At 45.1% G+C, this 70344-nt stretch overlaps 1 protein-coding gene across 1 annotated transcript; it reads left to right on the forward strand.

Annotated features, from left to right (window-relative positions):
* Positions 1 to 24604: 24604 nt before the first annotated feature.
* Positions 24605 to 47688, forward strand: LOC121552428 (delta-like protein 4). Its single transcript, XM_041865360.2, has 11 exons — positions 24605 to 24725; positions 24865 to 25125; positions 25551 to 25608; positions 27570 to 27836; positions 30324 to 30384; positions 34540 to 34670; positions 35179 to 35348; positions 40196 to 40415; positions 42508 to 43243; positions 46737 to 46848; positions 47453 to 47688. The coding sequence occupies exons 1-11, from the start codon at positions 24672 to 24674 to the stop codon at positions 47456 to 47458; spliced, it is 2076 nt and encodes a 691-aa protein (XP_041721294.1). The 5' UTR covers positions 24605 to 24671; the 3' UTR covers positions 47459 to 47688.
* The last annotated feature ends 22656 nt before the right edge of the window (positions 47689 to 70344 follow it).

The following is a 70344-nucleotide window of genomic DNA, read 5'->3' on the forward strand; positions in this document are numbered from 1 at the left end:
ATGAGGAAATTACATGTCTAATTTGAAGATATTTTTAAAAAATATACAGTATATCTTGGCACGTTGAATCCCCTGCAGAGATCTTGAAAGGATTTCAGTGTAGTTGTGTTCTAATGAAACAGGTCTGAGAAGGTCCTGATCCCTAAAGATTAAAGTTGGCATCACTCAGGGCTTTTGGCAAGTCTTGGTTGCATACTATAGGAGAGTGAGAGCATATATTTCTTACAGTCCTTCCATGCTAGTAGAGTGCTGTAAATCACAAAGGTTTTGGGTACGTTGCCCACTTCACTAAAGTTATTCATGAATATAATTGAGCTTAGGGGCAATGAACCACAGGATTGGGCCTCTATCTGAATCCACATTGAGTCTTGTCCGTTTGTGATCCATGTTAGCACGTTGAGGATTTGAGAAGACCAGTAGTACAGTCGGCAAGGAAGGAAGGGCAAGAACACCCTTAGATTCAGGTTTCCATAGAGTGGAGAAAGATCCTAGGTTTTTTATTGACCCATGTACATTTGGTGATGCTTCCTAAATTATTACCGCCCACGTAGCACTCATGACGGTAGCCATGAAGTGCTTTGAAAGGCTGGTCATGGCTCACATCAACACCATCATCCTGGAAACCCTAGACCCACTCCAATTCGCATACCACCCCAACAGATCCACAGATGACGCAATCTCAATCACTCTACACACTGCCCTTTCCCACCTGGACAAAAGGAACACCTATGTGAGAATGCTGTTCATTGACTACAGCTCAGTGTTCAACACCATAGTGCCCACAAAGCTCATCACTAAGCTAAGGACCCTGGGACTAAACACCTCCCTCTGCAACTGGATCCTGGATTTCCTGACGGGCCGCCCCTAGGTGGTAAGGGTAGGCAACAACACATCTGCCACGCTGATCCTCAACACTGGGGCCCCTCAGGGGTGCGTGCTTAGTTACCTCCTGTACTCCCTGTTCACCCACGACTGCGTGGCCAAGCACGACTCCAACACCATCATTAAGTTTGCCGACGACACAACAGTGGTAGGCCTGATCACCGACAACGATGAGACAGCCTATAAGGAAGAGGTCAGAGACCTGGCAGTGTGGTGCCAGGACAACAACCTCTCCCTCAATGTGAGCAAGACAAAGGAGCTGATCGTAGACTACAGGAAAAGGCAGGCCGAACATGCACCCATTAACATCAACGGTGCTGTAGTGGAGCGGGTCGAGAGTTTAAAGTTCCTTGGTGTCCACACAACAAACAAACTATCATGGTCCAAACACACCAAGACAGTCGTGAAGAGGGCACGACAACACCTTTTCCCCCTCAGGAGACTGAATAGATTTGGCATGGGTCTCCAGATCCTCAAAAGGTTCTACAGCTGCACCATCGAGAGCATCCTGACCGGTTGCATCACCGCATGGTATGGCAACTGCTCAGCATCTGACCGTAAAGTGCTACAGAGGGTAGAGCGTACGGCCCAGTACATCACTGGGGCCAAGCTTCCTGCCATCCAGGACCTATATACTAGGTGGTGTCAGAGGAAGGCCCAAAAAATTGTCAAAGACTCCAGTCACCCAAGCCATAGACTGCTCTCTGCTACCGCACGGCAAGTGGTACCGGAGCGCCAAGTCTAGGACCAAAAGGCTTCTTAACAGTTTCTACCCCCAAACCATAAGACTGCTGAACAATTAATGAAATGGCCACCCAGACTATTTACATTGATACACCCCCCCTTTGTTTTTACACTGCTGCTACTCGCTGTTTATTATCTATGCATAGTCACTTTACCTCTACCTACATGTACAAATTACCTCGAATAACCTGTACCCCTGCACATTGACTCAGTACCGGTACCCCCTGTATATAGCCTCATTATTGTTATTTTATTGTGTTACTTTTGTTATTTCTTTTTTTGTTATTCTGAGAGTGGTGATATGTGCTAAGCTGAGGGGTTTTAACTTTGAGTGATAAGACCCATGTGAGTCACTAAGCATTGTCATTCTAAATTTGGGATGAATAATTAATTTGGATATGTTGATGATTTTTCAGTGGACTATAGTTAAGTTTTTTCAGACTCAGTGAACTTTAAGATCAACGTAGTTAATCAACGAACATGGAGACAGGGGTACATACGTGTTTGATATGCAAGAACTTAATTGGTTCCTATCATGGGGTTTGGTGTGTGTGACATAGGAACGTTTACGCTATTTTCATCTGATCTGACCTTGGGTTGAATTCCTCAATCCTAAATAATCCAAGGCTGTACTGATTTATCAGTGACTGAAACCAGAGTATCCTTTGCCTCTATCCTCGGGCATATTAATGGGAACAGAGTCAGGGTAGAACAGAGTTCAGACTAAACACGGTACCTACTAACAGTCATGGGTTTTCCAGCAATTGGGTCTGAAATGGCACTCAGTAGACAATATGCAATTAATAATCGCAAAGCATTGAATGATTTTACAGCGACTAAAGGTGCGAGTGTATGTGATTATAGGGGGAGATGCATGTTGTACATACTTGCCATCAGAATAGGAAGGTTTTGGGAATTTAACTAAAGATATGGGAAATATTAGAGAAATACATGATGGGATTAGTGATTACAGCTAGATATGTATCAGTCAATATTAATTCATGGAGGGGAAAGTACAAATTATTCATCTATATTATGTTATCCATTGATAATGTTGATTGAGTTCTATGGGGAATTTACTCCAACTATATTTAAAGCTATGAGAGAATATTTTATTTTGGAAATCAAATTTTATGTGAATTGTTTGGTCTGGGGAATTTGACTGACAACAGATAAAGAGAGAAAAAAGGGGATTGATATGACGTCTTTTACACAGGATTTGTTAATGTCTTTGATATTGTGTTGCATAGGATTTTGAGGATAAGGACATTCCATGTATTTATTTCTGTCACTGGTGGGTGCCAGAAGGTATGCGTGCCAAGGAAGACTGGGGGGGCCACTGGTGCTAATCTTAGAAGGAGTATGTGATGGAATATCCTGACTAGGGTGCAAGACGATACCACATAGGGTGATACTATTGTGGTTGGGAGTGACACCCAATAATGGTTGGCAACTGTTGGATAGAATTAGCTTGCAAAGCAGTATATAAACTGACAGGTTTTCTATGTAATTCATTCGAATAGTGACATGCAACCCACATGTATCTTGTTATGTTGAATCCGGTGAAGAGTCCAAATGACAATATGCCACCCACATGCAGCTTGTCATGTTGAACCCGGTACCGTAATATTAAATACATGTATCAACTCTCCAGTGTTTAACTATCTTCTTGCATATTGAATTACTTGATACCGGAGAAACTCATCATAGCAGCTCCTTATCAACTCTGCCAGTGAGCGTCCTTGCCACGTCCCAAATGGAATCTGTCAGAATTCAGACCGTTAGTTGACACCATGGCATTTGGATGAGAATTTAGGGACTTGATCCATTTAATAATGTTTGGGCCCATATTGAACTTTTGTAAGACTGAGAACAGAAAGCTCCAATCCATCCTGTCGAACGCCTTCTCAGCATCCAGTGAAGCCAACAGGACAGGGGTCTTCTGTGCGTTTACTTGATCTATAATATAAAAAAGACGGCGAATTTTATCAGAAGAGTACCTGTCTCTAATAAATCCAGTTTGGTCCACTTTTATTATTATGGGTAGAAGAGTGTTTAGTCTTTTGGTGAGCAATTTGGTGATTATTTTGTAGTGGAAATCCAACAAGCTTATGGGCCGGTAGGACGAGCAGGAGAGAGGGTCCTTGTCTTTTCTGAGCAACACTGTAATGCGGGCTGTGTACATAGAGTCTGGGAGAGCTCAGTTCATGCGGCCATCTCATTCAATGGTCAAGTGATCCCCCAGCTGGGGGTTTTAAACTTGCCTGAGACTGGGTCTGGGTTTGAAACCAGAGCTGGGGGTTTTAAACCTGTCTGAAACTGGGTCTGGGTTTGAAACCAGAGCTGGGGGTGTTAAACCTCTCTCAGACTGGGTCTGGGTTTGAAACCAGATCTCGGGGGTGTTAAACCTCTCTGAGACTGGATCTGGGATTGAACCTGTGGGTCTGAGAGCAGCCACATCGTAAAACTCCACACCCAATCCTTGCTCTTAGTCTTGTACCTCCAGCATCAGTGTCAATCTGCTCCGACCTCCAACATATTGGCCAACGCTCGCTTGAATCAAGATTTACTATACTTTTACGACCGAGCCCATCTGGACATCAAACATGGACTCCATCATGCAGCGACAGCCAACGTGGCCTCATCAATGTAACGGGTCAATCACAGCTAAAGCCTGATCCACTGTCAGGGGAAGACAACGATCTCTGTCTGGAACATATTTTAGTCTAGAGATCACATGTAAGGCTTTAGAGGTGTGAAAAGCAATATATTGTCACATGACAAATGTAATAACACAAAGGCAATGCAATGTGAGTCATTGCGGTTATTACAGCCCACTGGATAGGGCGGCTGGGTTTGCTGTTGTTATGTAAATACTGTACACATAATTGTTACAACTATTGGTCGCTAAATCCGGAGAGATTGCGGACCATGTAAAAAAAAATGTTGGTCACTAAATCCAGCTAGAAGAACCACGTAAAAATGGTTGGCTGGTATGCCCTCACCCGTCTGAGCGGTCGGCTGTGAATGAACTCACCCGCTATATACTTATAACTGATTGGTTTGGTTCTGCCCACTATAGTGCTGTCTGGTTAGAACATGATGTTGAGGCCCATCACTGTACTCTTGATAGTCACCACCACCACACAGCTATTTCCATTTGAGGATGTTTATATGATTTTGGTCATCCGAATGACTTGGAATCGTATTGTTGTGGTTATTTCAATGCACGCACAACAATTCAGACATTGGTGTTACTGTCGACAATAAAAGGTCCACAGAAACATACGTCTTCTCCCTTCGGACGACGATAACACTCTGACCTGAGTGGGCGGGTGCAGTGTCCAGATGCGCATTTCCAAGCGTTCTGAATGGTTGGGAATGGCAGGGCTATGATGGGTGAGGGATAACTAAGGTAGGCTGAGCAGCCAAACTAACAGGACTTAAAGGAAACTGAAGGGAGCATGTGGGGAAGTTAGGTAGAGAGGAGAGGAGCAGGACAGACTTTTTTACAATGATAGATGATACCTAAATATGTAAGACACAAAAAATGATTCTCACCACAATTATGTTTGAACTTTCCGTTCATGCAAGAAAACAAGTGTCTGATGATAAGCGAGACAAGCAACGCCATGTAACCTAGCATATTGTTAAATTCAGCAGCATTCCAGGCATGGCTCTGACAACAATAGATATTCCACTGTCAATTCTCTAAACACACAGCTTCTCTATAAACACTCTCACGCCACTGCCTGTAATCAGAGGGCCACAGTTTATTCACAGTGAGAACTGGTGGCAGAATGGTGGGAACAGGAGCCAGGGATTTTGTCCACTGGGTCTGAAATCTACAAACAACCAGAGAACGTTTCTGACCCGACCTGGTCCGAGCCTTTGTGTTCTTCTTCTTCTCCTTCTTCTTCTTCTTCTTCTTCTTCTTCTTCTTCTTCTTCTTCTTCTTCTCTAAAGACCACTGTGTGTGAGTCTCACTGAGACAGGAGCGAGAGGAGGTGAGAGGATGTGAAAGAGGGACAAGAGGAAGGGGAAGTGGAACAGACACTGAGGGGTCGATGCTGGTTAGAGAGTGAGACCCTGCTGTGCTGGTAGGAAGACAAGAGATTTGATCCAATGTCTCAATTCTTCTAGGCACAATATAAAACTACTCTCTCTCTCTCGATCTCTTTCTCCCGCTCTCTCTCTGACTTTCTCTCTCAATCTCTTTCTTTCGCTCTCTCAATCTCACTCTCTTTCTTTCTCTCCCCCTCTCTCTCTCCCTCTCTTTCTCTCCCTCCCTCGCCTCTCTCTCTCTCTCTCTCTGTCTCTCAATTCAATTCAATTCAATTTAAGGGGCTTTATTGGCATGGGAAACATATGTTGTTAAATCTTTCCAATGTGTCCTGAGTGGCGCAGTGGTCTAAGGCACTGCATCGCAGTGCTAACTGTGCCACTAGAGATCCTGGTTCGAATCCAGGCTCTGTTGCAGCCGGCCGTGACCGGGAGACTCATGGGCGGCGCACAATTTGTCCAGGGTAGGGGAGGGAATGGCCGGCAGGGATGTAGCTCAGTTGATAGAACATGGCGTTTGCAATGCCAGGGTTGTGGGTTCGATTCCCACGGGGGGCCAGTATAAAAAAATATGTATTCACTAACTGTAAGTTGCTCTGGATAAGAGCGTCTGCTAAATGACTAAAATGTAAGTAATTCTCATGATTTGGTTGGGTCTAATTGTCTTGTTGTTGATGTCCTGGGGCTCTGTGGGGTCAGTTTGTGAACAGAGGCCCAGGACCAGCTTGCTTAGGGGACTCTTCTCCAAGTTCATCTCTCTGTAGGTGATAGCTTTGCTATGGAAGGTTTGGGAATCGCTTGCTATTAGGTGGTTGTAGAATTTAACGGCTCTTTTCTGGATTTTGATTGTCACGCCCTGGCTCTGGGGACTCTTAAATGTTGAGCCAGGGTGTGGATTTTTCTATGTTTAGTTTTTCTATGTTTAGTTCTAGATCGTTTAGATCTATGTTGGCCAGGGTGGTTCCCAATCAGAGGCAGCTGTAGCTCGTTGTCTCTGATTGGGGTCCATACTTAGGCAGCCTGTTTTCACTAGTCAGTGTGGGATCTTGTTCCGTTTGGTTTGGTGTGTATAACCTCAGGACTTCTCGTATCGTTTGTTTATTGTTTTGTCGTGTGTTGTGTACGGAATAAAAATTTACGCTTACCACGCTTCGCCTTGGTCCGTTTCATCTAACGACGATCGTGACAGAAGATCCCACCATAAAAGGACCAAGCAGCGTGCCCAGGAGGAGAAGCTGGCGATGGCTCAGGTGGGCGAATGGTGGTCATGGGAGGACATATTCGCGGGCAGAGGGCCCTGGGTAAAGGTACAGGCCCTGGCAAGAGAGGAGAAACGGCGGCAACCGTGCCGACGACGGACACGCGAGAGGCAACCCCAATACATTTTTTGGGGGGGGCACACGGCGTGGACGACGGGGCTGCTGGAGGCAGCTACAGGGCGCATCGGCGATTTAGGAGAGGAGGCCACCAGGTTTGGGGGGCTGGAAGGGTGGTTGGCGGAGCCTAGAGGTAGAGCAGAGCCAACTCCCCGTACTCAGGCTAGGCAGCGTGAGACTGGGCAGGTTCCGAGTTATGCGGAGCCACGTACTGTGCCGCGAGTGTTCTGGCACAGTCCTGTACGTCCTGTGCTAGCACCACGCACGTGTCGTGCTAAGGTGGGCATGCAGCCAGGACGGAGTGTGCCGGCTCAACGCTCGTGGCCTCCAGTACCCCTCCTCGGTCCCGGATATCCTGCGCCAGTGCCACGTGCTGTAGTGCCAGTATGAGTGCACAGCCCTGTACGTCCTGTGCTGATGCCTCACACTGATTGTGTGGAAATAGGCATTCAGCCAGGACGGGTTGTGTCAGCTCTCCGCTCCAGACCTCCAGTCCGTCTCCACAGTCCAGCCCGGCCTGTTCCTGTCCCTCGCACCAAACCAGTGGTGCGCGTCGCCAGCCCGGTCCGGCCTGTTCCTGTCCCTCGCACCAAGCCTTTGGTGCGCGTCGCCAGCCCGGTCCGGCCTGTTCCTGCTCCCCGCACCAAAACTGTGGTGCGCGTCGTCAGCCCGGTCCGGCCCGTTCCTGCTCCCCGCACCAAGCCAGTGGTGCGCGTCGTCAGCCCGGTCCGGCCTGTTCCTGTCCCTCGCACCAAGCCTTTGGTGCGCGTCGCCAGCCCGGTCCGGCCTGTTCCTGCTCCCCGCACCAAAACTGTGGTGCGCGTCGTCAGCCCGGTCCGGCCCGTTCCTGCTCCCCGCACCAAGCCAGTGGTGCGCGTCGTCAGCCCGGTCCGGCCTGTTCCTGCTCCCCGCACCAAGCCAGTGGTGCGCGTCGTCAGCCCGGTCCAGCCCGTTCCTGCTCCCCGCACCAAGCCAGTGGTGCGTGTCGTCAGCCCGGTCCGGCCCGTTCCTGCTCCCCGCACCAAGCCAGTGGTGCGCGTCGTCATCCCGGTCCGGCCCGTTCCTGCTCCCCGCACCAAGCCAGTGGTGCGTGTGTCCAGTCCAGCACGGCCCGTGCCTGTTCCACCGGTGCCTGGTCCGGCACCGGTCAGCTGCTCCACTCCGGAGCCTGAGCAATCCGCTCCACGGGTCTCCAGTCCAGCTCCGGCCAGCGGGGCCAGACCAGACCAGGGGCGCAACGGGGGGGTAGAGAGAGAGTGGTGGTCACGCCCGGAGACGGATCCGCCTCCGAGGCGGAATGCCCACCCGGCCCCTACCCTCTTGTGTTTGTGTGGCGCGGTCGCAGTCCGCGCCTTTGGGGGGGGGTACTGTCACGCCCTGGCTCTGGGGACTCTTAAATGTTGAGCCAGGGTGTGGATTTTTCTATGTTTAGTTTTTCTATGTTTAGTTCTAGATCGTTTAGATCTATGTTGGCCAGGGTGGTTCCCAATTAGAGGCAGCTGTAGCTCGTTGTCTCTGATTGGGGTCCATACTTAGGCAGCCTGTTTTCACTAGTCAGTGTGGGATCTTGTTCCGTTTGGTTTGGTGTGTATAACCTCAGGACTTCACGTATCGTTTGTTTATTGTTTTGTCGTGTGTTGTGTACGGAATAAAAATGTACGCTTACCACGCTGCGCCTTGGTCCATTTCATCTAACGACGATCGTGACATTGATCATTAGCGGGTATCGGCCTAATTCTGCTCTGCATGCATTATTTGGTGTTTTACGTTGTACACAGAGGATATTTCTGCAGAATTTTGCATGCAGAGTCTCAATTTGGTGTTTGTCACATTTTGTGAATTCTTGGTTGGTGAGCGGACCCCAGACCTCACAACCATAAATGGCAATGGGTTCTATAACTGATTCAAGTATTTTTTGCCAGATCCTAATTGGTATGTCGAATTTTATGTTCCTTTTGATGGCATAGAAGGCCCTTCTTGCCTTGTCTCTCAGATCGTTCACAGCTTTGTGGAAGTTACCTGTGTGTGTTCTCTAGGGCAATGGTGTCTAGATGGAATTTGTATTTGTGGTCCTGGCAACTGGACCTTTTTTGGAACACCATTATTTTTGTCTTACTGAGATTTACTGTCAGGGCCCAGGTCTGACAGAATCTGTGCAGAAGATATAGGTGATGCTGTAGGCCCTCCTTGGTTGGGGACAGAAGCACCAGATCATCAGCAAACAGTAGACATTTGACTTCAGATTCTAGTAGGGTGAGGCCGGGTGCTGCAGACTGTTCTAGTGCCCTCGCCAATTCGTTGATATATATGTTGAAGAGGGTGGGGATTAAGCTGCATCCCTGTCTCACCCCACGGCCCTGTGGAAAGAAATGTGTGTGTTTTTTGCAAATTTTTACCACACACTTCTTGTTTGTGTACACGGATTGCCAAATTGAGTCAAAAGCTTTTTTGAAATCAACAAAGCATGAGAAGACTTTGCCTTTGTTTTGGTTTGTTTGTCAATTAGGGTGTGCATGGTGAATACGTGGTCTGTCATACGGTAATTTGGTAAAAAGCCTATTTGACATTTGCTCAGTACATTGTTTTCACTGAGGAAATGTACGAGTCTGCTGTTAATGATAATGCAGAGGATTTTCCCAAGGTTGCTGTTGACGCATATCCCATGGTAGTTATTGGGGTAAAATTTGTCTCCACTTTTGTGGATTGGGGTGATCAGTCCTTGGTTCCAAATATTGGGGAAGATGCCAGAGCTAAGGATGATGTTAAAGAGTTGAAGTATAGCCAATTGAAATTTGTGGTCTGTATATTTTATCATTTCATTGAGGATACCATCAACACCACAGGCCTTTTTGGGTTGGAGGGTTTGTATTTTGTCCTGTAGTTCATTCAATGTAATTGGAGAATCCAGTGGGTTCTGGTAGTCTTTAATAGTTGATTATAAGATTTGTATTTGATCATGTATATGTTTTTGCTGTTTGTTCTTTGTTATAGAGCCAAAAAGATTGGAGAAGTGGTTTACCCATACATCTCCGTTTTGGATAGATAGCTCTTCATGTTGTTGTTTGTTTAGTGTTTTCCAATTTTCCCAGAGGTGGTTAGAGTCTATGGATTCTTCAATTACATTGAGCTGATTTCTGACATGCTGTTCCTTCTTTTTCCGTAGTGTATTTCTGTATTGTTTTAGTGATTCACCATAGAGAAGGCGTAGACTCAGGTATTCTGGGTCTCTATGTTTTTGGTTGGATAGGTTTCTCAATTTCTTTCTTAGGGTTTTGCATCGGTTTTCTGTTCGGAATTTTTAGATTTGATAGGGAAGCTGAGAGGTCAAATATACTGTTTAGGTTTTCTACTGCCAAGTTTACGCCTTCACTATTACAATGAAATGTTTTGTCCAGGAAATTGTCTAGATGGGATTGAATTTGTTGTTGCCTAATTGTTTCTTCGGTAGATTTCAACACTACTTTCCTTCCATCTATAGCATTTCTTAATATTATTCATTTCCTTTGGCTTTGATGCCTCATGATTGAGCATAGCTCTGTTCAAGTAGAGTGTGATTTTGCTGTGATCTGATAGGGGTGTCAGTGGGCTGACTGTGAACGCTCTAAGAGACTCTTGGTTGAGGTCAGTGATAAAGTAGTCTACAGTACTATTGCCAAGACATGAGCTATATGTGTACCTACCATAGGAGTCCCCTCGAAGCCTACCATTGACTATGTACATGCCGACAGAGCTGCAGGAGTTATAACCCGTTTTTGTTCATTATGTTGTTGTAGTTGTGTCTAGGGGGGCATATGGGGGAGGGAATGCTGTCACCTCCATGTAGGTGTTTGTCCCCCTGTGTGCTGAGGGTGTCAGGTTCTTGTCCAGTTCTGGCATTTAGGTCACCACAGACTAGTACATGTCCCTGGTCCTGGAAATGGTTGATCTCCCCCTCTAGGGTTGAGAAGCTGTCATCGTTAAGGTATGGGGATTCTATTGGGGGGATTTTTCTCTGTTGAGATAATTTCCTTATTAATTTCATAGGTCTGCTCTATACCAAATTAGCATACCCCCTGAGTCTCTTCCCTGTTTCACACCTGGTAGTTTGGTGGATGGGACTACCAGCTTTCTGTGACCTAGAGGGCAACCAGTGGGTCCGTCTCCTTTATATCATGTTTCTTGTAGGATGACAATGTCTGTATTTCCAATTTCTTAGATGAAGTCTGGGTTCCTGCTCTTTAGGCCAAAGGCAGATGAACTCAGACCTTGTATATTCCAGGATGAAATAGTGAAGGCTTTGTGTTCCATAGTGTCTAGTGGTGGTTTTGTGTGGTTTAGGCCCGGACCATCACAGTAGGTGTGAGCAGAGCATGTTGAGCATCTGATACATACCTCTTAGGTTGGGCGGGTGTAGTAGTGGATGTTTGGCCTGTTGCTCTGCTCGCGGCCTGGGCATATGTCCTGCTGTCATGTTGTGGTCCTTGCCGCAGGGGCGGGGGCAGAAGGGGAATACGTCTGATATGGGGGGGCCTACAGTGGGGGAAAAAAGTATAATTTGCAAATAAATTCATAAAAAATCCTACAATGTGATTTTCTGGAAAAAAAAGTATATTTTTGTCTGTCATAGTTGACGTGTACCTATGATGAAAATTACAGGCCTCTCTCATCTTTTTAAGTGGGAGAACTTGCACAATTGGTGGCTGACTAAATACTTTTGGCCAGGGTTTGCTTGGGGTGGTTTTAGCTGGTTGGGGTGTGGCTGTGATGCTGTGGTCTGGGTGTAGATCCTCTTGGCGTGGGTGCTCTCGGTGCAGGTCCTTCAGGAGGGGATTGTGCAGGTCTGGGAGGGTGTCTCGCTGGTCTAGGTGGGGTGTCCATTGCTCTGTTGCTCCTGTGTGAGGTGCTGGGGCTACGGTTGAGGGTGACGTCCTTCAGGGTCCTGGCAAAAGTTGGGATTGCTGCCTTGTAGAGGTGGACCTGGTCGTAAAGGCTGTTCAAGTCCAGGGTGGAGTGGTTGGCCAGATAGACATTAGGTTTTGAGGCACATTCTTGCAAAATGCTTGCATTCACCCACTGTATGGTGGTAGGGTGAAAGTATTTTCGTGGTAGCACTGGGGAAAGTGGAAGAAGCTTTTTCAATCACTCCCTTGAGTGCTGTGGCCACCCTTTCCTGCTGGGCCCTCAGGTAATTTGTGCCAGTGTGAATTATGATGTGGCTGGGGCTGGGGGACCCTAGTCTGTCTTCTGACAACAGCTCCAGGGCATGCCTAGTGTATGGGCACCAGAGTTTAGCTACTGTGTGTTTTGGAAAAAGTTTATCCTCTTGAATGTATTTTCCATTTGAGTCAATGAGGAGCATAATCTCTGGCTTTTGTGTGTCCTCAGTGGATGTGTGGGGGTTGTCAAGAGGGCTGACAAGGGGGGCTGTTAGTAGGGGGTGGTGTCTGTTGGGTTGGTGGGTCCTGTGTTGTGTGTCCTATTGTCAAATCAAATCAAATTTTATTTGCCACATGCGCCGAAATAAACAGGTGTAGACCTTACAGTGAAATGCTTACTTACAAGCCCTTAACCAACAATGCAGTTTTAAGAAAAATAAGTGTTAAGTAAAAAATAGATAAGTAAAAAATAACAAATAGCAAATAATTAAAGAGCAGCAGTAAAATAAAATAACAGTAGGGAGGCTACATACAGGGGGTACCGGTACAGAGTCAATGTGCGGGTTCACAGGTTAGTCGAGGTAATTGAGGTAATATGTACACTACCGTTCAAAAGTTTGGGGTCACTTAGAAATGTCCTTGTTTTAGAAAGAAAAGCAATTTTTGTGTCCATTAAAATAACATCAAATTGATCAGAAATACAGTGTAGACATTGTTAATGTTGTAAATGGCTATTGTAGCTGGAAACGGCTGATTTTTAATGGAATATCTACATAGGCGTACAGAGGCCCATTATCAGCAACCATCAGTCCTGTGTTCCAATGGCACGTTGTGTTTTCTAATCCAAGTTTATCATTTTAAAAGGCTAATTGATAATTAGAAAACCCTTTTGCAATTATGTTAGCACAGCTGAAAACTGTTGTGCTGATTGAAGAAGCAATACAACTGGCCTTCTTGAAACTAGTTGAGTATCTGGAGTATCAGCAATTGTGGGTTCGATTACAGGCTCAAAATGGCCTTCTGAAACTCGTCAGTCTATTCTTGTTCTGAGAAATGAAGGCTATTCCATGCGAGAAATTGACAAGAAACTGAAGATCTCATACAACGCTGGGTACTACTCCCTTCACAGAACAGCGCAAACTGGCTCTAACCAGAATAGAAAGAGGAGTGGGAGGCCCCGGTGCACAACTGAGCAAGACGACAAATACATTAGTGTCTAGTTTGAGAAACAGACGCCTCTCGAGGAGTTGGACCTTCGGAACGCCTACTATCTGGTTCGGATACAGGAAGGAGACGAATGGAAGACAGACTTTAACACGGCTAGCTGTCACTAAGAGTACCTTGTGATGCCATTCGGACTGACCAACGCTCCCGCAGTGTTCCAGGCTCTGGTCAACGATGTGCTCTGTGACAAGCTTTTTGTGAAAGCAGAGAAATGTGAATTCCATCGCTCCACCATCTCCTTCCTTGGATACGTCATCGCTGCAGGAAATATTCAGATGGATTCTGACAAGGTGAGAGTGGTGGTGGATTGGCCTCAACCCACATTCAGAGTGCAGCTGCAACGTTTCCTGGGGTTTGCTAATTTCTACAGCCGCTTCATCAGGGGTTACAGCACCCTGGCTTCCCCCATCTCAGCACTCACCTCTTCCAAGGTTCCGTTCACGTGGTCACCAGCAGCTGACCGGGCGTTCTCGGACCTCAAGCATCGATTCACTACAGCTCCCATCTTAATCCATCCGGACCCGTACCGTCAGTTCGTGGTGGAGGTCGACATGTGGGCCGTCCTGCCCCAGCGTTCTGCCCGGGACCAAAAGCTGCATCCCTGCGCTTTCCTTTCCCATCGTCTTAACCCCACTGAGAGGAACTGTGACGTGGGAAATCGAGAACTACTCGCGGTCAAGATGGCGTTGGAGGAGCGGAGGCACTGGTTAGAGGGGGCGGAAAATCCATTCTTAGTGTGGACTGACCATAAGAATATGGAATATCTCCACAACGCTAAGCGCCTCAACTCAAAGCAGGCTCGATGGGCTCTGTTATTCACTAGCTTTAACTTGACTCTCTCCTACTGCCCTAGGTCCAAGAATGTGAAGCCTGACACACATTCACGCCTGTATAGCTGTCTGACCCCGAGACCATCCTCCCTACCTCCTGTCTAGTGGCTGCACTCATCTGGGGTATACAACTGGATCCTGGACTTCCTGACGGGCCGCCCCCAGGTGGTAAGGGTAGGTAACAACACATCTGCCACGCTGATCCTCAACACGGGGGGCCCCTCAGGGGTGCGTGCTCAGTCCCCTCCTGTACTCCCTGTTCACCCATGACTGCATGGACAGGCACGACTCCAACACCATCATTAAGTTTGCCGACGACACAACAGTGGTAGGCATGATCACCGACAAAGATGAGACAGCCTATAGGGAGGAGGTTAGAGACCTGGCCGTGTGGTGCCAGGATGACAACCTCTCCCTCAACGTGATCAAGACAAAGGAGATGATTGTGGACTACAGGGAAGAAAAGACGACTGAGCACTCCCCCATTCTCATCGACGGGGCTGTAGTGGAACAGGTTGAGAGCTTCAAGTTCCTTGGTGTCCACATCACCAACAAACTATCATGGAGACTGAAAAGATTTGGCATTGGGTCCTCAGATCCTCAAAAAGTTATACAGCTGCACCATCGAGAGCATCCTGACTGGTTGCATCACTGCCTGGTATGGCAACTGCTCGGCCTCCGACCGCAAGGCACTACAGAGGGTAGTGCGTATGGCCCAGTACATCACTGGGGCCAAGCATCCTGCCATCCAGGACCTCTATACCAGGCGGTGTCAGAGGAAGGCCCTACAAATGGTCAAAGACTCCAGCCACCCTAGTCATAGACTGTTCTCTCTGCTACCGCACGGCAAGCGGTACTGGAGCGCCAAGTCTAGGTCCAAAAGGCTTCTCAACAGCTTCTACCCCCAAGCCATAAGACTCCTGAACAGCTAATCATGGCTACCCGGACTATTTGCATTGTCCCCCCCCCACCCCTATTTTACGCTGCTGCTACTCTCTGTTTATTATCTATGCATAGTCACTTTAACTCTAACCACATGTACATATTACCTCAATTACCTCGACTAACCTGTGCCTCCACACATTGACTCTGTACTGGTACCCCCTGTATATAGTCTCCCTACTGTTATTTTATTTTACTGCTGCTCTTTAATTCTTTGTTATTTTTATTTTTTACTTATCTATTTCTTACTTAACACGTATTTTTCTTAAAACTGCATTGTTGGTTAAGGGCTTGTAAGTAAGCATTTCACTGTAAGGTCTACACCTGTTGTTTTCGGCGCATGTGGCAAATAAAATAACATTTGGATTTGATTTGATTTGAAAGCCTGGTCCGTAAGGCGCAGCGTTCCCCAGGGGGGGGCCCGGCTAACCGGATGTTTGACCAGGACTCTGCCTGTTCCCCGGTCCTGGAATGGGCAAATTCCTCTAGACTCACCTGCCATCCTGGCTCCCTTTAGACCCTGGCTTTCATCCGACAATGTTTTTGTTATGGGTATGTTTGTAATCATTAAGGACTGGGGAGTTTTTCAGGATAAAAAAGAAACGGAATAGACCTAAGCACAGGCAACATCCTAGAGGAAAACCTGGTTCAGTCTACTTTCCACCGGACACTGGGAGATTAATTCACCTTCAGCAGGACAATAACCTTAAAAAACAAGGCCAAATTACCAAGAAGACAGTGAATGTTCCTGAGTGGCCGAGTTACAGTTTTGACTTAAATCTATTTGAAAACCTATGGCAAGACCTGAAAATGGTTGTCTAGCAATGATCAACAACCAATTTGACAGAGCTTGAATATAATTTTGAAAATAATAATGGGCAAATGTTGCACAATCAAGGTGTGGAAAGCTCTTAGAGACTTACCCAGAAAGACTCACAGCTGTAATCACCATGGTTCCTGATGTCTCTGCATTTGTCGCCACCTGCACTGTGTGAGTGGCGCAGTGGTCTAAGGCACTGCATCGCAGTGCTAACTGTGCCACTAGAGATCCTGGTTCGAATCCAGGCTCTGTCGCAGCCGGCCGCGACCGGGAGACTCATGGGCGGCGCACAATTGGCCCAGCGTCGTCCAGGGTAGGGGAGGGAATGGCCGGCAGGGATGTAGCTCAGTTGATAGAGCGTGGCGTTTGCAACGCCAGGGTTGTGGGTTCATTTCCCACGGGGGGCCAGTATAAAAAAAATATGTATTCACTAACTGTAAGTCGCTCTGGATAAGAGCGTCTGCTAAATGACTAAAATGTAAATGTGTGCACAGAATAAGACTCCTCGGCAAGCTCCGGCTGGCTTGCTTCAACCACTTCCTGTTCCTCACCGCCCCTGATCACATATGTCCCTGGACTTCGTCACTGGTCTCCCTCCGCCAGATGGCAACACCACTATCCTTACGGTGGTGGATAGGTTTTCCAAAGCCGACCATTTTAGTCCCCTTCCCAAGTTACCCTGAGCCCAGCTCATGGTGCAGCACGTCTTCCGGATCCATAGACTTACGGTCGACATGGTCTCTGATCGTGGTCCTTAGTTCTCGTCCCGGTTCTGGAAGGCGTTCTGCACCCTCATTGGGTTGTCGGCCAGCCTGTCCTCCGGTTTTTATTCCCAGTCTAATGGCCAGTCGGAGCAAGCCAATCAGGACCTGAAGACGGCTCTTCGTTGCCTCGTCTCCGCCAACCCCATCACCTGGAGCCAGCAACTCCCTGCTCGGCCACTGGTCTCTCACGAGTGTTCCTTGGGATATCAGCCCCCACTCTTCCCTGAGCAAGAGGAAGAAGTCAGCATACCCTCTGCCCAGATGTTCGTCCACCGCTGTCGCTGTACCTGGAAGAGAGCCCGGTCCGCTCTTCTCAAGACCACCTCCAGGTATCAGCGACAGGCGGACCCCTGCTCCCCGCTATTGTCTCTGGCAGAGGGTATGGCTCTCCCCTCCGGGTGGAGTCCCATAAAATTTCCCCCCGTTTTATCGGCCCTTTCCCCATCTCTAAAATACTTAGCCCCTCTGCTGTTCATCATATGTTGCCCCACACCCTCCATACACATCCCACTTTTGCAAAATGTATTACAAATAAAAAACAGAAATACCTTATTTACATGAGTATTCAGACCCTTTGCTATGAGACTTGAAATTGAGCTCAGGTGCATCCTGTTTCCATTGATCATCCTTGAGATATTTCTACAACTTGATTGGAGTCCACCTGTGGTAAATTCAATTGATTGGACATGATTTGGAAAGGTACACACCTATATACAGTGAGGGAAAAAAGTATTTGATCCCCTGCTGATTTTGTACGTTTGCCCACTGACAAAGACATGATCAGTATATAATTTTAATGGTAGGTTTATTTGAACAGTGAGAGACAGAATAACAACAACAAAATCCAGAAAAACGCATGTCAAAAATGTTATAAATTGATTTGCATTTTAATGAGGGAAATAAGTATTTGACCCCTCTGCAAAACATGACTTAGTACTTGGTGGCAAAACCCTTGTTGGCAATCACAGAGGTCAGACGTTTCTTGTAGTTGGCCACCAGGTTTGCACACATCTCAGGAGGGATTATGACCCACTCCTCTTTGCAGATCTTCTCCAAGTCATTAAGGTTTCGAGGCTGACGTTTGGCAACTCGAACATTCAGCTCCCTCCACAGATTTTCTATGAGATTAAGGTCTGGAGACTGGCTAGGCCACTCCAGGACCTTAATGTGCTTCTTCTTGAGCCACTCCTTTATTGCCTTGGCTGTGTGTTTTGGGTCATTGTCATGCTGGAATACCCATCCAGGACCCATTTTCAATGCCCTGGCTGAGGGAAGGAGGTTCTCACCCAAGATTTGACGGTACATGGCCCCGTCCCTCGTCCCTTTGATGCGGTGAATTTGTCCTGTCCCCTTAGCAGAAAAACACCCCCAAAGCATAATGTTTCCACCTCCATGTTTGACGGTGGGGATGGTGTTCTTGGGGTCATAGGCAGCATTCCTCCTCCTCCAAACACGCGAGTTGAGTTGCTGCCAAAGAGCTCGATTTTGGTCTCATCTGACCACAACATTTTCACCCAGTTCTCCTCTGAATCATTCAGATGTTCATTGGCAAACTTCAGACGGGCCTGTATATGTGCTTTCTTGAGCAGGGGGACCTTGCGGGCACTGCAGGATTTCAGTCCTTCACGGCATAGTGTGTTACCAATTGTTTTCTTGGTGACTATGGTCCCAGCTGCCTTGAGATCATTGACAAGATCCTCCCGTGTTGTTCTAGGCTGATTCCTCACCGTTCTCATGATCATTGCAACTCCACGAGGTGAGATCTTGCATGGAGCCCCAGGCCGAGGGAGATTGACAGTTCTTTTATGTTTCTTCCATTTGCGAATAATCGCACCAACTGTTGTCACCTTCTCACCAAGCTGCTTGGCGATGGTCTTGTAGCCCATTCCAGCCTTGTGTAGGTCTACAATCTTGTCCCTGACATCCTTGGAGAGCTCTGTGGTCTTGGCCATGGTGGAGAGTTTGGAATCTGATTGATTGATTGCTTCTGTGGACAGGTGTCTTTTATACAGGTAACAAGCTGAGATTAGGAGCACTCCCTTTAAGAGTGTGCTCCTAATCTCAGCTCGTTACCTGTATAAAAGATACCTGGGAGCCAGAAATCTTTCTGATTGAGAGGGGGTCAAATACTTATTTCCCTCATTAAAATGCAAATCAATTTATAAAATGTGTTTTTTCTGGATTTTTTTGTTGTTATTCTGTCTCTCACTGTTCAAATAAACCTACCATAAAAATTATAGTCTGATCATTTCTTTGTCAGTGGGCAAACATACAAAATCAGCAGGGGATCAAATACTTTTTCCCTCACTGTAAGGTCCCACAGTTGACAGTGCATGTCAGAGCAAAAACCAAGTCGAGAGTCAGGATTGTGTTGAGGCACAGATCTGGGGAAGGGTACCAAAACATTTCTGCAGCATTGAAAGTCCCCAAGAACACAGTGTCCTCAATAATTCTTAAATGGAAGAAGTTTGGAACCACCAACACTCTTCCCAGAGCTGGCCGCCCTGCCAAACTGAGCAATCGGGGGAGAAGGGCCTTGGTCAGGGAGGTGACCAAGAACCCGATGGTCACTCTGACAGAGCTCCAGAGTTCCTCTGTGGCGATGGGAGACCCTTCCAGAAGGACAACCACCTCTGCAGCATACTGTGGGGATGTTTTTCAGCAGCAGGGACTGGGAAACTAATCAGTATCGAGGGAAAGATGAACGGAACAAAGTACAGAGAGATCCTTGATGAAAACCTGCTCCAGAGTGCTCAGGCCCTCAGAATGTGGCGAAGGTTCACTTTCCAACAGGACAACGACCATAAGCACACAGCCAAGACAAACGCAGGAGTGGCTTCGGGACAAGTCTCTGAATGTCCTTGAGTGGCCCAGCCAGAGCCCGGACTTAAACCCAATCGAACATCTCTGGAGAGACCTAGAAAATAGCTATGCAGCAACGCTCCCCATCCATCCTGACAGAGCTTGAGAGGATCTGCAGAGAAGAATGGGAGAAACTCCCCAAATACAGGCGTGCCATGCTTGTACCGTCATACCCAATAAGACTCGAGTCTGTAATCACTGCCAAAGGTGCTTCAACAAAGTACTGAGTAAAGGGTCTGAATACTTATGTAAATGATATTTCCGTTTTTTATTTGCAATACATTTGCAAACATTTCTAAAAACCTGTTTTTGCTTTGTCATTATGGGGTATTGTGTGTAGATTGAAAAATAACAATTTAATCAATTTTAGAATAAGGCTGTAATGTAACAAAATGTGGAAAAAGTTAAGGGGTCTGAATACTTTCCGAATGCACTGTATATATGAAACAATACTAATATCTATGGAATAATGAGCTCAAAGGTAGGTATTTAAATAATTGAATGGAAGCGACACAGACAGAACCCTACAGGCCATAGTGACTGAACAGGACGAGATTATACCTGCATCCCAAATGGCACTATGGGCCCTGGTCAAAGGTAGTGCACTATATAGGGAATAGGGTGCCATTTGGGGTGCATCCTACATAATAAACCATATCTGGCCTCCGGGGCTTGTTTCAGCTGCCTAGCAGAGACCTCAAGGCTTCCTTGTCATTTGATTCTACACATCCAGCAGGACAATTTACTGTTATCAGCTGGGCTACACGTTAAAACCTTCCCCCATAAAACGCAATTTTCACAGTTTTTATGGCATTTTTTTTATGTGGGGTGGATTGGAGACATATGGCCAGAGAGGCAGATAAGAGGCGTGATATTTGCCATCAGAGACCATAATGACCATTATACATCAGACCTAGCTATAAAGACTACAAGCCTTCAGGAGACTAGATCGTTGTCCACCTAGAAATGGTCAACAACGCCATAATGTTGAGAGGGGGTGGGGGTGGGGGGGCATATTGTAGACTCATAGCAAACACACACACATAACGACCTGACATTAAAAACGTTGCTACACAAGAGATGGAAAGTTGATCTATATTCGCATTAAAAGCCAACTCATAACAAATTATGTTCTACACATTTCCTATCAGGCAAGGCATAATTCTCTTCTCAGAAGAATGTAGCAATACATTTTTAAAAAAAAAACAATACTTGGATGACACTTAGTAGCATAAATAAATATCATATCAGAGTTGAGAAAACAGACACACAGAAACAGATTGACATCTGATCCAGAGCATTGTGTCTCTGTGGTCCCATTATCCACCAGACAGGTGTGTCAATATGTCTAGACAAGGTCTGCCGCCCCCCCTTGTCAACAATAGTACACAAATACACAATACTGTAGCTCTAAGCCCACCATTAGCAGCACTCTCTACAACATACATACAGCTACCGTCCGAAAAGAAGAGAATATATTGAACACAAACAGTAAGGGGTCAAATTAAGGTTTCAAATGGAGTAGAATAGCAGCCAATGTTGTTGGTGAATTATCCCTCATAGCAAAAGACCCGAAGGACAATTCATCAAAACCTATCGATTTAAAAAAAAAACTCAGATTCAAGAGTTGAAAACCATTACTTTCATTTATGGATTATTAATAAGGAAATCCCTTTAGCCTACTGCTGAGAGTCTATGAGGGGCTCTGAAAAGCTTGTCTGGTTTCTGTTAGAGGTTAACTATTGAAAACCCCACAGTCAGCTAGTCATTTCCACACAGAACATTTGACTCTTAAACCACGTTTTACTCTTTAAACCAGTTAGAAAAAACGACTGTTAGAGAATAATAGACTGTTATGAAAGTCAAATCAGGAACAACAGCAGATTTCTTTCTTTCTCCTTTTTGGATATAATAGGAAACTGAGAGATGATTGGCTTTTTTCTCTGGGTTTCTATAGCTGTCTAGGCAGAGGAGGGTTGTGGTGTTTAAAAAAAAAAAAAAAAACGAATGTGTTCTGTGATAATTGTGTAGAGTGGAAGAGAGAGACCTGGGGCCAAGGCTTACAATAAGCTATACACAGTATGGCAAACCTCTGGGGAGATTTGTCAAAGGATTGAAAGATGCATTGCACCTGTGTGTTTGTGTGTGTTTGTGTTTGTGTGTGTGTGTGTGTGTGTGTGTGTGTTCGCGTGCGTGTGCCACAGAGCTTTAGTTGGAATAATTATTCATCAAAATACAAAATAAGCCTATAACGCAATTAACGTTTAGATAGCGCCTATCCTTTCTTAAACCATCATCACCAACGGCGCCAACTGGAATGTAAATGAACAGGTTTAGCCCCAATGGTGAACAGACCATGGAAACGTCGCGTGCCAGTCAATGTATCTCCATTTCCCGGGGAAAGCCACGAGCGCATCGAGCGAGGCTGTGATCAAATAACCCCGACCAATCAGAGTTACAAACACCCTTCGGATATTGGCAAAACATCAACTAAAATTAATAGTTATTCATTAATAGGACAAGTGTTCAAAAACAGCCTCTACACTAAATACACTTCGCAGCATCCTCCGTGTGCACAAACACACATGAGGCATTAATTATATAGTTTGTCTTGATTATTTCCAATAATATTGAATTGGAAAATAAGAACAGAAGTTTTGACACTTGCTAGAACTTATCGGCTATCGGCTTCTTGCAAATGATAAAATAGGCTATTTCAATAACTGTGAGAATAATGTTTTATGTGTAATACATGTAAACAATTACTTAGCCTACATTTTGGGATGTGTGTTAAGTGTAATGGGACACTTTGGATGCATTTCTCTTAATGTGTTCGGCGTCACCCTTGAATTTATGATTTAGGCCATCACATTAATGCCGTGAGGTATTAATCCATTATTTAGTCCTTTAGCCTGCCGTGGGAAAGTCGGTTGTGAAAGGGCATGGAGGAATAAACCAATTTTACGGGTGCTGAGGAGCGAGGGGAGAGAAGGCAGAAAGAGAGAGAGAGAGAGAGAGAGAGAGAGAGAGAGAGAGAGAGAGAGAGAGAGAGAGAGAGAGAGAGAGAGAGAGAGAGAGAGAGAGAGAGAGAGAGAGAGAGAGAGAGAGAGAGAGAGAGAGAGAGAGAGAGAGAGAGAGAGAGAGAGAGAGAGAGAGAGAGAGAGAGAGAGAGAGAGAGAGAGAGAGAGAGAGAGAGAGAGGGGAAGAGAGAGAGAGAGAGAGAGAGAGAGAGAGAGAGAGAGAGAGAGAGAGAGAGAGAGAGAGAGAGAGAGAGAGAGGGAAGAGAGAGAGAGAGAGAGAGAGAGAGAGAGAGAGAGAGAGAGAGAGAGAGAGAGAGAGAGAGAGAGAGAGAGAGAGAGAGAGAGAGAGAGAGAGAGAGAGAGAGAGAGATAGAGAGAGAGAGAGAGAGGGAGAGAGAGAGAGAGAGAGAGAGAGAGAGAGAGAGAGAGAGAGAGAGAGAGAGAGAGAGAGAGAGATAGAGATAGAGATAGAGAGAGAGAGAACATTAGCATACAGCTGAATAGTTATGTCTCCCTGCACATTAAACCCGCATGAGCCAGCGAGAGAGAGCGAGAGAGAGAAGAGAGGGGCACGCGTCCCAACAATAGGGAGGCATACTGCCATTGAGCTTTAAAAGACACGCGGCGGGCAAAGCATCACGCGCCACCGAGAAATCAGAAGTGTAAAAGCAAAGAAAATATATTTACTTATGGTCTTAATTTTGAAAAATATATAGGTCTATAAAGAAAGGCCTATATATACACAACATGTTCATGTGCGTTAAAAGAAACAGTGTGATAGGCCTATAGTTTTATGTGCAATGTGATGTTAGTAGGCCTGTAATCTAATGATTTTAACAATAATTTTAATTTGGTGCGTGGAACATATAGGCTAGGCCATAATAAAAATTGACCTTTGGAACCTTAGAAGATATGCTTTATGTTAGCAAATAAAGTTAAAGACCTTAACAACACAGTATTATAGTATACTAATAAACGAACAATTGAATAACATTTAATAACAAAATAATGTAGTTCCTTATTGCCTCTAGAACATATAGGCGCGAGCATTACCCCTCGAGCCCAGCCCAGGGGTCAGGAAATGGCACTTCGGTGCATGCATGTGCACGCTGTCAATGAGGTGGATTTAACCGTGCAATGGAGTGGACCGAGGGGGAACTGAAGAAAGGGTGCATGGAGATTAGGGACAGTAATTGACTTTCTGCTTTTCATTGTAAAGTTTCAGCTTTCCTGTCTATGACAACAGTGGGGAATAGAAGTACAGCGTGAAACCTCTCCTCCTTCTCTCGTGCGCGTTGTAAATACGTAAACAGATGCTATAGCTTGTTAATAATCGATGCTCCTTTGGTGGTCGGTCGGTCAGTCAGTCAGCATAGCGCAGTACTGGTGGGTATTAGAATCTGGATATCATTGTTTTTGGAGAGAGGAGGGAGGGAGGATGGGTGAATATATAAAGTGGGCGGTGTTACGTCTCGATTGACAGTTTATCTAATGAGCAGTGCAGCACGAGTCTATAAATCCGGGGAGACGTCACTCCCAAGTGTTCATTCACGAGTAATAAGACGAACAGTGAACAGGCATCCACGAGCGCAGCGCAACACTGACGCACCAAGTTAAGTACCAAAACAAAACACTGGTGTGGCATCGCCCTGCACGCGCACACACGGACGTGACCATTGTGGAGTATTGTACTGTCCTACTGTGGAAGGCGAGGAGGAGAGCAGCGCGAACAGAGAGAGAGGGGTCAGATATTGGATATTGATCTTCCGTTAAACCTTCACCTCTTTGGATAACCTGGGAATTCTAAAAAAAGTTCCTTTGGCGGGTTGGAACATCCAACAAAGGTTCTAATAACGGAAAAACAACGAAGTGGAACGAGAAGAAGGATTTATATTTTGTTCTTTCTTTCTGCTTTTTTATTTGTATTCCCCCAACACTTTGGAATAGTGGGCTTTGGAATATAGGGGATATATTGGCGGGTGACGCGGCTGCCCTGGATAAGCGAGAAGGATGGCAGCTTGGTTCACTTTTACCATCGCATTCAGTTCCACTATATTGACACAGGTAAGGAGGAATCCGCCGGATACCCTACAGGAGCTCTCGGGGAATGATTACTCAAAGTAGCCTATTCCAAGGAGCGGGGCTCTTTTAGCGTGTGCGTAACGGTGTTTTTAAAAATGATATCTTCTCTCTCTTTTTTTAGGTATTTGGATCCGGTGTTTTTGAGATCGATCTACATGAATTTAAAAACAGCAACGGATTGCTGGAGAATGGCAACTCGTGCAGGCTCAACTGCAGGACTTTCTTTCGTGTTTGTCTAAAGAACTACCAGGCGGTAGTGTCGCCAGGTGACTGTATATTTGGAAGTGCGGTGACACCGGTGCTAGGGGCCAACTCCTTTAGCGCCAAGGACGGGGGAACTTTCAGTAGACCCATCCGACTACCGTTCAAATTTGGATGGCCGGTAAGACAGACAGCCTAGACCCATATTATTAGTTTAATGTGTGCCATGCCAAGGTCAGTGTTGTTGTGTTGTGAAGCAGGCGGGTTGTGATTGGTTTGGAGAGAATGAAAGCGCACCAGTTATTGGTGAGTGATGAGATAATCCATCATTAGGTAATGCTGTGTGGATCACCAAACAGACACACAGAGAGGATTGACACACAACACACGAAGTTGTTTATTTCAAACTGCAGCACACAGCGGAATGGCCTATTATAACATGTTTGCCTCTATGCAATTTACAATACTAAATGGTATAGCCATGCATATACAGACTGTTCGTTTTTGAATTGCGCTCCATTTTAACTGTGATAAAGTGAATTATATTGCCTTTATGAACTGGATTTTGAATGATATTTCTAATGACTGAATGCGTTCTGTCCGTAGGGATCGTTTTCTTTGATAATTGAAGCCTGGTATTCACCTTCAGCGGATCTACCTGTAGGTAAGTCGATCTATTTAACGCCACAAGAGGGCGACCTTTCTACACATTTCACCAATAGGCCCTCTATAACAAACACCTACAAATGTCAAACCTTATACATAATGAGTATCTTCTCACTAATATTGATCTATTGCCCTTATTGTTAATTGTTCCCTATATTTTTCTAATCTTTACGCAGCCCTTTGTTGCTCAGCTTCAAAACACCTTTTTTAATTATTGTGCTCCAACACAATGTGACTTCCTGCGGTGTATTTCTGGCGTGGGAACGAGTTGAGGGCTTTGGTGAGAACACACAGAGCCAGCCAAGATTGTGTGACGACATCTTCCTGTATTTAACACCTTGCTCTGTTACGCCCCATTGGAAGCGGCCTGGGAAGGTTTTCACCTTGCTCTGTTACGCCCATTGGAAGCGGCCTGGGAAGGTTTTCACCTTGCTCTGTTACGCCCATTGGAAGCGGCCTGGGAAGGTTTAACACCTTGCTCTGTTACGCCCATTGGAAGCGGCCTGGGAAGGTTTAACACCTTGCTCTGTTACGCCCATTGGAAGCGGCCTGGGAAGGTTTAACACCTTGCTCTGTTACGCCCATTGGAAGCGGCCTGGGAAGGTTTAACACCTTGCTCTGTTACGCCCATTGGAAGCGGCCTGGGAAGGTTTTTTGCTGACAGAAAGGAAGAGGACATTTCAATCTCAGTTTATTGTGCATCTAAACCATTATGGTTGTTATTATAAGAGTTGATAAGAAGCCATTTGATCTGCGTAAGGCGTCTTGGCAGGCTGTAGGGCCGGTACATATTCAAATCAGGCCCAGTGAAAGGAGCATGCATGATATTTCACATGGAATAGGTCTAGGATATTTCAATCATATGATATGAGACATGGCACTATGACTGATAGGAGAACAATGGATGATAGAGAATACAGTAACAGACGATGTTAGACCACGTTAGACCACGTTAGACCCACGTTAGACCATGTTAGACCCACGTTAGACCACGTTAGACCCACGTTGGACCACGTTAGACTACGTTAGACCACGTTAGACCCACGTTAGACCCACAATAGACCACGTTAGACTACGTTAGACCGCGTTAGACCGCGTTAGACCACATTAGACTACGTTAGACCACTTTAGACCACGTTAGACCACGTTAGACCACGTTAGACCACATTACATGTTAGACCCACGTTAGACCCACGTTAGACCACGTTAGACCACATTACATGTTAGACCCACGTTAGACCACGTTAGACCCACGTTAGACCACGTTAGACCATGTTAGACCACATTACATGTTAGACCCACGTTAGACCATCTATATGGCCTAATGGAACATGATTGTACTGCAGACAACTACTTTTCTAACATGGCTGTAACAAAATAGACTGCTTCTCTTTGCGTCTCACTTTGGGGTCTAGGCCGGGTTTCTGTAAAAGCACTATGTGACAACTAAATGTAATTTATTGATTGATATTGATTGATGTAACTAATATTCTATAGAAATGTTTGTGGTCATACAAACATCCTTCAACAATGTGGTGCTGGGCTGATAAAGTGTACATGACAAGATGTTTATCTAATGCATTTTCTCTCTCTCTCTCTCTCTCTCTCTCTCTCTCTCTCTCTCTCTCTCTCTCTCTCTCTCTCTCTGCCTCTCTCTCTGCTCTTCTCTCTCTCTCTCTCTCTCTCTCTCTCTCTCTCTCTCTCTCTTTCTCTCTCTCTCTCTCTCTCTCTCTCTCTCTCTCTCTCTCTCTCTCTCTCTCTCTCTCTCTCTCTCTCTCTCTCTCTCTCTCTCTCTCTCTCTCTCTCTCTCTTCTCTCTCTCTCTCTCTCTCTCTCTCTCTCTCTCTCTCTCTCTCTCTCTCTCTCTCTCTCTCTCTCTCTCTCTCTCTCTCTCTCTCTCTCTCTCTCTCTCTCTCTCTCTCTCTCTCTCTCTCTCTCTCTCTCTCTCCTTCATTTCCAGACACCAGCAACCCAGAGTTGTTGATTAGTTTCTTTACCATCCAGAGACAGTTGGGCGTAGGGGCCGCCTGGTCTCAGGATGTTCAGAGCGGCCGACAGACGGAGTTACGGTATTCTTACCGCTTCATCTGCAATGACAATTACTACGGAGACAGTTGTTCCAAAATATGCACGCCAAGGGACGACCGTTTTGGCCACTACACCTGCGACCGCGGCGACGGCCAGTTATCCTGTCTGCCCGGCTGGAAGGGAAAATACTGTGAAGAACGTAAGCAACCGAGAAACCAACCGTTACCGAACCACAACCACAACCCCACTGGCCTATCAGAGTTGCCTGGGGTTTGATTGATTGTCTGCATTCAACCCCACTGGCCGATCAGAGTTGCCGGGGGTTTGATTGATTGTCTGCATCCATGTCACACCTGTCTTTGACCAATATGTTGGATATATAATCACAATTTCTTCATTGATTATAGGCCTATGCTATAGGCCAGTGTTTTTATTCTAGCAAGCTTGGTACACAGTTTTTAGATGCACTTTGGCTGCTTCTTCAATGAGGCCTGTTCTGCTGTGCTTTTTGAGCTTGTTGGTACATAGTTTTCAGAGAGCGAGTGAAAGGTGTAGCTGTTGCTTCCTTGTATATAGGTAGTCTGTGTTCTCTGCTAAGAGGTTATTAAATGGCACAGGAGTTAGCACTCTTACAGCTGTAGGGTCACTGGTTCAAGCCTGCTTTGATTGTTTTTCCTCAATCGCTACATTGGTGGCAGCGGTGGGATGATGCCACAGTCTCTCAGGGTTTTGTTGAAAGCTTGTCCTGATGCACTGGTCCTGCAAGAGAGAGACAGATAGAGAGAGTGAGAATAGTGTTGCCCCCCCTGTATGTTAACCAACTACGAACTCTGCTAAGAGGCCTGGACTTTTATGGCGCAGGACCTTTTTATTTTAATATTTGCACATAAAAGGGCCACAGAAATAAAAGTGTGGATATGAGGACATTTTGTCATGCTACATTGGTTGAAGAGGTCATATCTGAGGGCTACAGCATGTGAGAATGAACACTTGTGTAGTAAGTGTATGAAAAGGAGTAAGCGCTGTGTGTAGGGCTGTGGAAGAAAAAGGACATCCTGTTAGAGAGGGGCAGGTTGCTGAACATGAGGACAAGCGAAATATTTGTGCAAAACCCACAATATGCCTAAACATAGTATTAGTTCACTATAAATGATGACAACAACAAAGCTGTTTCTCTTCTCTGTGTTTTGGACAGAACACCAATGAACTCCTACTATCACCGGTGTCTTGTTTTGTATGCTTTGTACAAAATAATAAAATGCAGGACGACAGGATCTTTATAAACGTAGCTCTTTATTAGCTAGCTGTAACTGGCATGTTCATGTGTCTCCGGCCATGATCATCTTTAGAATGCCCTCGACCACCAGGGTGGTCTTAACCAATCATAGCACAGTATGATATGACAGTAGAATGAATCCAATTACAATTCAGTATGCTGACACATATGAATATTACAACAGGGAGAACAGCCAGTTGGCAGGCAGGGTTAGGACCCGTTCCTAGAGGTTGATGTGTACGCCTCTTTCACCAAAACAAATTCATCAAAGAAAATATTTCAGGGAAACATCTTAAAACATATAATCGCTACCATTTGTTGGAGTCAGTTGGAACCGCAGTGTGACAAGGGATCTGTCATCGGCATCGCTTGGCGGTGAATGAGAAATTGGCATGCTTTATGGTTGCATTTTGACCGTGGCGCCAAATCCTTGACCAGGGCAATTACATACCCACCTACCGTCGTAGTATAGAAAAAAGATTGTAGAATAGAAACATTGCACGTGAGGTGAGGGAGATGGATGGATGGATCTCTCTCTTTCTCCACCCCTCCATCGCTCTCCCTGGCTGTGAGAGAGGAGTTTGTATTTCTATACCACACCCTGAAAGTAGAGCGGGTTCCTGGTCATTTAATCCGGGAGAGTTTAAACGTCACCTGGAGGAGCACGGGCCGCGGCAGCACACGCCGGGGTTAATCGCAACATTAATATCCGCCACGCGCCACCGAAATTGTAGTCTCCCTATTGTTGGGGGCTCGCGGGTGGCGTAGCAGCTGCAAGTACGGTTTGCGCAGACTAGGAACAACAATGGTGGCAGCTGTCCGCTATTGAGCACGGGCATCTGTTCAGGAATAACCGGCCGTTTACCGGCGGTCGCCAGCCTATCCAACCCCGAATCAGAGTCACACAGAGAGAGATAGGGGCCATATAGAGCGCAAGACATACAAGCCGTAAATTAAGCAGCTTCCTCATGGTCCCCATGTAGCAGTTGGGTGGTGTGACAGGTTCAGTTGGAGCTTGTGTCTTGTCTGCCTTTTGAAGAAGATGCATTGTGGCTGAAATGAATAGATTTTATGCTGGAGATAGGCTCCTGAAGTATTTAGAATGCATAATGCCTCGAACGGTTTTATTGCAGCTCAGTTTTATTATAGACTGTATACATGCAAGCACATCTTTTGTGTGTTTTATGATGAAGGCCCGTTTTTTTGTTGGTGAAATAATATTTCACGATTGAAATTGCAGCTCTTTTGATGTACACCGGTTACTGTAATGATAGCTTTGCCTATCATGACTGTGCGGCTAAACGCATGTAATGTAGTCAGATTGATTTACTTCCACTGTCCACTGTTTGAATGACGTTTGAGACACTGTAACTAACCCCTGGATATCTTATTGATCTGTGTGTATCACAGCCATCTGCCTGGAGGGATGCAGTGAAGGAAATGGAAACTGCTCCAGACCTGGCCAGTGTGTGTAAGTAATACTGAAATGATAAAATATGTGGGACATTTGATGGGAAAGTGTGTGTGTGTGTGTATGTGTGTGTGTGTGTCTGTGTGTGTGTGTGTGTGTGTGTGTGTGTGTGTGTGTGTGTGTGTGAGAGAGAGAGAGAGACAGGATTTAGTGCCGATATTTCTCCAAACTGGTCCAATATTTCCTATTCCATGTGATGTCAACTGTTCAGCAGGAAGCAATCTATTTTTGAAAGCTCACGATCAAGCAGCCAACTCTCTCTTTCTCTCTCTCTCTCAGTCTGTCTCTCTCTCTCTCTTTCTTTCTCGCTCTCTAAAACACTGTTTTTCTCATTCCTCCCCTCTCTCTCTCACTCTCTCACTCTTTCAATAAGAAACACACCTCTTAATACTATTTATCTCCCTCTACGCCCCCCTTTCTCTTCCACTCATTGAGAAAGTGAAATCCATCATTACTACCACACCTTTACTCCTGACCATTACTACCACACCTTTACTCCTGACCATTACTACCACACCTTTACTCCTGATCATTACTACCACACCTTTACTCCTGACCATTACTACCACACCTTCACTCCTGACCATTACTACCACACCTTTACTCCTGACCATTACTACCACACCTTTACTCCTGACCATTACTACCACACCTTTACTCCTGATCATTACTACCACACCTTTACTCCTGATCATTACTACCACACCTTTACTCCTGACCATTACTAACTCTGACCTGATGATATTCTTATCGCTGTTTTAGTGTTGCTGCTCAATCAAACAAGTAGGATTACATGCATACAGGACTGCTAAAAGACACTAAGCTCTCTCTCTCTCTCTCTCTCTCTCTCTCTCTCTCTCTCTCTCTCTCTCTCTCTCTCTCTCTCTCTCTCTCTCTCTCTCTCTCTCTCTCTCTCTCTCTCTCTCTCTCTCTCTCTCTCTCTCTCTCTCTCTCTCTCTCTCTCTCTCTCTCTCTCTCTCTCTCTCTCTCTCTCTCTCTCTCTCTCTCTCTCTCTCTCTCTCTCTCGCTCTCTCCCTCTCTCTCTCTCTCTCTCTCTCTCTCTCTCGCTCTCTCCCTCGCTCCTCAGCACCCGTAAAATTGGTTTATTCCTCGATGCCCTTTCACAACCGACTTTCCCACGGCAGGCTAAAGGACTAAATAATGGATTAATACCTCACGGCATTAATGTGATGGCCTAAATCAGAAATTCAAGGGTGACGCCGAAAACATTAAGATAAATGCATCCAAAGTGTCCCATTACACTTAACACACATCCCAAAATGTAGGCTAAGTAATTGTTTATATGTATTACACATATAAACAATTATCCCCAAAAACAAAAAACATTGTAAAGTGGTTATCCCACTGGCTATAAGGTGAATGCACCTATTTGTAAGTCGCTCTGGATAAGAGCGTCTGCTAAATGACGTAAATGTAAATAAAACATTATTCTCACAGTTATTGAAATAGCCTATTTTATCATTTGCAAGAAGCCGATAGCCTACAGTGAGGGGAAAAAAGTATTTGATCCCCTGCTGATATTGTACGTTTGCCTATTGACAAAGAAATGATCAGTCTATAATTTTAATGGTAGGTTTATTTGAACAGTGAGAGACAGAATAACAACAAAATAATCCAGAAAAACGATTATTGATTTGCATTTTAATGAGGGAAATAAGTATTTGACCCCCTCTCAATCAGAAAGATTTCTGGCTCCCAGGTGTCTTTTATACAGGTAACGAGCTGAAATTAGGAGCACACTCTTAAAGGGAGTGCTCCTAATCTCAGCTTGTTACCTGTATAAAAGACACCTGTTCACAGAAGCAATCAATCAATCAGATTCCAAACTCTCAACCATGGCCAAGACCAAAGAGCTCTCCAAGGATGTCAGGGACAAGATTGTAGACCTACACAAGGCTGGAATGGGCTACAAGACCATCGCCAAGCAGCTTGGTGAGAAGGTGACAACAGTTGGTGCGATTATTCGCAAATGGAAGAAACACAAAAGAACTGTCAATCTCCCTCGGCCTGGGGCTCCATGCAAGATCACACCTCGTGGAGTTACAATGATCATGAGAATGGTGAGGAATCAGCCCAGAACTACACGGGAGGATCTTGTCAATGATCTCAAGGCAGCTGGGACCATAGTCACCAAGAAAACAATTGGAAACACACTACGCCGTGAAGGACTGAAATCCTGCAGCGCCCGCAAGGTCCCCCGGCTCAAGAAAGCACATATACAGGGCCGTCTGAAGTTTGCCAATGAACATCTGAATGATTCAGAGGAGAACTGGGTGAAAGTCTTGTGGTCAGATGAGACCAAAATCGAGCTCTTTGGCATCAACTCAACTCGCCGTGTTTGGAGGAGGAGGAATGCTGCCTATGACCCCAAGAACACCATCCCCTCCATCAAACATGGAGGTGGAAACATTATGCTTTGGGGGTGTTTTTCTGCTAAGGGGACAGGACAACTTCACCGCATCAAAGGGACGATGGACGAGGCCATGTACCGTCAAATCTTGGGTGAGAACCTCCTTCCCTCAGCCAGGGCATTGAAAATGGGTCGTGGATGGGTATTCCAGCATGACAATGACCCAAAACACATGGCCAAGGCAACAAAGGAGTGGCTCAAGAAGAAGCACATTAAGGTCCTGGAGTGGCCTAGCCAGTCTCCAGACCTTAATCCCATAGAAAATCTGTGGAGGGAGCTGAAGATTCGAGTTGCCAAACGTCAGCCTCGAAACCTTAATAACTTATAGAATTTCTGCAAAGAGGAGTGGAACAAAATCCCTCCTGAGATGTGTGCAAACCTGGTGGCCAACTACAAGAAACGTCTGACCTCTGTGATTGCCAACAAGGGTTTTGCCACCAAGTACTAAGTCATGTTTTGCAGAGGGGTCAAATACTTATTTCCCTCATTAAAATGCAAATCAATTTATAATTTTTTTTGACATGCGTTATTTTCTGGATTTTTTTGTTGTTATTCTGTCACTCACTGTTCAAATAAACCTACCATTAAAATTATAGACTGATCATGTATTTTGTCAGTGGGCAAACGTACAAAATCAGCAGGGGATCAAATACTTTTTTCCCTCACTTTATAAGTTCTAGCAAGTGTCAAAACTTCTGTTATTATTTTTCAATGACATATTCTTGGAAATTCTTCCAATTCAATATTATTGGAAATAATCAAGACAAACTATATAATTAATGTGAGTAAATGCCTCATGTTTTATAACAAAGAAGTGTGTGTGTTTGTGCACACGGAGGATGCTGCGAAGTGTATTTAGTCTAGAGGCTGTTTTTGAACACTTGTCCTATTAATTAATAACTATTAATTTTAGTTGATGTTTTGCCAATATCCGAAGGGTATTTGTAACTCTGATTGGCCGGGGTTATATTTCTCTCTCTCTCTCTCCCTCTCTCTCTCCCTCTCTCTCTCCCTCTCTCTCACCCTCTCTCTCACCCTCTCTCTCACCCTCTCTTTCACCCTCTCTTTCACCCTCTCTCTCTCTCTCTCTCTCTCTCTCTCTCTCTCTCTCTCTCTCTCTCTCTCTCTCTCTCTCTCTCTCTCTCTCTCTCTCTCTCTCTCTCTCTCTCTCTCTCTCTCTCTCTCTCTCTCTCTCTCTCTCTCTCTCTCTCTCTCTCTCTCTCTCTCTCTCTCTCTCTCTCTCTCTCTCTCTCTCTCTCTCTCTCTCTCTCTCTCTCTCTCTCTCTCTCCCTCCCTCTCTCCCTGTTGTTGGGAATTAGGTTTCACTGGGGAACATGAGAAAAGAAAGCCATTTTGAAGCATTGGTTATTGCCAGAGGCCTAAGCATCTTGATCAACAGCTCTTATATTAACAGTTTTTCCTCTGTGATAATAGTGACCAGTATTACATTATAATTACCAGAATGGATCTGTGTGGATACATCCATTGTATAGTTTGGCACTGCATATTTTGTGGTCGTAAAAATATGTCAGTGTGATCTTAAGATTGTGGTCAGTGGGTCCATACATTCAAAACTATAAGTATGGACAGCTATGCTTTAATCAGTCAATCAATCAATTAACAAATCAACCAATCAGTCAGTCAGTCAATCAATGATGTATAGATAAAGATCTTGGTATTGATGAAGGATCGTTTACCCTGAATGACCTCTCCTATGTCTCCAGGTGCAGAGAAGGTTGGCAGGGTCCGTTCTGCGACGAGTGTAAGAAGTACCCCGCTTGTAAGCATGGCACCTGCCAACAGCCTTGGCAGTGTAACTGTAAGGAAGGCTGGGGAGGGCTCTTCTGTGACCAGGGTAAGAACCCATCTTCATCATCATCATCATCACCATCGTAGTTGCACAGAGAAAGGGCAATCTGACTGAAACGTATCGGAAAATATGTGCATTTAGTGATATTTTTTTTGATTCAAATACTGACCGTAAAATAATTGTGTTTCAGATTATTTTGTGCCCAATACATATTAAATAGTAAATAATGTATTGTGTCATTTTGGAGTCACTTTTTATTGTAAATAAGTGAGAAAGTTACAGAGGGTCAAAGATCATACCCCCAAGACATGATAACCTCCCCTGTTATTGGAAATGGTGAGAGGTTAGCATATCTTGGGGGTATGTAAAATAATATAATTGCCCAAATTCTTTGGAGCATACAATATAACTCAGTATTTAAATGATTTATTTTTATACAGTCATTATTGCTCATCTTTATCAAAGGTGTCAATGATTTAACAATACACGTACAGTATATTACCTTATATTTGAACTTTATTTGACCTTTGACCCCTCTGCTCCTCCATCTCAGACCTGAACTTCTGCACGCACCACCGGCCGTGTGATAACGGGGCGACCTGTATGAACACGGGCCAGGGCAGCTACACCTGTACCTGTCCCCCTGGGTTCACCGGGGTCAACTGTGAGCTGGAACTGCAGGAGTGTGACAGCAACCCCTGTAGGAACGGAGGACTCTGCACGGTGAGCAGTGGTTAGATTGGCACGTTAGAAGGGACAACCCCTGTAGGAACGGAGGACTCTGCACGGTGAGCAGTGGTTAGATTGGCACGTTAGAAGGGACAACCCCTGTAGGAACGGAGGACTCTGCACGGTGAGCAGTGGTTAGATTGGCACGTTAGAAGGGACAACCCCTGTAGGAACGGAGGACTCTGCACGGTGAGCAGTGGTTAGATTGCACGTTAGAAGGGACAACCCCTGTAGGAACGGAGGACTCTGCACGGTGAGCAGTGGTTAGATTGGCACGTTAGAAGGGACAACCCCTGTAGGAACGGAGGACTCTGCACGGTGAGCAGTGGTTAGATTGGCACGTTAGAAGGGACAACCCCTGTAGAAACTGAGGACTCTGCACGGTGAGCAGTGGTTAGATTGGCACGTTAGAAGGGACAACCCCTGTAGGAACGGAGGACTCTGCACGGTGAGCAGTGGTTAGATTGGCACGTTAGAAGGGACAACCCCTGTAGGAACGGAGGACTCTGCACGGTGAGCAGTGGTTAGATTGGCACGTTAGAAGGGACAACCCCTGTAGGAACGGAGGACTCTGCACGGTGAGCAGTGGTTAGATTGGCACGTTAGAAGGGACAACCCCTGTAGGAACGGAGGACTCTGCACGGTGAGCAGTGGTTAGATTGGCACGTTAGAAGGGACAACCCCTGTAGGAACGGAGGACTCTGCACGGTGAGCAGTGGTTGATTGGCACGTTAGAAGGGACAACCCCTGTGGAACGGAGGACTCTGCACGGTGAGCAGTGGTTAGATTGGCACGTTAGAAGGGACAACCCCTGTAGGAACGGAGGACTCTGCACGGTGAGCAGTGGTTAGATTGGCACGTTAGAAGGGACAACCCCTGTAGGAACGGAGGACTCTGCACGGTGAGCAGTGGTTAGATTGGCACGTTAGAAGGGACAACCCCTGTAGGAACGGAGGACTCTGCACGGTGAGCAGTGGTTAGATTGGCACGTTAGAAGGGACAACCCCTGTAGGAACGGAGGACTCTGCACGGTGAGCAGTGGTTAGATTGGTACGTTAGAAGGGACAACCCCTGTAGGAACGGAGGACTCTGCACGGTGAGCAGTGGTTAGATTGGCACGTTAGAAGGGACAACCCCTGTAGGAACGGAGGACTCTGCACGGTGAGCAGTGGTTAGATTGGCACGTTAGAAGGGACAACCCCTGTAGGAACGGAGGACTCTGCACGGTGAGCAGTGGTTAGATTGGCACGTTAGAAGGGACAACCCCTGTAGGAATGGAGGACTCTGCACGGTGAGCAGTGGTTAGATTGGCACGTTAGAAGGGACAACCCCTGTAGGAACGGAGGACTCTGCACGGTGAGCAGTGGTTAGATTGGCACGTTAGAAGGGACAACCCCTGTAGGAATGGAGGACTCTGCACGGTGAGCAGTGGTTAGATTGGCACGTTAGAAGGGACAACCCCTGTAGGAATGGAGGACTCTGCACGGTGAGCAGTGGTTAGATAGACACGTTAGAAGGAACAACCCCTGTAGGAATGGAGGACTCTGCACGGTGAGCAGTGGTTAGATTGGCACGTTAGAAGGGACAACCCCTGTAGGAACGGAGGACTCTGCACGGTGAGCAGTGGTTAGATTGGCACGTTAGAAGGGACAACCCCTGTAGGAATGGAGGACTCTGCACGGTGAGCAGTGGTTAGATAGACACGTTAGAAGGAACAACCCCTGTAGGAATGGAGGACTCTGCACGGTGAGCAGTGGTTAGATTGGCACGTTAGAAGGGACAACCCCTGTAGGAACGGAGGACTCTGCACGGTGAGCAGTGGTTAGATTGGCACGTTAGAAGGGACAACCCCTGTAGGAACGGAGGACTCTGCACGGTGAGCAGTGGTTAGATTGGCACGTTAGAAGGGACAACCCCTGTAGGAACGGAGGACTCTGCACGGTGAGCAGTGGTTAGATTGGCACGTTAGAAGGGACAACCCCTGTAGGAACGGAGGACTCTGCGCGGTGAGCAGTGGTTAGATTGGCACGTTAGAAGGGACAACCCCTGTAGGAACGGAGGACTCTGCACGGTGAGCAGTGGTTAGATTGGCACGTTAGAAGGGACAACCCCTGTAGGAACGGAGGACTCTGCGCGGTGAGCAGTGGTTAGATTGGCACGTTAGAAGGGACAACCCCTGTAGGAACGGAGGACTCTGCGCGGTGAGCAGTGGTTAGATTGGCACGTTAGAAGGGACAACCCCTGTAGGAACGGAGGACTCTGCACGGTGAGCAGTGGTTAGATTGGCACGTTAGAAGGGACAACCCCTGTAGGAACGGAGGACTCTGCACGGTGAGTAGTGGTTAGATAGACACGTTAGAAGGGACAACCCCTGTAGGAACGGAGGACTCTGCACGGTGAGCAGTGGTTAGATTGGCACGTTAGAAGGGACAACCCCTGTAGGAACGGAGGACTCTGCACGGTGAGCAGTGGTTAGATTGGCACGTTAGAAGGGACAACCCCTGTAGGAACGGGAGGACTCTGCACGGTGAGTAGTGGTGAGATAGACACGTTAGAAGGGACAACCCCTGTAGGAACGGAGGACTCTGCACGGTGAGCAGTGGTTAGATTGGCACGTTAGAAGGGACAACCCCTGTAGGAATGGAGGACTCTGCACGGTGAGCAGTGGTTAGATTGGCACGTTAGAAGGGACAACCCCTGTAGGAACGGAGGACTCTGCACGGTGAGCAGTGGTTAGATTGGCACGTTAGAAGGGACAACCCCTGTAGGAACGGAGGACTCTGCACGGTGAGCAGTGGTTAGATTGGCACGTTAGAAGGGACAACCCCTGTAGGAACGGAGGACTCTACACGGTGAGCAGTGGTTAGATTGGCACGTTAGAAGGGACAACCCCTGTAGGAACGGAGGACTCTGCACGGTGAGCAGTGGTTAGATTGGCACGTTAGAAGGGACAACCCCTGTAGGAACGGAGAACTCTGCACGGTGAGTAGTGGTTAGATAGGCACGTTAGAAGGGACAACCCCTGTAGGAACGGAGGACTCTGCACGGTGAGCAGTGGTTAGATTGGCACGTTAGAAGGGACAACCCCTGTAGGAACGGAGGACTCTGCACGGTGAGTAGTGGTTAGATAGGCACGTTAGAAGGGACAACCCCTGTAGGAATGGAGGACTCTGCACGGTGAGCAGTGGTTAGATTGGCACGTTAGAAGGGACAACCCCTGTAGGAACGGAGGACTCTGCACGGTGAGTAGTGGTTAGATAGACACGTTAGAAGGGACAACCCCTGTAGGAACGGAGGACTCTGCACGGTGAGTAGAATGTGCTAGAAGGCCCCCCACAAGTCACTCGATGCCCAGTCTAGAAGGGACAGGAAGTGGCAACATTGTCAGAACTGATGAGCAGCTAGGTACACTATATAAACAAAAGTATGTGGACACCTCTTCAAATTACTAGATTTGGCTATTTCAGACACACCCGTTGCTGACAGGTGTATAAAAATCGTGCACACAGCCATGCAATCTCCATAGACAAACATTTGGCAGTAGAATGGCCTTACTGAAGAGCTCAGTGACTTTCAACTTGGCACCGTCATCGGATGCCACCGTTCCAACAAGTCAGTTCGTCAAATTTCTGCCCTGCTAGAGCTGCCCCGGTCAACTGTAAGTGCTGTTATTGTGAAGTGGAAACGTCTAGGAGCAACAACGGCTCAGCTGCAAAGTGGTAAGCCACACAAGCTCACAGAACGGGACCGCCGAGTGCTGAAGCGCGTTGCACGTAAAAATCATCTGTCCTCGGTTGCAACACTCACTACAGAGTTTCAAACTGCCTCATGAAGCAACGTCAGCACAAGAACTGTTCATCGGGAGCTTCATGAAATGGGTTTCCATGGCCGAGCAGCCGCACACAAGCCTAAGATCACCAAGCGCAATGCCAAGCGTCGGCTGGAGTGGTGTGAAGCTCGCCGCCATTGGACTCTGGAGCAGTGGCAATGCGTTCTCTGGAGTGATGAATCACGCTTCACCATCTGGCAGTCCGATGGACGAATCTGGGTTTGGCGGATGCCAGGAGAAATCTACTTGCCCCAATGCATAGTGACAACTGTAAAGTTTGGTTGAAGATGAATAATGGTCTGGGGCTGTTTTTCATGGCTTGGGCTAGGCCCCTTAGTTCCAGTGAAGGGAAATCTTAACGCTACAGCATACAATGTAATTCTAGACGATTCTGTGCTCTCAACTTTGTGGCAACAGTTTGGGGAAGGCCCTTTCCTGTTTCAGCATGACAATGCCCCCGTGCACAAAGCAAGATACATACAGAAATGGTTTGTCAAGATCAGTGTGGAAGAACTGGCCTGCACAGAGCCCTGACCTCAACCCCATCGAACACCTTTCGGATGAATTGGAATGCAGACTGCGAGGCAGGTCTAATCACCCAACATCAGTGCCCGACCTCACTAATGCTCTTGTGGCTGAATGGAAGCAAGTCCCTGCAGTAATGTTCCAACATCTAGTGTAAAGCCTTCCCAGAAGAGTGGAGGCTGTTATAGCAGCAAAGGAGGGACCAACTCCATTTTAATGCTCATTAATTTGGAATGAGATGTTTAGATGAGCAGGTGTCCACATACTTTTGGTCATGTAGTGTACTTAAGGGTAATGGATTAGAACTATGTTGCCTGGACCACAGTAGTCACTAGATAGCCAGCCTAGAAGGGACAATAGCAGAAATGTTGTCAGAACTGATGTGAAAGGAAGGAAGGATGCATTTGAGAAATTACTGTAATCAATCAGTCTTTGCCTGACCTTAGATCTAAACTCTCTCCCCCTCTCTCTCTCTCTCCCTTTCTAGAACCTGGATGTTGGCTACACGTGTTCGTGTCCGCAGGGCTTCGAGGGCTCCCACTGTGAACACAGCCTGCTGACCTGTGCCGACTCCCCCTGCTTCCACAGCGGACAGTGCCATCAGAAGGACAACGGGCACAGCTACATCTGCGAGTGTCCGCCCGGATACACAGGACTCAACTGTGAGAAGAGAGTGGACAAGTGCACGTCTCTTCCCTGTGCCAACGGTACGCCACGGCTCCTTTCTCCTCTTCTTTTTCCCCCTCCCTCGGAGGAGAGCCACCTCTCCGCTCCGCTCCACCCCCCTCTTCCCTTTCCCTGAATTCCTCTTGGGCCGGCAGTCTGGAAGTGTTCTGGAACAACAGGAATCTGTTGGGAACTCTGCGTCTATTGTGCTTGGATGTAAACATGTGACAGCTTCCAGTCGACTTCCAGGAATGTCACCCAACACTGTTCATTCAGTCAAGCCTGTACTAGACTGAACTGAGGATGGAGGAAAATAATGTGACAAATCATGTGATAAATATCACATCCACATTGGCTAGTGTTTAATGTTTTTGGGGTCAGGGGGACCTGCTTGTTGTGGTGCATGGGTTTGTGATAAAGGGAAAGGACAGAATAATTCAGACTTGAGAGTTCACGTCTGATACATTCGATGGTTACTGAAGTAGTGATGTAGTGTGAAGTGGTGATGTAGTGTGAAGTAGGGAAGTAGTGTGAAGTAGTGATGTAGTGTGAAGTGGTGATGTAGTGTGAAGTAGTGATGTAGTGTGAAGTGGTGATGTAGTGTGAAGTAGTGATGTAGTGTGAAGTGGTGATGTAGTGTGAAGTGGTGATGTAGTGTGAAGTGGTGATGTAGTGTGAAGTAGGGAAGTAGTGATGTAGTGTGAAGTGGTGATGTAGTGTGAAGTAGGGAAGTAGTGATGTAGTGTGAAGTGGTGATGTAGTGTGAAGTAGGGAAGTAGTGTGAAGTGGTGATGTAGTGTGAAGTGGTGATGTAGTGTGAAGTAGGGATGTAGTGTGAAGTGGTGATGTAGTGTGAAGTGGTGATGTAGTGTGAAGTAGGGAAGTAGGGATGTAGTGTGAAGTAGTGATGTAGTGTGAAGTGGTGATGTAGTGTGAAGTAGGGAAGTAGGGATGTAGTGTGAAGTAGTGATGTAGTGTGAAGTGGTGATGTAGTGTGAAGTGGTGATGTAGTGTGAAGTAGGGAAGTAGTGTGAAGTGGTGATGTAGTGTGAAGTGGTGATGTAGTGTGAAGTGGTGATGTGGTGTGAAGTGGTGATGTAGTGTGAAGTGGTGATGTAGTGTGAAGTGGTGATGTAGTGTGAAGTGGTGATGTAGTGTGAAGTAGGGAAGTAGTGTGAAGTAGTGATGTAGTGTGAAGTGGTGATGTAGTGTGAAGTGGTGATGTAGTGTGAAGTGGTGATGTAGTGATGTCGTGTGAAGTGGTGATGTAGTGTGAAGTGGTGATGTAGTGTGAAGTGGTGATGTAGTGTGAAGTGGTGATGTAGTGTGAAGTGGTGATGTAGTGTGAAGTGGTGATGTAGTGTGAAGGAGGGAAGTAGTGATGTAGTGTGAAGTAGTGATGTAGTGTGAAGTAGTGATGTAGTGTGAAGTGGTGATGTAGTGTGAAGTGGTGATGTAGTGTGAAGTAGGGAAGTAGTGATGTAGTGTGAAGTGGTGATGTAGTGTGAAGTGGTGATGTAGTGTGAAGTAGGGAAGTAGTGATGTAGTGTGAAGTGGTGATGTAGTGTGAAGTGGTGATGTGGTGTGAAGTGGTGATGTAGTGTGAAGTAGTGATGTAGTGTGAAGTAGTGATGTGGTGTGAAGTGGTGATGTAGTGTGAAGTGGTGATGTAGTGTGAAGTGGTGATGTGGTGTGAAGTGGTGATGTAGTGTGAAGTAGTGATGTAGTGTGAAGTGGTGATGTAGTGTGAAGTGGTGATGTAGTGTGAAGTAGTGATGTGGTGTGAAGTAGTGATGTGGTGTGAAGTGGTGATGTAGTGATGTAGTGTGAAGTAGTGATGTAGTGTGAAGTAGTGATGTGGTGTGAAGTGGTGATGTAGTGATGTAGTGTGAAGTAGTGATGTAGTGTGAAAATTGGTCATGTGTAAGCAATAGCGAGAATTCCACCTAGGCTGTCAGAGGAGAAGATGGAGCCATTACAACATTGCTTAAACATCAAATCCTCTCAGATCTCCACAAGTGTCTAGAGGTAGGGGCTAGGGGTTGTTTCTGGACAGGGCCTATTGTATATGTCTGCATGCGTGTTCTCTCCCCCAAGACCATAACCCCTGAACCCCTGTGTGTCTCTCTCCAGGCGGTCTGTGTTTGATCCACGGTGGCGTGCGTCTGTGTAGCTGTCGCTCTGGTTTCACCGGCCAGCGCTGTGAGATCAACATCAATGAGTGTGCCGGGAACCCCTGCACCAACGGAGGGACCTGCCTGGACCGCATCAACGACTACACCTGCGCCTGCCCCCCGGGGTACACCGGCCGAAACTGTGACCGTGTCCTGGATGAGTGCTCCATGCGCCCCTGTCTTAACGGAGGGCTCTGCACGGGGAAACCCCCCGCCACCTGTATCTGTCCCGCCGGCTTCACCGGATCACGCTGCCAGTTCTTTGCTGTGACCCTGCCGGTGGGTGGGGAGAGGATCAAAGGAGAGAGCCAAGATGGATTCCAGTGGGCGGCAGTTTCCCTGGCTGTAGGGCTGGTTGCGTTACTGGTGCTGCTATGCATGGTGGGACTGGCTCTAAGACACATCCACAGGCAGACCGGCAGGGACAGGGGAGACGGGGAGACCATGAACAACCTATCAGACGTACAGAGGGATAACCTAATCCCCGCCTCCCAGCTGAAGAACACCAATCAGAAGGTGGGACTGGAGGTGGACTGCGAATCAGAGAAGTCAAACTTTATCCATAAGAACTATCAATTGGACTCGTACAGTAACGCAAAGCTGAAGGCTGATACGTCGCAAGAGGATAAAATCCAAAGTCATGTGATCCATGACAAGTGTTTAGAAGAGAAAATACCGCTGAGTAGAATGTACAGGTAAGAAAAAACACATTTTTGTCTAAATTAAGGTTTTCGATGAGTTCCATCTTGATTCTGAAATGTTAGACCACATCCACAAACATCCAGATCTAGCGAACTGCTTTTGCCATGACACATCGAGACATAGGCTTACTAACAGCTCTTGAAAACATTGCTATACTTACAGCTCTAGGAAACGGTTTCAGTATGTTTGTGTAGGGTGAAGGCCATTCTAAGGGCTGTACATCTTTTCAAATCCCCCCCCCCCCAATCACTCACAAACAAATGTAATACCTATAGACTTCACGTCTGTTCTTTTTAGAGTGAGAGGAGGAAAGGGGTCTCATTCATTTTGTCAGTCGCACTAGGCCTGGCCACAATAGTTAAAACCCAACCACTACTCTCCCCATATACAGTACATAAAGACACAAATGCCTCCAGGCGCACACACACACACACACACACACACACACACACACACACACACCGTCTTGATCCGATCCCACACGGGACCTGAAGGATCAACAGCCAAGTCCGACTCCCAACCATAACCCCCAATCCCCCGTGCACCCACTCCAAGCTTCTAGCCTGCTAATGATTTCAAATGCTCTTTTAATCTCATAAACTCTTTTTTTTTTTTTTTTTTTGTCCAAAGACTTTTACTAAAAACAGACCACAACAGACAGGCTCCTTGGAAACACAATACTGGTCTTAATTTGCACACAGTTTACATTTGACTGTTGCTGAGCCGTACTCCCATCCCCTGTGTGTATATGGGTGATTATGCAGAAGTGGTGGAAATCGGGGGTATGGCTCAGCACAAGTCTTAAAGCATATGTCAGGTAGACAAAGCTACTCCTCACACACTGAAACATAGTGAGAAATGGAATCGGCAACGTGTTGATTGATTTAATTACTTACGCATCTAATTAATTAGGTTGTTAGATGTTTAAATTCTTTACCTACCTTTATTTTGGCAAAAATAACAGGCATTTCCGGGGACAACTGTCAATCATAGAGATAAATAGTCTCCTGAGTGGCGCAGTGGTCTAAGGCACTGCATCGCAGTGTTAGCTGTGCCACTAGAGATCCTGGTTCGAATCCAGCCTCTGTCGTCGCCGGCCGTGACCGGGAGACCTATGGGGCGGCGTCGTCCAGGGTAGGGGAGGGAATGGCCGGCAGGGATGTAGCTCAGTTGGTAGAGCATGGCGTTTGCAACGCCAGGGTTGTGGGTTCGATTCCCACGGGGGGCCAGTATGAAAAATATAATGTATGAACTCACTAACTGTAAGTTGCTCTGGATAAGAGCGTCTGCTAAATGACTAAAATGTAATAAATAGAGGACTCTATATGGATATAACTCGTTTTAGTATAAACGTTGCCATTGATGGCTGCCACCATTTAAAAGTAGCCAACTTGTTGGGAGCGATCAGCCAATGATCAGAGAGCATTGTCTTCTTCAAATTGGGTTGCCTATGGTTTGTAAACCAAAGACTAAGGTCATATCCAGGAGCCAAGACCAAGATTTATACCAGGACATTGGTCCCAAGACCCTGACCCAGACCCAGTGAGTTGAGACCATGACAAATTAAAGACCAAATGTATGTGGTTTCAAGACCAAGACCACTGATCCAGAGTCCATTGTCCCTTGCTTCAATTGTAAGAAAGTAGAGTAGAGTAGGGTAGGGTACAGTAGAGTAGGGTACAGTAGGGTAGAGTAGTGTAGGGTATAGCAGAGTAGAGTAGGGTACAGTAGAGTAGGGTATAGCAGAGTAGAGTAGGGTACAGTAGGGTACAGTAGGGTAGGGTAGGGCAGAGTAGGGTAGGGTACAGTAGAGTAGGGTAGAGTATAGTATAGTATAGTATAGTAGAGTAGAGTAGAGCAGAGTAGGGTAGGGTACAGTAGAGTAGGGTACAGTAGAGTAGAGTAGAGTAGAGCAGAGTAGAGTAGAGTAGGGTACAGTAGAGTAGGGTACAGTATAGCACATTATAGACGTCTATGTTTTGGCCAAATAGATGTCAATGTTTGGGCTCTTGGAGGGCTGGAGCCCCCCTGCTGGCTATGCATCTCAATACTCTACACTTTTTCCTGAAGTGTGCACTTGTCCACTACCCACATGGTGGTCCTCTGTAACTCAGGTGGTAGAGCACAGTGCATGCAACTTGTCCACTACCCACATGGTGGTCCTCTGTAACTCAGGTGGTAGAGCACAGTGGGTGATAGCCTCAATGGCAAAGTTCCAAAGATGAGATCTCTATATATCACTATGGTGTCAATTGTTTCGGTTGTGACCATTTCGGTTTGGACAATTTTGACTTACTTTGGACTTTACAAAATTCCCCATAGATAATATTTGGCTGGCTATCTTTCATTTGGACGTATGTACATCCCAGCAAAAATATATTTTAGTCCCAAAACCGTACTTTACATATTTCTTGATATATTACATGTTCGGTGTGACGCTTCTTAAAAATATATGAAGACTTATCAACTTGCTCACTCATTTTCTCCAAAAAATGTTTGCAGACAGACTACTCCCCTTGTGGCCACAGTGGAGAGGATTGTGGTCACATCACCTGGTGATATTTGTAGGGGTTGTGGCTTAAGGCATAGTCTTTTAAATTGTGTGTTTCGGTAGTGACATCAAAAAGTGGGCCAGCATTTTTCAGAGAAAGATGTTTAAAAAAAAAAAAAACGACTAATTAGATCAGTATCTTTCAATGTAATAATAGAATAACTCAAGATGTTCTATTGAAAAAAATATATATACAAAATACAAAAATCACGAGTTGCTTTATTTTCAAACATGAAGTTTAGGAGTCAAGAGTTTGGAACCTGCCACCTCTCAATAGAAATCGTTGTGTAAACAATTACTGTACTATATTAATTTAACAATATGTTTGTTCCTGTCTGGGATTGAATTAGAACAGATGATGACGTTTACATTTTACATTTTAGTCATTTAGCAGACGCTCTTATCCAGAGCGACTTACCGTTAGTGAATACATATTTTTTTATACTGGCCCCCCCCCGTGGGAATCGAACCCACAACCCTGGCGTTGCAAACGCCATGCTCTATCAACTGAGCTACATCCCTGTCGGCCATTCCCTCCCCTACCCTGGACGAATTGTGCGCCGCCCATGAGTCTCCCGGTCGCGGCCGGCTGCGACAGAGCCTGGATTCGAACCAGGATCTCTAGTGGCACAGTTAGCACTGTGAAGCAGTGCCTTAGACCACTGCGCCACTCAGGAGACGTAAATATTTGTCCTAAATTTGGAGACAATTTTTAAAAAATATATATATATTTTAGAGTGTGATAGCAATTTACACCACTTCTGTAGAATCACCCATAGATATGTTTTCCCTCCCTATACCTCTGTCTCCAGGGAACATTAATTTCCACCCTCCCATCAGTAGGCTACTCGATACATAGCCTAGTTTTACCATATGCTTCTACTTTGCGTCGTTAAGGTGGACTGACCGAGTGTGTGTTGATTTGTGTGTTGCAGTGAAAAGGCGGCGTGTAGGATATCAACGATATGTTCCCCTCGAGACTCTCAGATCTACCAGTCTGTCTTTGTTATAGGAGAGGAGCGGAGGACGTGCGTCACAGCAACAGAGGTAACGATAAAGAAATGAGAAAAAAACAACACTTTTTCCATCAGTACTTATTTGCGGTTTCCCTCGACAGCGTTTCATGTCACACTTTATGGTCAATGACAAATGCTGTACATTTATGCTTTGGTGATGTCTCTGTTTTTATAGATACACATTGTGGAAGTACTGCATATTCTATTACTTAAACATAAGCCAGGGAAATATCCTGTAGGCCTGTATGACGTAATCATATATGCCAAGTCAATATGGTGGAGTAATCTTATATGGCAATGCTCTAAAAGTGTATCAAATCACTATACTTCATTCTGACAATTTGATGGCCTGGAAAGGGGATAAAGTGTACCCATTTACCCCACAGAGTTGGATCCCCTGGACTGCTCTCTCTGCATATGCTTTAGATATGTTTAAAGCTTTAGCAGTACATATACTTGAACTTGAACACAAGCCTATGCATATGGTTTTGATACGTTTAAAGCTTTACTTTGTCTCACAAGCCCTATGTTTTAGCACTGAGTGGAATTGAGAGCGGATGAGCCAAGCAAATTGTGCAGTGTTTCCCCAGTACCCACTGCATATCTTCAATCATTTTTCCTCTCTTCCTCCCCAGGTATAAGCTGTGAGGGGCATGAAGAAGCGAGGGCGCTATAGATGAGGAGGAGGACAAACACAATCGAGGCGGATATTACTTTCTGGATTGTTTACAAAAACCTGAGAAGAGACTGGAGACTGTTTCTGATGTCACTGCTGCTCTGGAACACTTGAGAAATGGAGAGAGCGAGAGAGACGATAAGAGACAGAGAGAGAGAGAGACAGAGACAGACAGACAGACAGACAGACAGACAGACAGACAGACAGACAGACAGACAGACAGACAGACAGACAGAGAGAGAGACAGAGAGAGAGACAGAGAGAGAGAGAGAGAGAACTTCTCTATGAACTAATGACCACCAGCCTGAGAACTTTACTGAACTTTAACATCGACCGAGTGTTTGTATACAAAACGTGTACAGTAAGTCATGGGCCTTTTGACTTCTGGGAACGGTTAAATGAACGGTTAAATTAACTGTTAAATGGTTAAAAGACTGAGTGACTGAACTGCACATAGAGTGTCAGCAAGCAAAACAACGAACTTGAACTGAACTCATCTGTCCTTGGCAGCAATGGAAGAGAGAGTAGGTGAAACAGGACAAATGGCCAGAGCTCGTAGTTGACCCCTGACCTCTCAGTTGACCCCTGCCCGACCTAATCATGGTGACTTCGACAGCCAACTAATCAAAATGGAGGTGCCTGAGATTCGACTGATCTTTAACCCCTTAGCCAGCATAATTCACCAGCTATGGAAGACCCAAGGTCCAGGGTGGAGCCAACTCGCTGAAACTCACCAACCGCAAACAATCCACCAACCGCAAACAATCGACTGACTAGTCGTCGAAAACCACCGACTAACCACAACAAAACACTGAGAACGATGAATGTCTGACTGAACAAGCAAACTAACATCTCAGCTGTCAATCACTCCAAACAAAACACCTGGTCGGACTTTTCCAGACTTTTTCATTCCATGCAAATGGTGAAAAGATTGTATGCAGCCCAAAATCACTAGAAGCCTTAAAAAAAAAAGTGTGCGTTTGAATGCTAAAACATAAACACTTGTCTCTTCATGGAGCATTTGACCTACAAAAAGAAAAACACAGGTGGAAAATACACTTTTTTCATCAACAGGAATTTGGAGGAGGTTGCATCCCAAATAGCCCCTTAATCCCTATATAGTGCACTACTTTTGACCAAAGCCCTATGGGCCTGTAGTAGTCACACTAAATAGGGTATAGAAATTTGGGATGCAGATGGATAAACGACAGGAGCGCAATAATCAGTTCTGTAGTCCAAGAGAAGAGGAAGGCCAGTTTATATGCAACAACAACAAAAAGCTTACGTCCCCAATGGCACTCTGGTCCCTATATAGTGCACTACTTTTGACCAGAGCCCTATGAGCTCTGGTCAAAAGTAGTGCACTATGTAGGGAATAGGGTGTAATTTGGGAGGCAAACAAACAGCCCTGAGAGAAGGATGAATGGAAGAGACTGTCATACCACTGCCTGCCTATAATGACTTTGTGAAATTACAGAACCAATAATGTCTTCTTTTTTTTTTAACGATTATTTCCAGAGTTTAATTTAAATATTGATTAATGACACAACTGCTCTTTATATGTTTTATAATATTATTTTGTATATAATTGATATTTATAAGGACAAAACTTCTGAAGAATAAAACACATTTTTCCTTTCAATAAAACTGTTGTTCATTTTGATGCCAGTGAATGAAAAGTCAGATTATTTTGTTGGTGTTTTTAATAATGAAGAACTATAACTGATGCTTTGTGTTTTTTCCTCCAAATGATTATACATTTGAAAGGGAGTGCTAGAACCACAGAGATCCTATTAAATTACATATTACATTACAGCTCTAATATGTAATTCTATGGATAAAACGATGAAAACTGTTAGATAATGTAAGTTTGGTGTATGGTCAAGTCTATCTTATTTGAAACACCCAACGTGACAACAACAAAGAGTTGGCTTCACTAGATACCAAGCTACAGCATCACCGTACAACTTTCAAGTAATTCCTGGAATACCTCCCACCAACCACCCCCCACACTATACAAAAACACCAACACACTCACCCCCCTCTTCTCTCTGGTCTTCGTAAATTGGCTTGAAATTCAAATCCGTTTCCAGGGTTACCACCACCCCCCTCGAGCTGGAAATGGTGAAACAAAAACAGGCGAGGGGCTAAGGAGACCCCCCCCCACACACACTCCCTCCCTAACAGGGAGATCCCAGAGCCAAGCAGATGCCGCGGGGTGCAGGGTGAGACCCTGCTCTGCCATAAAAACAGTGGCATATGCCAAGCCTCTCGCCCTGCAAACACTACGTAGCACACGCACACACACCGCACACACACACACACACACACACACACACACCGCACACACACACGCACACACACACACGCACACACACACACACACACACACACACACACACACACACACACACACACACACACACACACACACACACACACACACACACACACACACACACACACACACACACACACATAGCTGACTAGACAACAAAGCCCATTAAACACACACACACTTTCAGGCAGCCATAGGCCACCGACTCCACTTCAGGGTTAAAGGGCAACCTTTCCTCATGGTGTATACCACGATCACACACACACACACACACACACACACACACACACACACACACACACACACACACACACACAGACGTCCTAACAAAGCCCTGTGTGGAGAATTCCTGGCATTGGGGCTGTGAATGTGTTTATGGAGAGGCAGCAGCCCAGATGGAAGGCAGTAGGTTAGGTTAGATATAAAGAGAGATATCATAAAAATCACCCTGCCTTGGGCACTACATCAAAAAAACTTTGTGGACCTGTCAGAGTGCACAATCTGGCCCCTCACTGGGTCTCACACCTCGTTTGGCTGAGTCGCAGGACACACACACACGCACACACACACACACCAAACACCCAACACGCACACACACACACACCAAACACCCAACACGCACACAGGCCCCGTGGAGGAGCATCAGGAGAAGCACAGAGGTCACCACTTATAGGTCAGGGGTCAGAGGTTAAGGGTGATCCCAGACAGGGGTAACAGGCTATAGCTCACTAGCTCCCTAATACCAAATGTTAGATTGATTGTCCGAGGCTAAGTTTGCAAGCATAGGTTGGGTCCGAAATGGCACTCTATTCACTATATAATAATAATAATAATAATAATAATAATATATAATATGCCATTTAGCGGACACTTTTATCCAAAGCGATTTACAGTCATGTGCGCCTACATTTTTACGTATGGGTAGTCCCGGGGATCGAACCCACTACCCTGGCGTTACAAGCGCCATGCTCTACCAATTGAGCTACAGAGGACCACAAGTAGCGCACTACTTTTGACTAGGGCCCATTGGTCTCTACTATAGGGTCAAAAGTAGGGCACTATTTATGAAATAGGTTGCCATTTGGCATGTAATCATAATCTTATCCTGAGGTGGATGGAGAGAGAAGAGATTACCTTTCAAAGGTTGAATGATTTTATCAAATCATTTCTCAAGTGTGGACCGTGGAGTCCAGGGTTGGGATGTTGGGAGCGTGAAGTTGGCGTCATCTCCCATAGCTCAAGCGTTGAGAAAAGAGTCCAGGGTTGGGAGTCGAACGTTGGGAGCTGGGAGGGTGAAGTTGGCGTCATCTCCTACTGAAACAGCTCATTCAGCTGGCTAACATCATCCTTTGAAGTCTCCTTTTGACATCTGTGTTCATGAAACTTGGATTAAATCATGCACTCTCATTATAAATCATGCTCTGATGTCAATGGGAGATTTGTAAGAAGGAAGCGTTCCGACAAACAGATCTCAAGGTAGTTTAGGTTTGGCCCTGAATGGATAGCAACAGCACAACTGAACGGATAGCAACGGCACAACTGAATGGATAGCAACGGCACAACTGACTGGATAGCAACGGCACAACTGAATGGATAGCAACGGCACAACTGAATGGATAGCAACGGAACAACTGAACGGATAGCAACGGCACAACTGAATGGATAGCAACGGCACAACTGAATGGATAGCAACGGCACAACTGAATGGATAGCAACGGCACAACTGAACGGATAGCAACGGCACAACTGAATGGATAGCAACGGCACAACTGAATGGATAGCAACGGCACAACTGAATGGATAGCAACGGCACAACTGACTGGATAGCAACGGCACAACTGACTGGATAGCAACGGCACAACTGACTGGATAGCAACGGCACAACTGTATGGATCGCAACGGCACAACTGTATGGATCGCAACGGCACAACTGTACAAAGTGATTCTGATATAGTTGTCACATTCGTCATACAACAGTTTAGAAACCTCCAGTTAATAGAACAGAGAAAACGTCATGTCTGCTGGCTGTCTGCTGCTGCTCTCTATAAAAGGGATTCAACCAGCATGGTCGACATTATTTATTGGGAGTAGACAAACAGCGGACATGATTTTTTTCCTCAATAATGTCTCTTCTCTTTGTTTATCTCCTGTGTATAGGGTAAGAGTTGGACGTGTGTAAAACCCTCTCATCCAATTAACAGAATCCCCACCACAGTCATCAGCAGCCATCGACACCCAGTTTCAGATCTCTGTCCCCGCTCTTCCTCTCTCAAACACATCCTGTTGATCTGTCTGTGGCTACATCCCCTGTTCCCCGTAGAGTAGTGCACTACGTAGAGAATAGGGTGCCATTTGCGAGGCAGCCATCCTGTTGATGTGTGTGTCTGTGCGTGTGAAAAGAGGATGCATTAGGAGGTTTAGAGAGCGATGTTCCGGACTGGAGGAGAGGAAAAACACTTGTTATCACAAGCCTTTAGTCATCTGGTAAAACCCTCCACTGCTACTGCCTGCACACACACACAGCTTTCTACCTGTTACCCTGCTCACTGCCCTGCCCGATGGGAATGAGGGGACTGTGGAACCCTCGCTCCTCTCACACACAGACTTACTCACACACACACACACACACACACACACATTCTCATAGACACACACACACACACACACACACATTCTCACACACACACACACACACATTCTCATACACACACACACACATTCTCATACACACACACACACACACACACACATTCTCATAGACACACACATAACACACACACACATTCTCATAGACACACTCACATAACACACACACACAGTGTTTTATCTTTCTCACGCTTAAACACCCTGGCAGATACACACTCGCACGCACTTATAGATACACTTACAAGCACACACACACACACACACACACACACACGCAGGCACACTCGCGCACGCACACACACACACACACACACAGTACACACGGTACACACACACAAACACAGTGTACTAAAAGGGCCCGGCCTCCGGCCTCTGGGTCTCCATAGCATGGCCAAGCATTCTCATTGTGTTATAATCACAGCATCCTGTTTGTGACCTAGTGACATCACTTCCTACTTCCTGTCTGATAAAAAAAAAAAAACGCAGAATATGCCGGAGGAGGCCAACTGCTTTTCTCACGCATCTCTCCCTGAGATTGCAGATCTGAGTCACAAATGGCACTCTGTTCCCTCTATAGTCCAGTACTTTTGACCAGGGCATTCAGGACCTATCGGGCTGTGTTCAACAGTGGTGCACTATATAGGGAATATCCCAGCTAGTACATTGGGTTCCTTGGAAGTTGTGGGAACCTATGTGTTTGGTTTCACATTGGTTGTGGGAATGAAGCCATACGTTTCCAGAAGTGAACATTTTGCCTGTTCTGGGAATGTTTTATTTTTTAGGTTGCAGGGAGGTTCTGAGAACGTTTTAATCTGGTTCCTTTAAATGTTTTCCTGGGAGGCTTTTATTAACGCTCTGAAAATGGAAAGTATAGGTTATTTGGAGGTTTTTTAATAACTTCCTCAATATGTTCACTGAATTTTTCAATAAGACTTATGATAACACTGCTAGCTTATTTTGGGTTAACTTTTTTGAACTCCAAGCACAGGAAATTCATTTCCTTAGGCATTATTCATGCAAACACATGTCTTTTTTATTGTGACCTGGCATCAGTGAGATTCAAACCTATAATCTTCTGTTCTCTATCCCTGGAATTAGTCCACTGCGCCACCAGGATGAGCTACCATACAATGCTTTTTTTAAACTCATACAAAGCTGTTCATTTTAGTCTATTCTAACAGACTCCATTACAAAGGTAACAAGCATTCATTAAGATCAGTGCCAATTAGTGGGCGCGGCCAACACACCTGAACACACTTAACAAGATAGAGGATAGAGTTTTTATTGATTCTGAGAATGGAATGTATATGTTTTTAAATAACATTCTTAGAACGTTCTCTAAACATTAAAGTTTTTTTTTGGTTTTTATGTTAAAAAAAAATTAAAACGTTTATTTATTTATTGGATCCCCATTAGCTTTTTGAAGAGACAGCAGCTACTCTTCCTTGGGTCCACAAAAACACAAAACATGACAAGTAACAAAACACTGATACACTGAAAGACGAGGACAGCCACACACATTTAACATACAACGATATACAAACAATACAATTTGCTGTTTGTTTGAGTATTTGGAGATGGAAGGGAGTTCCATGCGATCATGGCTCTGTATAATACTGTGCATTGCCGTGAATTCCTTTTGGACTTAGGAACTGTGAAGAGACCCCTGTGGCATGTCTTGTGGGGTATGCATGTGTTTCTGAGCTGAATGTTATTTGATTATGCAGACAATCTGGAATTTTCATCACAGTAATATTTCTCATAAAAACTAGAAGAGAAGCAGTTAATCTCTCGTCAACCCTCAACCAGGAAAGACAGGCATGCATGTTGTTGATGTTAGTTATGTGTGTGCAGTTAAGGGCAAGGCGTGATGCTTTGTTTTTGAGCCAGCTGCAACTTTGCTAGGTCTTTCTTGGCTGCACCTGACCATATTACCGGACAGTAAGATGGGACAAGACCAGAGCCTGAACAACTAGTACAGCTGATTTCTGTGTCAAAAACGCAGAACATCTTTTTATAATAGACATACCCCTCCCCATCTTCACAACAACTTTGTCAATGTGACTTGACCATGGTAATTGACCATCCAATGTTATACCTAGGAGTTTACCTTCCTCAACTTGCTCAATGGTCAGGTTCTCGGAACAATTTGAGAACATTGCTTTAAATAGAATCAGGAAACCTGTAGGGAAACGTTATGCTGAAGTACTGAAATTCCCACAGAAGAACGTTGTTTCTTAACGTTCTCTGAGCTATTTGATAACATTAAAACCAGTTGGAGAACGTTCCTAGAACATTACCATAATATTAAATTAAATGTAACCATGTTTGACCTTTTAGGAAACGTTCTATTAAAGTAATGAAATACCAAGAAAATAACGTTATTTTGTCAAGTTCCTTAAATGTGCTGAGAATGTTCCAAAACCAAGCAACTATCCTGCACCATTACCAGAACGTTGTGGGAAGGTTGTTGCAAAAATAACGCTCTCACCAAGCTTTAAGAAACATATGGTTCTCAGTAAGTGATGTGCTAGGATGCCATTTGGGATGCACGCCCTGTCATCTGCCCGGGATCTGCTGGCGTTGCGTGGATGCCTGGGCTTTTCAGGAAACAACGGCCAAACAAGTTCAGGAGAGGGAAACAAACGTTCCTAATCAACTCTATTTATTCGGTTTAGGGAAAGAGGGAAATCTGTGTGTTGATGTTATGGGTTGGGAAGGAGGAAATATATTTTTGACTATCTCCTTCTCCATCTCAAGGGTTGGGGATTAACTGATTACATGTAATCAATTACATGCAATCTGGAGAGAGATAAAACTCTAACTGTAATCAGTTACATTACCAGAAAAAATATTTTTTATCAGATTACAGATGATGACCACCAATCAGAGACCACTATGATGACCACCAATCAGAGACCACTATGATGACACACCAAATGATGACCACCAATCAGAGACCACTATGATGACACACCAAATGATGACCACCAATCAGAGACCACTATGATGACACACTAAATGATGACCACCAATCAGAGACCACTATGATGACACTCCAAATGATGACCACCAATCAGAGACCACTATGATGACACACCAAATGATGACCACCAATCAGAGACCACTATGATGACACCAAATGATGACCACCAATCAGAGACCACTGTGATGACACCAAATGCGTTTGATGGATCCTTTTAGTCTTCTTCTAATGCCTCTTAAAGGGAAAGTAATACAAATGTAACTGAAAGTAATCAGATTACGTTACTGAGTTTGGGTCATCCAAAAGTTACTTTACTGATTACATTTAGAAAGTAATATACCCTACCCAACCCTATCCATTTCTACATTTACATTTGAGTCATTTAGCAGACGCTCTTATCCAGAGCAACTTACAGGAGCAATTAGGGTTAAGTGCCTTGCTCAAGGGCACATCGACAGATTGTTCACCTAGTCGGCTCGGTCACAGTAATAAAACACGTTTACACAACATTACTTCCACCAATAGCCAACCACACATTTACATTACATCATACTGGCCCCCCGTGGGAATCGAACCCACAACCCTGGTGTTGCAAACACCATGCTCTACCAACTGAGCTACCTCCACACCAACCAACACAGAACAAAAACTTGGATAACAAGCTTGGATAACATTTTTTTTTTTGTAAATGCTATGACAGGTTATTATTATTAATTTATTTTGCTTGACTGTATCGCTTTTAAATTCTTTTACTGTAATTGAGTTCTGCAGGCAGAGCCTTCTCCTCTGCAGCTGGCCACAGTTCCCAGTCGGGGGTTGTAGTTCTCACTCATTAACACTAGGTGTCAGTAAACAACTCCTTTACCATCAGTCACTGTTGCCAGGGAGAACGTCAGTGCCCCATCCAGTACAGGGATTGACATTATGATCTGAAAGGGACCTATTGGGCAAATCAGGCATGTTTTTTGGTTGCCTTGAAGATTACGATCAGGTGCCCAGAAAATGTCAAAAGCAGTGCACTATATAGGGAATATAGTGACATTTGGGACGCACACATTCCTTGAAAGGCCTTGCCCTGGCATGATAGGAGCTTTATAGGGCACCAAGGTTCAGACCACTGAGGCCACAGGAAAGGCTTGTTACACAGTAGACTTATAATCTGCTTCCCAAATGGAAATGGACTTTCCTACAGTGCATTTATTTTCACCGGGGCCCATAGGGTGCCCTTTGGAATGCAGCTTATACAGGGGTCTGAATCTTATCATACAAGCTAGTACCAAGCTGTTTATATTTAATATTTTAAGGAGATTCTCCTGCTTCACACAACCAACAGATCGACTATAGTAACTAATATGGCTGTCGTTTTAACTTGAGCTAGTCTGGAGCTAGTCTGAAGCTAGTCTTGAACTAGTCTTGAACTAGTCTGGAGCTAGTCATGAACTAGTCTTGAACTAGTCTTGAACTAGTCTGAAGCTAGTCTTGAACTAGCCTTGAACTAGTCTGGAGCTAGTCATGAACTAGTCTTGAACTAGTCTTGAACTAGTCTGGAGCTAGTCATGAACTAGTCTTGAACTAGTCTTGAACTAGTCTGAAGCTAGTCTTGAACTAGTCTTGAACTAGTCTGAAGCTAATCTTGAACTAGTTTTGAACTAGTCTGAAGCTAGTCTTGAACTAGTCTGGAGCTAGTCATGAACTAGTCTTGAACTAGTCTTGAACTAGTCTGAAGCTAGTCTTGAACTAGTCTGAAGCTAGTCTTGAACTAGTCTTGAACTAGTCTGGACAGTTATTCTGAGCAGTTTAAGCGAGCTGTGAGTGACGGAGGAAAGTGCAGCGGTGAAGTACAGTACAGTGTGAAGGAACGCACATAGTGTACATTACAGTAGACCTATAGACCGCCTGTCTAGGCAGGCTTGAAGAATGTCCCTAGCCTGTAGTCTACTATAGAGTGCACCAAGTAAGCATTTCACTGTAATGTCTGCACCTGTTGTATTCGGCGCATGTGGCCAATAAAATTTGATTTGATTTGATTTGACTTACAGTACCAGTCAAAAGATTGGACACACCTACTCATTCAAGGGTTTTTCTTTTACAGTACCAGTCAAAAGATTGGACACACCTACTCATTCAAGGGTTTTTCTTTATTTTTTACTATTTTCTACATTGTAGAATAATAGTGAAGACATCAAAACTATGAAATAACACATATTGAATCATGTGGTAACCAAAAATGTGTTAAACAAATCGAAATTGATGACAGCTTTGCACTCTTGGCATTCTCTCAACCAGCTTCTTGAGGTAGTCACCTGGAATATATTTCAATTAACAGGTGTGCCTTGTTAAAAGTTAATTTGATGAATTTCTTTCCTTCTTAATGCATTTGAGCCAATCAATTGTGTTGTGACCAGGTAGGGGTGGTATACAGAATATAGCCCTATTTGGTAAAATACCAAGTCCATATTATGGCAAGAACAGCTCAAATAAGCAAAGAGAAACGACAGTCCATCATTACTTTAAGACATGAAGGTCAGTCAATCCGGAAAATGTCAAGAAGTTTCTTCAAGTGCAGTCGCAAAAACCATCAAGCACTATGATGAAACTGGCTCTCATGAGGACCGCCACAGGAAAGGAAGACCCAGAGTTACCTCTGCTGCAGAGGATAAGTTCATTAGAGTTAACTGCACCTCAGATCGCAGCCCAAATAAATGCTTCATAGAGTTAAAATAAAAGACACATCTCAACATCAACTATTCAGAGGAGACTGCGTGAATCAGGCCTTCATGGTTGAATTGCTGCAAAGAAACCACTACCAAAGGACACCAATAAGAAGAAGAGACTTGCTTGGGCCAAGAAAAATGAGCAATGGACACTAGACCGGTAGAAATCTGTCCTTTGGTCTGATGAGTCCAAATTGAGATTTTTGGTTCCAACCTCTGTGTCTTTGTGAGATGCAGAGTAGGTGAACGGATGATCTCCGCATGTGTGGTTCCCACCATGGAGGAGGAGGTGTGATGGTGTGGTGGTGCTTTGCTGGTGACACTGTCTGTGATTTATTTAGAATTCAAGGCACACATAACCAGCATGGCTACCACAGCATTCTGCAGCGATACGCCATCACATTTGGTTTGCACTTAGAGGGACTATCATTTTGTTTTCATCAGGACAGTGACCCAAAACACACCTCCAGGCTGTGTAAGGGCTGTTTGACCAAGAAGGAGAGTGATGGAGTACTGCATCAGATGACCTGGCCTCCACAATCACCCGACCTCAATCCAGTTGAGATGGTTTGGGATGAATTGGACCGCAGAGTGAAGGAAAAGCAGCCAACAAGTGCTCAGCATAAGTGGGAACTCCTTCAAAACTGTTGGAAAAGCATTCCTCATGAAGCTGGTTGAGAGAATGCCAAGAATGTGCAAAGCTGTCATCAAGGCAAAGGGTTGCTACTTTGAAGAATCTCAAATATAAAATATATTTGTATTTGTTTAACACTGTTTTGGTTACTACATGATTCCATATGTGTTATTTCATAGTTTTGATGTCTTCACTATTATTCTACAATGTAGAAAATAGTATAAATAATGAAAAACCCTTGAATGAGTAGGTGTGTCCAAATTTTTGACTGGTACTGTATATATACAGTGCATTTTGAAAGTTTTCAGACCCCTTCACTTTTTCCACATTTTTGTTACGTTACAGCCTTATTCTAAAATGGATTAAATTGTTTTTTTTTCCCCCCTTCATCAATCTACACACAATACCCCATAATGACAAAGCAAAAACAGGTTTTTCGAAATGTTAGCAAATGTATTTATTTTTACACCCCGGAATATATAACATTTACATAAGTATTCGAACCCTTTATTCATTACTTTGTTGAAGCACCTTTGGAAGCGATTACAACCTAGAGTCTTCTTGGGTATGACACTACAAGCTTGGCAAAGCTGTATTTGGGGAGTTTCTCCCATTCTTCTCTGCAGATCCTCTCAAGCTCTGTCAGGTTGGATGGGGAGCGTCGCTGCACAGCTATTTTCAGGTCTCTCCACAGATATTTGATCGGGTTCAAGACCGGGCTCTGGCTGGGCCACTCAATGACATTCTGCTTAGGGTCGTTGTCCTGTTGGAAGGTGAACCTTCGCCCCAGTCTGAGGTCCTGAGTGCTCTGGAGCAGGTTTTCATCAAGGATCTCTGTGTACTTTACTCCGTTCATCTTTCCCTCGATCTTGACTAGTCTCCCAGTCCCTGCCACTGAAAAACATCCCCACAGCATGATGCTTCCACCACCATGCTTCACCGTAGGGATGGTGCCAGGTTTCCTCCAGACGTGACGCTTGGAATTCAGGTCAGAGTTCAATCTTGTTTTCATCAGACCAGAGAATCTTGTTTCTCATGGTCTGATAGTTCTTTAGGTGCCTTTTGACAAACTCCAAGTGGGCTGTCATGTGCCTTTTACTGAGGAGTGGCTTCTGTCTGGCCACTCTACCATAAAGGCCTGATTGGTGGAGAGTTGCAGAGATGGTTGTCCTTCTGGAAGGTTCTCCCATCTCCACAGAGGAACTCTGGAGCTCTGTCAGCTCTGCCATTTTTGGTACCCTTCCCCAGATCTGTGCCTCGACACAATCCTGTCTCAGAGCTCTACGGACAATTCCTTTGACCTCATGGCTCCTTTGACCTTTTGCTCTGACATGCACTGTCAACTGTGGGACCTTATATAGGCAGGTGTGTGCCTTTCCAAATCATGTCCAATCAATTGAATTTAGCACAGGTGGACTCCAATCAAGTTGTAGAAACATCTCAAGATTATCGATGGAAACAGGATGCACTTGATCTTAATTTCGGGTCTCATAGCAAAGGGTCTGAATACTTATGTAAATAAGGTATTTCTGTTTTTAGTCTTTAATCCATTTGCAAAAATTTCAGAAAACCTGTTTTCGCTTTGTCATTATGGAGTATTGTGTGTAGATTGATGAGGAATGTTTTATTTTTTATTTAATCAATTTTAGAAAAGGGCTGTAACGTAACAAAATGTGGAAAAAGTGAAGGGGTCTGAATACTTTCCGAATGCACTGTATATACTGTGTTGGAGACAACATTAGACAACTACTAGAAACAATGGAAAACTATGATAATGCAGGGAAACCAGGTATAATCTTTATAGCAGATTTTGAGAAAGCATTTGATACAGTACGTCTAGAATCTGTTTATAAATTCCTGGATTTTTTTTTTCTTTGGAGAATCTCTCATAAGATGGGTAAAAGTAATGCACAACAGTCCTTTACGTTAAAAAAAATAACAGTTACTTCTCTGAGAACTTTGAATTGTCAAGAGGCGTAAAACAAGGTTGTCCTCTGACACCATACCTATCTATGTATTATGGCCAAAATAAATACAATAAAGGGATTAAAGACAAAAGTATCAATGTACGCCGACAATTCATGTACTCCTGAGTGGCGCAGTGGTCTAACTGTGCCACTAGAGATCCTGGTTCGAATCCAGGCTCTGTCGCAGCCGCCCGCGACCGGGAGACTCATGGGCGGCGCACAATTGGCCCAGCGTCGTCCAGGGTAGGGGAGGGAATGGCCGGCAGGGATGTAGCTCAGTTGATAGAGCATGGTGTTTGCAACGCCAGGGTTGTGGGTTCGATTCCCACGGGGGGCCAGTATGTATTCACTAACTGTAAGTCGCTCTGGATAAGAGCGTCTGCTAAATGACTAAAATGTAAATGTAATGTTTTCTCTTGAACCCTCAATCTTCAACCTTGAAGGGTCTCATTGAGGACCTGGATAATTTCTCCAGTTTCTCTGGACTAAAACCCAACTATGACGAGTTACGTTACTACCCATGTACTGGAAGATTCCCCTGATTAATTCTCTAGTGATATCGCAGTTTACATATTTATTCATGGCTCTACTGATTCCAGGATAATTATTTTTCAAATCATGCAAGAAAAAAATATTTCACTTTATTTGGAATGGCAAACTAGATAAAGTTAAACGAGAATATTTAAATAATGAACATGAGTTTGGAGGGTTCAAATTATTAAATATTAAAGCATTAAACCTCTCTCTTAAAGCTTCCATTGTACTGAAATTGTATCTAAATCCAAACTGGTTTTCTAGCAAGCTAATAAGAGAGGCCCATTCTATGTTTAAGAGTTTTTGAGCTCTTTGCCTTTTTGCAGATTAAAACTTTACATTTTCGGTGGACTGATAATGGATCCCTGTTTAAAGTATCCTCCTTTTTAAATGAAGTCATACAGAGTTGGCTACAATTTCAATTTCATCCTCCAGAAAAAGCAGAGCTAATATTACAGCAAATAATATGACTAAACTCCAATGTACTGATAGAGAAAAAAAAATTGTAGACATGTTTTACAAGAAGGGTATAATACCTGTACTTATGAAGGACATTGTAAACAAGGATGGTAAAATTATGTCACACAAGCAACTAACAACAGTGTATTGAGGTGTATGGAGGTGTATGGAGGTGTATGGAGGTGTATGGAGGTGTATGGAGGTGTATGGAGGTGTATGGAGGTGTATGGAGGTGTATGGAGGTGTATGGAGGTGTATGGAGGTGTATGGAGGTGTATGGAGGTGTATGGAGGTGTATGGAGGTGTATGGAGGTGTATGGAGGTGTATGGAGGTGTATGGAGGTGTATGGAGGTGTATGGAGGTGTATGGAGGTGTATGGAGGTGTATGGAGGTGTATGGAGGTGTATGGAGGTGTATGTTCAATACAAAATTATAACAACTCATCGCGGCTCTGCCACAAAATTGGAAGAGACAATTACTTAAAGAAGAAATTAAAGAATTAGTCTGTCTGCCACCCATTAAATATCATAAATGGCTTACAATCATTAGTATACATTGAAAAATGTATCAGTTTCACTTAAAGTCTAAAGGTTTGACAGCAACACCGTATAAAATTAAAGTCCGTTAGGAACAGGTTTTTGATGTCCCGATACCATGGCATCGGGTCTATGAACTGACATATGAAACAACAATTGACACATCAATCTATTAGTTTCAATTTAAGTTATTATATAAAATACTTGCTACAAAATGAATGCTCAATATATGGGGCATTGAACAGTCAGCCTTGTGCCGACTCTACCATGAGGAAACAGAATCAATATAACATATTTTCTGGTACTGTCCATCGGTGGCTCGCTTTGGAGTCGGGTCCAGGAATGGTTGTTATGGCATAATATCAGGGTTCAGATGGACCTGCAAACTGTATTGTTAGGAGATCTGAAAAACCACGATCAGTCAATGGGAAATATCATTATACTCTTGGTTAATGTATTTATTTTTAGGGCAATATCAGTATAAATGTTACAAATAGGGATGTTCAGGACTCTCGTAAGACATCACAGTAAAATGGAGGGATATATTGCAGAGGGATATATTGCAAAATGAAATAGCAAAATGGCATTATACTGTGAAAGACGGGTTAATCTGTGGACATGGGAGGGTTGGAGTTCAGATCAGAATGGCATTATACTGGGAAGATTGTCACGCCGTGATCTGTTTCACCTGTCTTTAGCTTGTCTCCACCCCCCACCAGGTGTCTCCTATTTGTCCCCATTATCCCCTGTGTATTTATACCAGATTCTTCCCAGTTCTGACCTTTCTGCCTGTCCTGACCCTGATCCTGCCTGCCGTGCTGTACCTGCCTGACTCTGATTTGGATTACGACTCTTTGCCTGCCTTGACTTACCTTTTGCCTGCCCCTTGTACTATGATAAACTCTGAGACTCGTACTATACGCCTCCTGTGTCTGCATCTGGATCTTAGCCTGAGCCGTGATAGAACGAACTGGCCATGACTGACCCAGCAGACTCGGACCAGCTCCGCAACGCTGTCTCCTCCCACGGAGCCACCATTGGAAGACACGAGGAGTTACTTTCACAATCTTATGGAAGGATTCCAGACCTTGGCAGAACGCCACGACCGTGCTTTCCATACAGTGCTGGAGCAAGTCCACGTTTATTAGGCAGCTCCCTCATCTTCGAGCTGCAGCCTTCTTTATTCCCCTCGAAGATAGCATACCTCATAACGCTGATGTCCGGGAGGGCACTCGCCTGGGCTACGCGGTGTGGGAGCAACAGTCCACCGTTTGCCTCAGTCTGGAGTGGTTCGTGGTGGAGGTACGAAAAGTGTTCGATTCTCCGTTGTCCGGGAGAGAGGCTGCTCATCAGCTGCTCCAACTACGTCAAGACTCCCATAGTGTGGCAGAAAACGCAGTGGATTTTCGCACGTTTCTTCACAGATTATCGGAGGTGATTAAAGACGAGCTCGCAGCCCGGGAGCTGCCCATGGACCTCGACTCCCTCATAGCCTTGACCATCCGGATTGATGGGCAGCTACGGGAACGTAGGATGGAGACGGAGTCTGTTCCTTGTCGCCCTCGCTCGTCCTCAATTTCCACCTCGCCTCTGAGGAATCCAGGAAATCCCCGAAGTCTACACTTCCGAGTGAATCCGATATCACCCGAGTTCTCTTGGAAATCACAGAGGATTGCAGACTCGCCTCCTCCGGAGCCTATGCAACTTGGCAGAGCTAGATTGTCTCCTGCCGAACGGTTACACATACTGAACACCAAGAGCTGTCTGTATTGTGGGACTACAGGTCATTACATTTCTACCTGTCCTGTAAAAAGTCCCGGTTCATCAGGAGGTATGAGTATGATGGTGGGCATTACGGAGAATGTCCAGTCTCCCCTTACTCGTACCCCTCTTTATGCCATCCTGCTGTGGGGTGACCGATCCAAATCTCTCCCGGTACTCATTGACTCTGGGGCCGACGAGAGTTTTATGGACGCTACCCTGGTGTCTGAGTTGGGAATCCCCACTCAAACAAACTCCATTCCCATGGACGTCAGAGCGCTGGATGGGCGTTCTATTGGCAGAGTCACCCACAACATGGTTCCTATCAACCTGCGAGTGTTAGGCAACCACAGCAAGTCGATCCAGTTTCTACTTATCGAATCCCCTCAGGTACCCATTGTGTTGGGGTTTTCATGGCTCAAGAGACACAATCTCCTTGTGAACTGGACTGTGGGTTCGATCAAAGGTTGGAGCCCGTTCTGCCACGCTCATTGCCTGAAGTCGGCACAGCCTGCCCTGGGATGTCTTCCTGCGGGCTTGGGTAAAGCATCTGACCTCTCCGCCGTTCCCGCGGAATACCAGGACCTCTGGCAGGTTTTCAGCAAGGCCCGTGCCACCTCACTTCCTCCGCATTGGCCCTATGACTGTGGCATCGACCTTCTCCCGGGCACTACATCACCTCGGGGGCAGCTTTATTCCCTGTCGGGTCCGGAGACCAAGGCGATAGAAACGTAATTTGAGGACTCCCTGGCTGCAGGGTGTATCCATCCTTCTGCCTCCCCTGTGCCCGTGTATCGACTACCGGGGCCTGAATGACACCACGGTTAAAAACCGTTACACACTTCCACTCATCACCTCAGCTTTCAAGCCTCTCCAGGGGGCTACCATCTTCTCCAAGTTGGACCTCCGGAATGCTTACCATCTGGTACGGATACGGGAAGGGAATCAGTGGAAGACCGCCTTTAACACGGCTAGTGGGCACTACGAGTACCTGGTGATGCCATTCGGACTGACCAACGCTCCTGCCGTGTTCCAGGCCCTGGTTAACGATGTTCTCCGTGACTTGTTGAACCGGTTCGTGTTCGTCTACCTCAATGACATTCTCGTTTTTTCCGCTCGGCTCAAGAACATGTCCTCCATGCCCGACAAGTCCCCCAGCGTCTTCTGGAGAACCAGCTGTTCATCCGCGGTTACAGCACCCTGGCTTCCACCCTTTCAGCACTCTCCTCTCCCAAGGTCCCGTTCACGTGGTATCCAGCTGCAGACTGGGTGTTCTTGAACCTCAAGCACCGATTCACAACCGCCCCCATCCTAATCCAACCGGATCCATCCCGGCAGTTCGTGGTGGAGGTCGACGCCTCTGACATCAGAGTGGGGTCTGTCCTGTCCCAGCGTTCGGCCCAAGACCAAAAGCTGCATCCCTGCACTTTCCTCTCCCATCGTCTCAACACCACAGAAAGGAATTACTCGCGGTGAAGATGGCGTTGGAGGAGTGGAGGCACTGTTTAGAGGGGAAGGAACACCCTTTCATAGTGTGGACGGATCACAAGAACCTGGAATATCTCTATATCAGCTTGCAAGCTACCCCCCTTTTCCTCCAAACTTAACGATGGTCATTATGGCCAAACAGTTCTATTTTTGTTTCATCAGACCAGAGGACATTTCTCCAAAAAGTACGATCTTTGTCCCCATATGCAGTTGCAAACCGTAGTCTGGCTTTTTTATGGCGGTTTTGGAGCAGTGGCTTCTTCCTTGCTGAGCAGCCTTTCAGGTTATGTTGATATAGGACTCGTTTTACTGTGGATATAGATACTTTTGTACCTGTTTCCTCCAGCATCTTCACAAGGTCCTTTGCTGTTGTTCTGGAATTGATTTGCACTTTTCGCACCAAAGTACGTTCATCTCTAGGAGACAGAACGTGTCTCCTTCCTGAGCGGTATGATGGCTGCATGGTCCCATGGTGTTTATACTTGCATACTATTGTTTGTACAGATGAACGTGGTACCTTCAGGCGTTTGGAAATTGCTCCCAAGGATGAACCAGACTTGTGGAGGTCAACCATTTTTTTTTCTGAGGTCTTGGCTGATTTATTTTGATTTTCCCAAAGAGGCACTGAGTTTGAAGGTAGGCCTTGAAATACATCCACAAGTACACCTCCAATTGACTCAAATGGTGTCAATTAGCCTATCAGAAGCTTCTAAAGCCATGCCATCATTTTCTGGAATTTTCCGAGCTGTTTAAAGGCACAGTCAACTTAGTGTATGTAAACGTCTGACCCACTGGAATTGTGATACAGTGAATTATAAGTGAAATAATCTGTCTGTAAACAATTGTTAGAAAAACTACTTGCGTCATGGACAAAGTAGATGTCCTAATCGACTTGCCAAAACTATAGGTTGTTAACAAGAAAATTGTGGAGTGGTTGAAAAACGAGTTTGAATGACTCCAACCTAAGTGTATGTAAACTTCCGACTTCAACTGTACATGGTCTACACATACTGAGACCGAAGGGCGATGTTTCGCTCGCTCGGACGCTTTATCTGAGATAATTATTATTATTATTATTATTATTATTATTATTATTATTATTATCTGAGATTGATGGGTCTTTCTATCGGCGCGCGTCTCGGTCAAATAAATGATCAATATTTCCACCAGGGGCATCGTACTACTGTGGCTGACCCTGTAAAACAACACATTCCAGTGTATGTGACAATAAAACATTTTAAAATAATAATAATCTGCGAATGCATAACCAGACACAAACAAACGTAGGCCTAATGCCCTGTTTACATTGTGACATATTTCATTACGCCGTACGTCATCTTCACGGAGTCTTGCCGCGCTACTGAACAGACAAGTGCAGTGTTTTTAATGCAAGATGAAAGGGAGATTGCAAAATATGACCTTTTCATTCAAGACAGGATAAATATATTGTTTCAGGTGATAATAAAACATGTTTTGTTTAGTTACTTTTTCCTCGACTTGTTTCTCTAACTTTATAGCAAGTCAACCTAGCTTGCACTACAGAGAAGCTAGCTAGCTAAAAGCTAGGCTAGGTTGAAGATACCATTGTAGCTAGCAACCTCCACCTAATAATTATCATCAAAAACAAAAGTAATTACCATCACAATAAACTAAAACAGGAGGCAACAGTCATATAATATAAATGGCTTAACAGCCAATGTGTATTATTTAATATGTATATAGGAATGGGTAATTGTTTACAAGTTGCTAGCTATCCCATTAAGCCATCACCGAAAACCACATATTTTCATCTTCTTCTGTGGTTTGGTAACTTCCTGTTCTTCGACAGACTCTGGCTGGGACTGAAGACAACGTAAAGTAAAAAACGATTAAACGTATGCGGCGTCCGTCTCACAACGGAGCCTTAAACCGCAAGGGGTCGTTGCGATTCCACTCCGTTGTGGACGTCCCCATTGTAATGCATGAAATCCGGCACAACGTAACAGAGTGCTTATGGGTAACGTGAACAAGGCTGAACGCATGCATGTGTAGGCGACTGTACACACAACCCAAATAAGTCCTTCAAGAACCCTCTGACTTTGTTCATTTTTTCTTCATTTAATTCTGATGTTTATTTATTTAATTCAATTAGCCATTGTATTCATTAAGTACATGTAGAGATACGCCTGCAATCATTGCAAAATCTAATTTAGGCTTATTTGGTAAAAAGAGGGCCAAAACCTTCATTGACTGTCAACTATTTGCCCATTTTACTATTAGCATATTTTCCATGTTAAAATCATACATCTTATTTATCTAAGATAAATTGTTCAAATCCCCCTTGCTATCTGAGTTGAGAGGCTTGGTATAATGTGAATCTGATTAAATGTCTTGGGCTGTTGGCTGGCCTGAAATGCTGAAGCAAGTTGCATCATCCACAGGGTTGCCAGGTTTAGCTAAATGTTCTAGTCCTATGACCACTCACAACCAGTTAACAAAGCCTGAAAAAATAGACCAAATTTTTTCCCCGCAGCAAAAGGGAGTTACATTTAGCCAATAAACCCTTTTCCCATAAGGTTATCAAACGAATAAAAAATTAGTGTCGACGTAATTTGTAACATAAGAAGCAAAGTTCGGTTTTCCATCAACATAATAATTATTGCGAGCTAACGTGACTAATAAAGGAATTTGAATATGTCGCAAGAGAAAAGATAATTCGCCCTTATTAAACTCGCCAGATCATTTTCCATCAATGGATGTTGATTTAACTCGTTTGACTGCAAATTAGCAGCTTGCTTAGTTCAAATTGACAAGACTAATTTATTTAACAGGAATAGCGAGGCGATTTCGAGGTAAGAAGTGCTTCTGTTGCATAATAGCCTTCTGGAATAGGCTCCTGAGGATGGTGTTGTACCGGAGCGCCAAATCTAGATCCAAAAAGCCTCAACAGCTTCTACCCCCAAGCCATAAGACTGCGGAACAATTAATCATTTACACTGCTGCTACTCGTTGTTTATTATCTATGCAGTCACTTTACCTCTGCTCTACCTACATGTACAAATTACATTTACATTTACGTCATTTAGCAGACGCTATTATCCAGAGCGACTTACAAATTGGTGCATTCACCTATGATAGCCAGTGGGGTTATTTTTTTTTTTTTTTTGTAGAGTATATTTTTAATGTTCATTTGTTTTATATATATATATATATATATATATATATATATATATATATATATATATATATATATATATATATATTGTATTTTTATTGTTTTTTAATTTTGTAAATGTTTTATTGTTATTTATTTTGATTATATTTTATTTTATTTATTTATTTGTTTTTTGTGGGGGTGGGGTGGGGGGGGTAGAATGATTACTTTTATACTATCCCAGGTATTCCTTAAAGAGGTAGGGTTTCAAGTGTCTCCGGAAGGTGGTCAGTGACTCCGCTGTCCTGGCGTCGTGAAGGAGCTTGTTCCACCATTGGGGTGCCAGAGCAGCGAACAGTTTTGACTGGGCTGAATAAACTAAAGTAAAAAAAATTAAGTAACACAATAAAATAACAATAATGAGGCTGTATACAGGTGGTACCGGTACCGAGTCAATGTGCTGGGGTACAGGCTACCTCTACTAACCTGTACCCTGCACATTGACTCGGTACCGGTACCCCCTGTATACAGCCTCATTATTGTTATTTTATTGTGTTACTTAATTTTTTTTACTTCAGTTTATTTAGTAAATATTTTCTTAACTGCATTGTTGGTTAAGGGCTTGTAAGTAAGCATTTCACGGTAAGGTCTACACCTGTTGTATTCGGCGCATGTGACAAATAAAATGTGATTTGATTTTTTTGTTGTTGAAAATTTCAATCACTGAATTATATATTAATAATATGGATATGAAATGAACAGGCCTATCAACAACAGCCAGTGTTTAAAAAAAAACTGTAGCCTAATCTGATTGACTCTTACCTTCAATCTAATGTATTCTAATAACAGCTGATCGGCAATTGCGATAGAACTGTTATTTTCTCTACCATAAGCCGCCTCCAACGTCATTTTAGAGAATGTCCAACCAGCCTCACAACCACAGACCACATGTATGGCGGTTTGCTGATGTCAACGTTGGACATGAGTGCCCCATGGTGGCAGTGGGGTTATGGTATAGGCAGCCATAAGCTACGGACAATGAACACAATTGCATTTTATTGATGGCAATTTGAATGCACAGAGATACTGTGACGAGATCCTGAGGCCCATTACATTTTACATTTTAGTCATTTAGCAGACGCTCTTATCCAGAGCGACTTACAGTTAGTGAGTGCATACATTATTTATTTTTATTTTTCATACTGGCCCCCCGTGGGAATCGAACCCACAAACCTGGCGTTGCAAATGCCATGCTCTACCAACTGAGCTACATACCTGCCAGCCATTCCCTCCCCTACCCTGGATGACGCTGGGCCAATTGTGCGCCGCCCAATGGGTCTCCCGGTCACAGCCGGCTACGACAGAGCCTGGATTCGAACCAGGATCTCTAGTAGCACAGCTAGCACTGCGATGCAGTGCCTTAGACCACTGCGCCACTCGGGAGGCTGTCATGCCATTCATCTGTCTCCATCACCTCATGGTTCAGCATGATAATGCACGGCCCCATGTCGCAAGGACCTGTACACAATTCCTGGAAGCTGAAAATGTCCCAGTTCTTCCATGGCCTGCAGACTCACCAGACATGTCACCCATTGAGCATGTTTGGGATGCTCTGGATCGTTGTGTACGACAGCGTGTTCCAGTTCCCGCCAAC

The sequence above is a fragment of the Coregonus clupeaformis genome, chromosome 36 (genome assembly GCF_020615455.1).
Source record: "Coregonus clupeaformis isolate EN_2021a chromosome 36, ASM2061545v1, whole genome shotgun sequence".
NCBI classification, from domain to species: domain Eukaryota; kingdom Metazoa; phylum Chordata; class Actinopteri; order Salmoniformes; family Salmonidae; genus Coregonus; species Coregonus clupeaformis.

Excerpts from the sequence above, each read along its gene's own strand:
- LOC121552428 (XM_041865360.2), top strand. The coding sequence starts at position 24,672 with ATGGCAGCTTGGTTCACTTTTACCATCGCATTCAGTTCCACTATATTG. Across the intron at positions 34,671-35,178 it reads AGGGCTCTTCTGTGACCAGG|ACCTGAACTTCTGCACGCAC; the intron begins GTAAGAACCCAT and ends CCTCCATCTCAG. Across the intron at positions 43,244-46,736 it reads CCGCTGAGTAGAATGTACAG|TGAAAAGGCGGCGTGTAGGA; the intron begins GTAAGAAAAAAC and ends TGTGTGTTGCAG.